Genomic DNA, 72,089 nt, shown 5'->3' with positions numbered 1-72,089 from the left:
CAGTGAACCACTGACAACTACTCTCTGAGTATGGTCTTTCAACTAGTTGTGCGCCCACCTTAGAGTAAATTCATCTAGACCACATTTTTCTAGTTTGGTTATGAGACTGTCACATAGGACTGTGTCAAAACCCTTACTAAAAATCAAGACATGTTGCATCTACTGCTTCCCCTGTCCACTAGGCCAGTAACCCTGTTAAGGAAGGAAATTATATTGATTTGGCATGATTTATTCTTGGCAAATCCAAGCTGATTATTCCTTATAACTCTATTATCCTCTAAGTGCTTACAAATTGATTGTTTAATAATTTGTTCCAGTATCTTTCCAGGCATCAAAATTCCCCTTTTAAAAACATTGGTACTACATATGCCCCTCTTCAGTCCTTTGGGACTTCACCCATCCTCCTGTCATACTCAAAGATAATTGTTAATGGTTCTGAGATTACTTCAGCAATTTCCTTAAGTGTACTAGGATGAATTCCAACAGGCTCTGCAGATTTGAATACATCGGACAATATTTTTAATCTATTTTTTCCCTATTTTGGCTTGTGTTTCTTCTTTGTTGTGAATATTAATTGTATTGGTCACCATTCACTCTTTTAGTGAAGACTGAAACCAAATAGGCATTAAACACCTCAGCCTTCTTGATTTTGTCCATTACTAGCTCTCTTGCCCTGCTAAACAGAGGGCCTACACTTTCCTTCATCTTTCTCTTGTTCCTAACATATTTTAAGAACCTCTTTTTTATTCCCTTTTATGTCCCTTGCTAGGTGTAACTCATTTTGTCCCTTAGGTTTTCTGGTTTTGTCCCTGTGGACTTGTGCTGTTCTTTTGTATGCCTCTACACACATGTTCACTTTTTGTAGGATTCCTTTCTGATTTTCAGGAAATTAAAGAGCTCGTGATAGGAAGAATAGTAAGAGGCCAATATGGCTCTATCTTCACTTCATATTGGGATAGTTTGCTGTTGTGCCTTTAATATTGTCTCCTTCAAAAACTGTTTTTTTCCCTTAGATTTTCTTCCCATGGGACCTTACCTATCTTCTGAGTTTGTTAAAATCTATTTTTTTTAAATTCCATTGTCCTTTTTCTGTAGCGCTCACTCCTTTCTTTTTATTTATCATTTCATGATCACTTTCACCCAAACTGCCTTCCTCCTGCAGATTCGCTACCAATTTCTCCCTGTTGGTCAGTATCAAGTGTAAAATGGCTGTCTCCCTGCTTTCTTCCTCCACTTTCTGAAACAAAAAGATGTCCCAAAACATTCCAAGAACTTATTTAAAATTTTGTGTTTTGAAGTGATTTTCAACATGTCCTATGGTCAATGCAGCTCTTACTGGTACCAGCTCTCCAATTTGTTTCCAGGTGCTCAATCTCATAAAAAGAACCCAAATTCTTTCCTAATATTACCTTTCCATGTAAGAGCACTTGCAGTAGTTATCAAGAGACAGAAGGGGACAGAATGGGACACGAGCTGTTCAATAGTGTCATGATGAGGACCATGAAACAGATTTTCTAATAAGCTGTAGTTCACAAAAAGTCTGAAAACTCTGTTTCACAGTACACTATAGTGGCATCAAGGCAGGGACTACTTGCTCAGCATATTTTACCTATTCAGTGCCAGGTACATCTGCTGCAGTTTGGGTTTGATACTTCAAATGTCTGAGCAGCTCACACGCTATTATAAATAATAATGTTTTCTGACTACCAAAGTAAGCTAAATATGAAATGAAGAACTAGAATCCCCAAAAGCTTTCCAAAAAGACAATATATTGTGAGTTGTGGTCTATTATTTGAGTTCCAATAGCACCTAAAAGCCCTGACCAGGATTGGGGCCAAGTTGCACCAAACACTTCTGCACACACACATAGCATGAGAGAAAGAAACAGCCATGGAAGGCAAGCAGTGGTAGAAAAGAAGTCTTTTATGCTCATTTTACAGATGGGAAATAGAGGCACAGAGGGACTAAGTGACTTCCCAAGGTCCCAAAAGAAGTCCGTGGCAGAGTCAGGAGTTTAACCCATATCTTTCAAGTCCCAGTCCATTACCTTAACCACAGATCCTCGTCCTCTCTTGTGATCTATTAATTCTATTTAAAAACAAAAACAAAACCATCCCCCAGGAGGCAACGGAATGAAAGTCTTAAAACCCGTGATATATAGAGTTCATCAGATAGTTGGGATGAGAAGAAATACAACGAATAACTTCTGCTACAATATGAATAAAACATGCATCACAGGATATGCTTAATCAAGCAAACACTACAGCTAATCAATATGAGTCTCTTGGTGGAGGCGGGGCAGCTTTTGTGACAGGAGATGAAAAATAAATAGAAGCTAAGGATATTTCTCTAGTGAAAAAAATTTGGTATGACCATCATAAAGCAAACTGTCATTAATCCAACCAGGAGCAGCTGCTGTCATAGGAAGAGTGACACTGACTGCCTGATCTCTATGCCAGAAAAATTGCCACTAAATTGACAGCACTAAGAAAAAAATATGGCAGCGTGGTTGATAAATAGCTTCTTTTGTGACAACAGATCCTACAACAGAGGGGGAAAACATATTGTAAGTGAGTCAACTTTACATTGTGTCAATCTCACTCTAATTATCATGTTAGTCCTCAGGCAAAATGAGCCCTCTTATACATCCCAGACTCCCAAACTTGTTCTAGTTTCCCACATTTTTTTTTACATTTTAACAAAGGAGATTGGCATCAGACAGAAGAATGAAACCCATCTATCAACTCACTATAGTCAAAAGTAGTTCAGACTGTCACAGCCCCACAGAAACCAACAGCCTGGAGGTGCAGACTGACTATAAATTCTCATTGGAGGCCATTTTTCATTTCCACTTTCCATGTTTGCTGGAGAATTACCATGGCACACAAGTATATTTCTAAAAATCACAAGACACCATTGGGAACCAGTGGTATAAAAGGAAAATTAAGTAGGATTAAAAATTATGATATATTAGGATGGGTATGCGTATGCAAGATGAATATTTTCATTTTAATGGCATTTGTTACTGCTGTAGATGAGCCAAAATGTGATGTATTTCTAATCCAAAATGGAAGTAGAAACAGACAAGAGAGAAAGATAATGGAAACAATCACTCTCGCAAACAGGGACATCCTTAATGGCTTGTTATATGCCAAAGACAGTGAGATATTGTTAACTCAGTACTTGCAATAAAATTATCCAGTTTTTAATGGCAACCTCTGAATTTTGTAAACAATGGGCCACGTTCTCAGCTAGTGTAAAGCAGTGCAACTCCATTATATCAGTGAAGCTATACCACTTCCTACCAGCGGAGAATCTGACCCAGCATATTCTGGATGCACCTGTGTGTAAAATTGGATATAAAATATTTGGACATGGCATACAGGTAATATAATAGGGAAAATAGCAGTTCCCATATTTTGTAACGGTACCAACTTTTCTATGTTTTCACAAAGCTATTGAACTTAATAGTCCATTTGTATTACGTACGTAGCCCCGTAAATGCTGCGCTACTTTCTGTTTGATAATCATGATTGGCCTCCAGCTTCCTGAGTGCATATATACATACATACACACTACAGATTTAGTTAGAATATCACAATCTCCATAGTTTAATATACCTCTCACACTATTTATATTTTTAATCACACACACATACTCACTGTCAGGGTGGCAGCAGTTGGACTCTGTTGCTCCTTGCTGTGATGGATCCATTGGTGATTAAGCCAGCTGCCATCCAACCAAAAGACTCCAGGTAGAATTATGATGATGTTTATTTGACTTCATAGTTCTCTATGAAGGTGCTAGTGGGGTCAACAGCCAGCTAACACTGCCAGGAATGGAGTGAAAGTAGGGCTTGGGAGAAGGAATTTCTGAACCATGAGGGTTGACTCTGCCCTGAGGGTTATGGATCTTAACAGAGGGACAGGATTTTCCTGTTGCCTCATTCTGTTAGCAGGCATTGGAACCCTACAGAGAGCTTCCAGTTAATTGCTACTGACTCACTGGGTCAAGTGTGGTTCATTAGATTCATTGGGAAGGTGGGAGTAGCACTGTGGCAGAGAACACTAGGGTTTGTGATAGACACTCTTAAGAAAAAAGAATGCTAGAAGTGCCCAAGCCTAGGAAGGTCACAGATTGAGGTAATGTTATTTTTGCATCACTCTTCTGTTAATAAAACTAAACCCTCGAGGGGATGGTTTTTTTTTTTTTTTTACTCTTTACAGCAAGTGTGTAATTTGCTTGCAGCTGGATTGGAACTCTGGCAGCCTACAGGATCCAAATTGGACCTTAAATTAAGAATATAGGTCTTGACATAGAAAGCCAAATTTTAACACCTTCCAAATTGAGGGGTGTTTGGATTTGGGATTAGAATTTGCATCTATCGCTAACACATATGAATGCAGGGCCTCATCCTGCACTTCCTGCTGAAGCAAGACTCCTGTTTGTTGGAGTTTTGTCTGAATAAGAATTGAAGGACTGGCCCTATTCCCTGCAAATCTTCACATGTGGGCAGAATAAAGCATGAAAGCATCTATGCAATCCAGCTGAAAAGATGCAGGTTCTTGTATTTAGGGAGGCAGCTATTAAGGTGGTACAGTGATGAAAAATTACCATTTTTGTATCTTCAGACCCAGAGGCCACTTTCATTTCAATCCTTATGGTGTTTATTTTCTTCTAATACACTACATTTATTTTCAGTAAAAACCCAAAGAGGATATTGCATAAAATGTCAGCAACATTAAACAGTCCTACCCAAAAGCTCAAGGATTCAGAATGTTACACAGCTCCTTGCTGGCCACTGGAAATTAAATCTGTTTCAGAGCTTTTGCTTCTTTTTGTTTTTTGTTTCCCCAGAAGAGGATAACAGTGCTTTGAACAATAAGCTGAATTAAGAGGTGTGATTTGCAATTACCAATTCTGACAGTTCACAATACTGACTTATGTCTGTATGTTATTTCTCTGAGTACATTATACTGCTTCACTGAAATTAAAATACAGAAATGCAATGAAAGATGGGCATTTTACTATCCAAAACTAGGCAAGTACAAACTGTAAAACTAAACCCAAAGCAAAACTTTTTTTTTTGAGAATTCGAATAACTTTTGCTAGCTGGTGTTTCCATTACGTTTTTTTTTTTAAATATACATGTCTCTGAATGCTTTTGTTGCAACTTTGACCGAAAACACAAATGCCAAAATACCATCTGTGGGATCCACAAAAGTACTTAGGCACATAAACCCTGGTGCAAGTGGTGCAGTTGCACCAAGGCCCACAAGATTATGGGGGCCCGATCAGATGAGAGGAACTTTGGCACGTCATCTGGCTCAGGAACCATAATGCCACTTACTCAAATTTGGCCCGGCAGCTGCTCCATCAGATGGAGGGGTTGCCTGGCCATATGTGGGTGGTGTTGCAAATGGGTATCGGGGGTTGCTCTGTCGCTCAGGTTTGGCCCAGGCCCCTGTCTTGGAGGCAATGAAAGGGGGGGCTGGGTCAAATTTGAGGAAGTGGGGTTGCAACTTGGTACTTGAGATCACAGCACCACTCAGGTTTGTCCCAGCTGCCTCTTTGTCATGACAGAGGGATGGTCAGGCCAAACCTGAGTGATACTGACCCTATGCATCAAGTTGCAACACCACTCATCACTCAAATTTGGTCTGTTCTGTATGAGTGCAGGGCAGGCAAAGGGAGTGAGCAGACCCACTGCATAACCAGGGTTGGAGGAGCTGCCCTAGCCTGGAACAGGAGTGGAGCTGTGAGCCAGGGGAGTGCTGGTGAGTGGTCAGGAAGGTCCCAGGGTGGTGGGTGAGGGACTGAGGCCGAGTTGTCGGTGAGCAGGAAATATTGGAGAGCTGGGAGTTGGAGGTGAGTGAGGGTTGTTGGGTTGTTTGGGGGGGGGGTAAGTGGAGTGAGTTGTTGGAGGAATGGGGTAAATTAGGAGCTGGGATGTTGGAGGTGAGAGGGGGGACTTGGGAGCTGTGGTCAGTAATCAGGAAGAGGGCCTCTAACCTATTCTTACACCAGAGCCTTCTGTGGCCTTATCATACCACTGCCAGACTTAAGTGCCCAAGTTCCAGTTTTGGCTTCACTGAGATCCACAAAACTCCCATCAGACATTAGATGCCTAAACATGTTCACAACCTAAATTTTTCAGAGTAAAAGTTCCCTTGGCTCCTACGTTTCTGCCTTTGGCCACATCTATTGCTGCCTCCCTCTAATTGCCCAGACTCCTGTCTCCCTGCCAAAGCCCCAAAGTAATTCACTAACTAGGAGAAGACAGGCATTTGTCAGCCTAACTGCATGTGGGGCCTGATCAGAGTGCACCTACTGGATCAGGCACCATTTAAAACTGAAGAGGCGTAGCTGGTGCCCCCCTTATAACTTTTGACCCAGAACACTCACCTGGGACGCCTCTGCTCTGCCACAGAGGGTGAAAAGATTTGAACAGTGGTCTCCCATCTCCGTGCACTAACCACTGAGCTATGGGATATTCTGATGTAGGGTTCCTTTAGTCTCTCCTGTTGAAGCTGTTGCACTGTGCATAAATAATAAAAGTAATTGGAGGGAGGGGGACTGGACCCAGGGTCTCCTCCCATTTCTTTTCAAGAGTACCATGGCAACAGTGGCAGATTATTGCATGGGCCCACAGGCCCTGGACGATTTGGAGCCCCCAGTAAAGGGGCCGTGGTGGGGGCACAGACCTTCCTCGGTCTCGGGGCTGTGTGGTTGGTAGGGGTGGGGGTGGGGAGGAGATGGGGCAGGGCCACAGGGGAAAGGGTGGAACAGCGGCGGGGCTGTGGGTGGAATGGGAGCAGGTGAAGGGTTGGAATGGGGTGGGGCCATGGGTGGGGCCACAGGCGGAAGGGACAGAATGGGGCGAGGCCAAAGGCGTAAGGGATGAGGGCAGGGCTACGGTTCTGACACCAGGGACCCCCTACTTGCTCCAGCCCAGGGCCCCAGGAGACCTACCTCACAGGGGAATTACTTAATCATTTTGCAAACCATTTGAGATTCTCTCATGAAAAGCACCCTGGAACTGGCAAACGTGATTATAAAATGTAATCTTGACCTGCAGTGAAAGCCAAATGATAGCATCCCATCTTTTGGTCTTAAGTTACTGGTTTATAATGTAGAGCTTTACAATGCTACTAAAGAACCAATAAGAGGAATGAGGAAATGATACATCTAGCAGGGAAACTATGTGCTGCTTTTTTTAAAGAAAGGTGTCATTGGTTGTAAGAACTAACTTACAAGAGCAAAGCTTGATGCAGCAGTTGTCACAGGATAAAATCTTGATGTTCAATTTTAATAATATTCAGAGTAGCCTAATTAAAGTCTGAGGTTTTTTTATATAAATTAGGAGTTCAGTACTAGCAATTAGAAAGGTGAATAATTGCATAATAAATATTAATGAGTCTCAATAATTAGACCCGATAGCATTTTGCTTTTAAATATGAACTTGGTTCTAAAAGGAAATACAAAGCAGGCTATACGTAACACATGCAAAGCAACAGGTCGCAAATATGGTAGTTCAAGATTTGTATGTGTGTACTTGATGCATCTCATGCAGAGAACTTACAATATACAGTTTAAACAAGTGAATTGATATTGTTTGTATTACTGTAGCACCTATAGTGCTTTCGTGCTAGGCACTGTACAGATATCCAGAACAGACAATCCCTGCCCCCAAGAGTTCACAAGCTAAGTAGACAAGACAGACAAAGGATGGGAGGAGAAGCAGAGGCACAGAAGCATGAAGGGACTTACCAATGGTCACAAAGTAAGTCAAGAATAGAACCTAGCTCCTCCACTATAATGCACTGTTCACCGAACCCCATTGTATCGCTGTAGTGGCTCAGTGTGGGAGCTCTCCCACTCCTGGTCCTCGGGAGGCCACCCCGCCTCACTACGTCACTGATATGTCGGCTGCCGTGGGGAACGAAGGCCCAGGCCTGTGCTCAGGTTGGGCGGGAAACAAACAGTCAATTAACCCAGGCCTTGGATCAAGGCGGGGCAACAGAGTCTGAGGCTCAGGCTTCTGGCCTGGGAAAGGGGACACTGCCACTCCCGGCCTGCTGTGACAGGGGGGAGGGGCAACTAGGCCCTGGTTCCACCCACCAGGGCTCAGTGCAGGGGTCCTCCCACTCCAGGTGCTCGGGAGGCCATCCTGCCTCACTACAATCACCTATGATGTAACATGGGGCAACTGTATCCTGATCATCCCCAATAAGCCAAGTTATAATCATTTGCCATATAGTACAAATATCAAGATTGCATTTTTACTACCCAGCTGAACTTTGTCCAGGTGACGAATTTGTCTCTTGGACCCCTTCTTTTAATGTGACTATAAGCTCCCAGCTTTGAAACTGGATTGCACCCTTATTTCCCTGGACATAAAGAATACCAGCTACCTCTGAGTTCTCTCTCTTTCCCATTCCAGGGTTAGAATTCTGAGACTGAGTCCAACAGGCATTTACATAAGTACATAATGATTACACTCCATTAGGATATTCAGAACATGTGTATGTAAAGGGATATACTTTGGCTATATTGAAGATCATTAGAAATAAACTTCCTTCAACTGGTTCTTCAGATAATAGTACCACAGCTGATTAAATGAGCCTCAGCAAATTACTGGCTGGAGGCTATGAAAATCTGTAAAAAAACAAGTTAAATTCTGCATGAAAGAGCTTGCATGCCACACAGAGGGTTCTATTTTTAATTTTTTTTAATGAAATGAATGACACTGAAAAGCAAAAAAATAAAATTTAATGAGGATTTTACTTTAGTGATATCAGATATGCATTTCAAAAGGAATATTTTGAAGATAGAAAAAAAATTAAACTCATCATAAGAAAAAGAAAATCCAAGCTGCTCTCTGATGTTCTGAATTGATTATAGAGTTTGCTCCATTTCCTAGCTTCCAAATTTGCAGGAACTTGCAACACCCATATTCTCAAAGTCATGATGTTCTCCCTCATTGATTTAAAGCTTAATGGCTGTTTTTCATGGACTAAACATAACAGAACTTGTTTTGCTTATTTTTTTAGCTAATATTTCTTCCTACAGGTTATTCTGAATATCTGTAAATAACTTATTCAACAAGATGTGCTGTTAGTCTGTTTGTCCAAACTGAAATCAGAATTTCCCCTATCACCTGCTGACAGATATTGGTCCAAGTAATACTTCAATATACTCAAATGCCTCCATAAAGTTCTGCTGTGATGTCTGCAAAACACCTGACAGCAGTTAAGCAGCTAGTGTGCTATCACCACTGCTTTTCATGCAGATCAGTGTAGTCTCTTTGTTTCCCTGTTCTGGGCAAGTCTGGTTTTTGTATCTAGTCTTCCAGCTGGACTTTAAGATCTTTGGAGCAGGGACTATGTAACACGGCCAGGGATGCTTCTGTGGTGCCCCTGTTTTCCCTTTCACCAGAGCTCCTTCAACAAACTCCACAGTCTCTCTCTCTAAATCACAACCCCTCTTAGGGTCTGTTTTTTTTTTTTTTTTTTTTTTAAATTAGATCAACAACATTCTCAGAACAAACGGAAAAGAACAACCTTCCACCCAGGCTTAAGCTAGGCACAGTCCCTCCTTCCTGAGGAATTGTCCCTCTTCCAGGACCACTACAGGAAACCTCTCACTGCAAGAGCCCCATCCCTGCAGCTTCCTGCTGCCTTTTACCCTGGAGCGCCTAATTCTACCCAGGTGTGGCTTATCTTGGCTCTCCACTCTATGGCCAAGCCACCATGTTACAGACTGTCTCTGTTATATGTTTCCACGGTGCTTTGCACAATGGGGTACTGGCCTCTAGGCACTACTGTAATATAACTAATAACAATATACACTCATGCAGCCCCAGTTAACTTTAGTGAGGGTGCAGAGGTTCAAAAGGGGAGAGTTTGAACCACACTCTGTGTGTAATGTAACAGATTCTCAGGTTTTAGAGCCAAAACTTTACTTCTGCTCTAATGAGAAGGTTTACAATCTAGGGAGTCAGAGTGAAGTGCTCAATGCACGCCAGCCTATGCCAAGAGAATGGTTTTGGAACACACTGGATTGGTTAATTTTGGATGTTTTGGGGCCTGGATCCCGGAACCCTTATTCAAGCAAAATCCCCTGGCTCTTCATTGCAAACTCTTTGGATAAAGGGATTGAAAATCTTTGTTTATAGTGACGTGTCAATTAGTTTATGCCAAAACTTAGCTTATAAAAATTATGATCTGTCCAAGAGAATGCCTAATTAGTTATTATTAACTGTACCATTTTCGTTGCTGAGAAATTATTTTGTAAAAAATGAAAACAATAGTCAATATTTATGTAGGACCTACACACACAAGAAAATCTTCTGCTCTGGTTCTTTCTTTGCTATCAAATATCAATATCCCCAGAACTGTTCTGATAATGCTGGTGAACTAACAATCATAATTTCATAGCTCCAGTGCCCCCCCAAAGAAAAAAAGTCTGTCATACACACTAGAGAAGTGGTAATAATTCTCATTGATAGATGTCACCACCTTTGTCCTTTGAGACTAGTATAGCAGCTGAGTAATGTTCCCATTTTGCATTTCACATCTCTGCTTTGATACTGTAATTGATTATTGTTAATAGTGATAGGAGAATAATGATTGGTTTGATTAAATGGAATTCGGTCAATCTGGGTGAGCTACAGCACCAAGTACATTTTAATTTTGGATATTCTCTCTTTTCTAAACTCTCACATTAGTTGGGAACCAGCATGGCTGACATTTCCTATTTTTACCATGTAAATCATGAAACCTGAATTGCATTTGTGATGGATAATCCAATCATAAGTTTATGTTAAGAACAGAAAATTAAATCCCAAGGATAGTCAAAATATTTATTAAAGCAATAGATCTATTTAAGCCAGAAACTTTCATTATAGGATAATTGGAATGCATTCATTTGCATTTCTCTCAGAATTTCTCCTCCGGTTTAATACTACAAATGAGTGCTTCTGCATGTTACATTTAAATCTAGAGAGTTTATCCTGTTCATTTAATTGCAATCCATTTAACATAGTATTCCTTACTGGCCTTTTGGCCAACGTCAATTAAGTGCCAAATTCCACCATTATCGAGGGACTGTATTCCACCCTTGCAAGCAGACGGACTGGATGATCCAGTAGGTCTTTTCCATTTCTAACTAGTATATTCCTATATTATTGGAAAATCCAATTATATTTTGTATGCAGATGCATCAACTTAGTCCTGTGTCCTCCTGCAGATATTACCATATAATTTGATACAACTAATTATCCTTAATTAGGACAGACCTTGTTGTATCAGGGGTGTTGCAGGGTAGGATTTAAAACCATTGTAATTGCATGGGACTACTCACATGATGCAGGATATTGTTGTTAATAGTGGAATCTGTATATAGTTTCAGAACAAACTAGCAGTAAAAATAAATGAAACCATGATTATCAAGTAGAGGTGGGTGAATAACTTATATTTTTTTGGTTCAGTGGCATTTCTGAAAAATTGTATAAGACATTCTGTTTGGGTCTAACTGAATTTAAAAATGTTTGGAATTTGTGGTGAATCGAAAAAGTGTGTTTCAGGTCTGTTCCACAGCAGGGATTCAAACCTGGGTCTCTCCTATGTCCCCAGTATGTGCTAGAAACAATGGGCAAAGATTAATGTGAGGTGCAGGAGGAAAGGCAATTGCAGCACCAGCACCGCTTCCTCCTCCTCTTTTGGAATGTTGTGAATGGCCAAAATTATTTGGGTCAAATTCACAAATAGTTTCACATTGACTGAAATTGTATTTTTTGGTGAATAAAATATTTGTCTGAAAAATTTTGCTCAGCTCTACTATTTTCTTTTCTTCTGTTGTATGCAGAGGTCAGAGCTAGATGTCCAGGTTCTGTAACCAGAGAATATCAAGGGAGGCTAAGCGCTGAAACTGCCGTCCAAATGACAGGTTGGGCAATCTTCTACCACATGAGTTACTGGCTCCAACGCTGCCACACAGTCACAGCGTGGGGAGGAAACAGGCGAAGCCAGTGCATTGTTATGGCAACTCTGGACAAACCAGAGAGTAAGCCTGTTTCAAGGATTTATGATCAAGTGGACAAGGAGGAAAGTGCATTGATGGACTGCTGAATTTATTTACTGTATTAGACTCCCTTTCCCACTGATTCTTCCATTCTTCAAGGATGTAGTTTTCAGCTCTCTAGAGGCGCTGGTCGTCTGTGCATAGTAAAGAGCCGATAGCGCTTTTGTCCATGGGAGAGTGAACTGCTCTAGCAAAGAGGTGTGCAGAGATCAGCGCCCCAGTCAGCCGGAGTGGGATTCCTCACCTGAATATGAGTAGACTTCTGAGTTGGCGCTGCCAAGACTTCACCAATGAAGACAGGGCTTTCAGTAGCTAGAAAGCTCTTACAATGTTAGGCTGGCAGATCTACTTTTTAGCTCTCCTCATTGTTTTCAAATGAAACATATAGCTGGCCTCCATTACCTAAGACATAGTAGTCACTTGGGCCTTGATCCAGAACCCACTGAAGTCAATAATAGCCCTTCCTTATGACCAAAGAGATAATTCCCGAAAGGGCAGTGTGTGGTCTTGATGATAAGACCTATTCATGCCTGAGTTTTCTGAATGTTGCTGCCACACAAGGGTGGGGTGAAGGATTCAGAAACCCAATCAGAAGTGAACATTCTATTATCATGTTGGTACTCTTTTGTCTTTCTGTCAGCATAATTTAATCTTCTGTCATGTAATTTAGCTTTAGTGTTTGTGTCCAGTGTTGATTCCCCTCCCCCTTTGTTCGCTCCTCACGTCCATTCTCTCATTCTTGTTTCATTCCTTTTATACCTACTGAGCTTCTTTTGTCCTCTATTATGTTTACATTAAATTGGTCAAAATCTAGCAGAAGAGTCCTTGAAAACCAGAGTTAATTTCACATGGAGATGTAAAAGGTCTTACGATGTCCATGAGTGTCCTTTGTTCAAACATCTTTACAAATAACTACAGATTTATTACTAATAGGTTTCTGTTTCATGGAAAATCAAGTATAGAATCTGTTAAAAGGCAACATATTTCCTAGAAAAAGCCTGTTCATCATCATCATTATAAAATAACCTTAATGAAAAGGCACACTGTTCATTTTCTTTCTAAAATAGTATAGCTACAGTTTTATTTAAGAGGATCAGCATAGCCATCATATCACCTATATTCAAGTGTGTGCTTCGTTCTCATTTGTATAAGTGTAGTAATTATCCTCTGGATGAGGGTCATAAATATAAACTCTGCAATTAACTTCTCTGTTTCTGAGACCTGAACAGTTTTACACTAGTTTGTCCATTGGAGATGTCTGGCTGCTGAAGGATGCACTGCTGATAGGGACTCCTGAGTTATATTGTGCAGGTGCCATGCAGAGTTATCACTGCAATCGGGATGAATAAGACAATCTGGATAAAATAAAAGAGTAGCCAACCCTTCATGTGAAAATCCAGACCAAACCCTAAGCCCTTTCTAGGTTCAAAAAGTTTAATGCTTGGGCATTTATCTGCACCTCTTAATTTCAGCTAAGACCAGAAGTGGAAAAACCAAAATATTGTAAATGCTATGCCATATTTACCCATATGATGGATATGCTAAGATCTGGGATAGCTGTGTCCCCTGGCTTACTGTCAGCAGTCAGAAGGGAGAAAAGGAACACCATTTTTTGGAGAAATTTTCATTTCATTATGTTTTCAATTGATGATGCTGTTCATTATGGCTTACTGGATCACTCATCATTTGCACTTTGTCTAGTGTAGTATGGTACATACTTGATATTTTGTATATTTGCCAAACATGGAGTTCATTCCCTAGACAACCAATAAGGGTTGGAACATTTACCTTCTACCCTAAAAAGGAGTGGACCAGGAAGTCCTGCCCAGCCATTAATGTGCACTTGGGTCATGTTTTCAAGCTTTTCTTCACACCCAAGAGGACTAGACACTTTTGTTTTTAATTAAGCTGAAATTTTCTCCTAATTATATGCCTGCAGGGACTGGGAGTTTAAGAAGAATATTAATTATTACAAGAGTTGTGATAAAATTGTGAGACTTGTCAGTGCTGTGAACAAATTTCCATTTGTTCATGGTGTAATCATACACAAAGCATAAACAAACCTGACTCACTCTTCGATTTCACCATTGATATTCACAGTTAGATTTTCAGAAAATGTCATCCATTTCGGAAGCTGCATTTTTGCCCTCACAAATAGTGGAGGCCTCATTAACGTGGGACTGAAAATGTGACCCTTATACTTAAGTGCAGTATTGCCAATTCAAAGCAATCAAAAACCACAAGGCATATCTGACAAAATCATGAGGTTTTATAAAAAATACATTTAGGGATCTTTTATCTTGCCTTCTGGGTTTTGAGCTAATAGGGTTCACACCTAGTGAGGTACATAAAAGGCAATAAGAAGTTCTTTAAATACATTAGGAGCAAGAGAAAGACAAAGGACAGTGTAAGTCATCTACTTAGCAGGGAAGGAGAGCTAATAACTGAGGACATCAAGGAGGTTGAAGTATTTAATGCCTATTTTGCTTCAGTCTTCACTAAAAGGGTTAATAGTGAGCAGATACTCAGCAGAATTAATATTAACAAGTGAAAAGGAAGGCAAGTCAAAATAGAGAAAGAACATAGATAAGTTAGATATAGTCACGTCATAAGGGCCTGATTAAATTCATATTAGGTTGCTAAAGGAACTAGCTGAAGCAATATTGGAACTGTTAGCAATTATGTTCAAGAACTCCTGGAGGATGAGTGAGGTCCCAGCAGACTAGAGAAGGGCAAACAAAGTACCTACCTTTAAAAAGGCAAACAGAAAGGACCTCAGGAATTATAGACCAGTCAGCCTACCATTGATACCTCGAAAGATACTGGAACAAATTATTAAATAATCAATTTGCAAATGCCTAGAGGATATAGGTTTATAAGGAATAGCCAGCATGGATTTGTCAAGAACAAATCATGCCAAAGCAACCTAGTTTTCTTTTTTGAAGGAAGCAGTAGACATTATATTTGTTGATTTTAGAAAGACTTTTGACATAGTCACATGTGATATTCTCATGAGCAAACTAGAGAAATGTGGTCTAGATGAATTTACTATAAGGTGGGTGCACAACTGGTTGAAAGACCATATTCAAAGAGTAGTCATCAATGATTCACTGTCAAACTGGAAAGCATATCTAGTGGGCTCCTACAGGGGTCAGTCCTAGTTCTGGGACTACACTATTCATTATTTTCATTAATGCTTTGGATAATGGAATGGAGAATATGCTTATAAAATCTTCAGGTGACACCAAGCTGGGAGGTGGGGTTTGCAAACAGTTTGAAGGACAGGATTAGAATTCAAAAGTACCTTGACAAATGGGAGAATTGGTCAGAATTCAACAAGATGAAATTCAATAAAGATAAGTGCAAAGTACTTCACTTAGGAAAGAAAAATCAAATGCATGGCTACAAAATGGGGAATAATTAGCTAGATGCTACTGCTGAAAAGGATCTAGGGGTTATTGTGGATCAAAAATTGAATATGAGTTTGCAGTGTGATGCAGGTGGTGGAGAAAAAAAATCTGTCATTCTGGGGTGTATTAACAAAAGTATGTAAGAAATGAGGAGTGATTGTCTGCTCTCCTTTGCTCTGGTGAGACCCCAGTGTTCAGATTACAGTGTCTGATTCTGGATGCCACACTTTAAGAAAGATGTGGACAACTCAGAGAGAGTCCAGAGGAAAGCAACTCAAATGATAAAAGATTTAGAAAATATGACTGATGAGGAAAGCTCAAAAAAATCTGGACATGTTTGGTCCTGAGAAAAGAAAACTTACGGGGGGACCTGATGATAGTCTTCAGTTATGTAAAGGGATGTTATAAAGAAGACAGTGATCAATTGTTTTCCATGTACACTGAAGATAGGACAAGAATTAATGGTCTTAATCTTCAACAAGTGAAATTTAGGTTAGATATGAGGAAAAACTTTCTAACTATAAGGATAGTTAAGATCTGGAATAATCTTCCAAGGGAGATTGTGGAATTCCCATGATTGAAGGTTTTAAAGAAGAAGGTTGGACAAACACCTATCAGAGATGATTTAGGTTTCCTTGGTCCTGCCTCAGTGCAGGGGGCTGGACTTGATGACTTCAAGATCCCTTCCAGACCTATACTTTTATGATTCTATGTTTTCAGTCCTTACTCTGTAACCTAACCTAGAAACGTCTTTCTTTTTTTTTAAGGTGAGATTCTCCCATAATTCCATGATTGGGACTTAACTCCCCCTCCCATCAAATATTGTGGACTCATAAAATCACAAGCATTTGTTTTGTTTGACCAAGGACTGCCAGATAAAATAAATTGCATTATTGTCTGCATTAATATTAGAAAGCACCTAATACTGACTCTTCACCCTTATTAGAATTTAGATCTACATTCTAGAATGCTCAATTAACCCAGCTGTGCCACCAATTTCCTTACCATGCCTGCTTTAAAAATTCATCATACATGTCATGAATGGACACAATAACTTATCTTTTTTTCCTTTCAGTGCATCTGAATGCTTTTCAACTTTCTACTTCTATTTGTGATTCTTCTTGATATAACCTGAGCTGATTTTTCAGGTTTGAGGTTAACTTTCTAATTGATCCTGACTGTCTCAAGATGTTAAGATGCTGCAAATTTGCATACTAAATGCTAATTTCTATTAATACACCATAATACTGAAAAATTATTTCAATTTGGGACTGTCACATATGGCATTAGGTGAAAACTGCTGTACAATAGCTTTTGAGGAACCGCACCATCAAAGACAGCAAGAAGCTTTCTACCTGTGGTTTAATTTTGTTACAGCTGAAGTGAAAAGCCTGTTATAGAAAAAGGATGCTTACTGGGTGTGACCATAATAGAAGACATATTGAGATTAAATAACACTTATTGAGGTCCTAGGAAAAAGGACATTGGGTAAAAGTATTCTCTGTGTAGCGGGCCAGCATCAGACATATGTACCACTTTAGGCTCTCTGGAACCCTCAAAATAAGATTTAAGTGGGATTTGAATACTACGTAGACCTTCTGCTATTCTTCTACAAAGGTATAAACATGATTAAAGTAAAAAACTGAACACAACTGCAGGAAAAGATCTGTGGTTATTTATAAAATATGTCAGAACTATAGATTACATCTAAATAACTATGGTTGTTGAATTCAATGGGTGTAGGTCAGTCCCTTAATTATCAAAAGCATACAAAAGATGTAATTTGGGTATTGTATAACTCAGTAAATTGTGCATTATATTCTGTTAAATAGACAGGATGGCAACATTTAGTAATTCCTACCAATCTTCTTGCTTCTGTCTCTTTTAAAGAGGGTCATTTATGTGGATTTTTTTTTAATTGAAACATCTGGTCACACTATCATGAACAATCAGCCTTCTGTTTCCTATAGCAATTCAACCGATATTCACAAATTCCAAATTAGCAAACTTGGTACACACACATAAATGGAACAGACATTGTGATTCGTTAATTTCTATTAATCTGAGATGGTGAAAATTCATTTGGATTAGCTGTAGGGTCCTGATTCAGCAAATCATGGAAGATTATAATGAAGGCTCATCAACTTCAATGGGATTAAGCAGGTACTGAAGTACTTTGCCAAACAGGCACCTAGATGTCATCATTTCACGTAAATACAAGATATTGGAGCATAAATGGCAACAAATAAAGTGACTTAACTACCACTGACACAGTGACCAAGAATTTAGCATGATTCAAAGTGGGACTGGAAGTTTATATGGGTCACAAAAATATCCAGAGTTAGAATAGATAATGCTAGAAGAGAGTATCGGAAAGGATATAAAACCTTATACTTCTGGTTTTAGGGTAATTTCTAATTCTTAAATATCTATGTATCTTGATGGGGCCAGATTAACTCACATCAGCCTACTGTGAGGTTTTGTTGCATTTTACTCTAAAGCATCTGTTTCGGACCACTGTCAGAGGCAGGATTCTAAACTAGATGGACCTCAGGTCTGATCTAGTTTGGCAATTCCTATATTCCTTTGTTCATACCAGGTGGGAAAAATTGGATCACTTCTCGGCTCTCTGCGAGCTGAGGGGTGAAAACATTATCTATATCTTGGGCCAGCACTGGTTCCAGTTAATTTTATATTTAATCTTGGATAGATTAGCAAAATAAAGGCAGTTGACAGAAGACAAATTCTGTCACTATTCTAATGCAATGATACTATTACAGACTTCTCTATTGCAATCACTTAGCAGTAATTCCTCTACAACTCAGTCACCGGTCACCTATTGATTTAGCAAGGAACTTCAGTTTATTTATGGAGGACCTGATTCTGAATTTACCTATACACCTCTACCCTGATATAACAGGAATTCGGATATAACGCGGTAAAGCAGTGCTCCGGGGGGGCGGGGCTGTGCACTCCATCGGATCAAAGCAAGTTCGATATAACGCAGTTTCACCTATAACGCGGTAAGATTTTTTGGCTCCCGAGGACAGTGTTATATCGGGGTAGAGGTGTACTAGTTTTATACGCATGTACATTTAATTGATTTCAGAGTTCTTCCTCCTCATTTACATTAGAGTAATAAGTTCCCAACTGGGTTCTAAAACTACATACGTTGGAGGCGATTAATATATTTTTCCAGTGTTCATGCTTGATAGTCTTTGTGGCACAAATCCATATTCCCCTATTTAATTGTATGTGAACTGTGCATAGAATGTATGTCCTGCCTAAAAGAAAATGAAAACTCAGTAAATTCTACCTTTAAATGACCACCCATGACATCAGTAATTATTTTTCTCAAGTAGCAAATGTGATCTTTAATGTTTGAACAGAAGTCCACTGGAAGCCTTGGAATCTTTACGATGGTTATTTAAGTTGTGAGTTGCCTACCGGAGGGAATTCTTGATGCGGATTTTGTTTTAAGTATTTGTATTAATGCAACCAAATAAAAAGAAAAGTTCTGTAGGTTTTTGGGGATACGGACTGTCTCTTTGTTATATGTCTGTACCCTACCTAGTACAATGGGACCCTGGCCTCTAGGTGCTACTGTAATATAAATAACAACAATTAATAACTTAAAGTATAATTTCAATATGGTCTAGTGGGTAGGCCACTGGACTAGCAATCAGGAGGCCTGACTTATGTTGTAGGCTCAGTCATTGACCTGTTCTGTGAATCTTGTGTAAATCACTTCACCTCTCTGTATAAATTATAATTTCTTTGGGGGTAAGGAGTGTCTCTTACTATGCATGTGAACAGTAGCTAACACAATGGGGCCCCTATCCCGACTAAGGCCTCCGAGTGTGAAATAAGTTAGAAATAATTCAAAAAGGCTTACTACAGCCAGCACACATCTAAAATCTCTGCCTCCTCTTTATTAATACTGACATAACTTTATTTGAAGCATCAAAAACCACAGTTTGTTGTCAAGACAAGGGGTTTGAATAAAACATGCAATCAGAAGTCAAAAGTAAATCTGCTTGCATGTCTAAAAGCATTAGAGTGTAAGATGTCTCTGTCTCCTGGATGAGCTATTGGAATGTAAAAGCTCTAGTGTCTATTTATCCCATCTGAGAGAGGAAGGGGAGAGCTGATTTATTTCTCTTTTTTTGTATTAAAAACAGACAGCTGCAGCGGCACAGGAGCCAGCAAACAGAGCTGTAAACAGGGGCGTTTCAGTGGGAGTTCTGTTGGAGGAGAAAGTTTTTGTATTTTGTGTATTGTATTTTGTAGTTATATCTGTGGAGGCTGGTAGGGGCAGTGTGCTGGGAGAGAAGCTGAGCTCTGATTAGGGGGCGGGGCTTCTCTGCTTAGAGGCCCTATAAAGGTAGCCAGCCAGTCAGGCAGCGGCATAGACAGTTGTAGCGGCACAGAAGCCAGCAAACAGACCTGTAAACAGGGGAGTTTCAGTGGGAGTTTGCAAGGGGAGTTTGCGGGGGAGACTAAGAGAGCGAGGCAGAGGAATAGACAGGCTAGTGAAGGGAGTGGGTGGTGGTCTGCCGGTGTTTTGGTGCCCGTTGGGGGTTTGTTTTGCTGTGGGTGGTGGTGGTTTGGTTCGTGTTTCCCGGACTAACAGGTTTTAGATGGGAAGGCTATGACCGATACAGAGGCAGCAGTGGAAGACACAATGAGGATGACTGGATGTGGAAGCTAAGGCATGTACATGATCCTGGAGGGGGTACCTGAAAAGAGTTTTGTTTGCATTAAGTGCCACCTGATGGAGCTGATGGAAGAAAAGATCAGAGGATTGGAGATGCAGGTGGAAACTCTGGTTGAGTTTAGAAGGGGGTTCGAGCTGATGATGGAGCAAAGACATGAGGAGGCTGAAGGAAAAAGCTCAGACTTGCAGATGGAAGCAGGACCAAAGAATTCTGAGAGGAGACTGCTGGGTGAGGAAAGTGGACAGTGGAAGCATGTGACTAAGAGAACCAGGCAGAGGAAAAGACGGGCTAGTGAAGGAGAAATAGAGCTCAGGAACAGGTTTGCGAAGTTGGAAAATGAAGAAGGGACACAGCAGGTGGTCGCTGAAGGTGAGAGGGCAAGGAAGAAGAGAAGAGCAGCTAGTCCTATAGGAAGAGGGGAAGAGTCAATGGAGATAACAACACCAAATATGAGCCCCAGGAGGATACGGGATGGGTTGCGGAGGATTGCAAGGGACAATAGAAATCAAGAGGACTTGCAGCCAGAGGGAGCAGGGGATAGACTGGAGAATTGCACCATCACCAGGAAAAGGCAGGTCTACGTGATTGGGGACTCCTTACTAAGAATAGACAAGTCTATAACTAGAGCTAACCCAGAGAACAGAAGGGTGTGCTGTCTGCCGGGTGCTAAGATACGGGATGTGGACCTGAGGCTGAAAAGGATCCTAACTGTAGTGGGAAAGAATCCGCTGATTGACCTTCATGTGGGAACAAATGATACAGCTAGATTCTCGCTGGAACGTATCAAGGGAGACTATGCCAGGCTGGGGAAGATGCTTAAGGAAATCGAGGCTCAGGTGATCTTCAGTGGGATTCTGACTGTTCTTGGAGAAGGGCAACAAAGATGTGACAAGATTATGGCGATCAACAGATGGCTCAGGCAGTGGTGCTATAAGGAGGGCTTTGGAATGTATAACCACTGGGAAGCATTCATGGACAGAGGACTGTTCTCTCGGGATGGACTTCACATGAGTAAGGAGGGAAATAGACTTCTAGGATGGAGGCTGGCAGAACTGAGTAAGAGAGCTTTAAACTAAGAATTTGGGGGAGATGGTTGGGAGATGTCCAGGTAATCTCCAAGTCGGAATTTAACATAGAGAAGGAAGAAAACGAAGTAAGAAAGGATACAGCCATGGGTATGAGAATAGACATAAGGAGGAAGGGTAGTGTAGATACCAGTCTAATAGGTGATACTGGTGGTAGTATGTCTGTGCCTAATCGGGTAAAGAATGTCAGTGAAGCCAAACGGCAAAACTTAAGATGTTTGTAAACTAATGTGAGACGCCTAGGTAACAAAATGGAGAAACTAGAGCTACTGGTGCAGAAGTGAAACCAGCTATTATAGGGATAACAGAAACATGGTGGAATAGTAGTCATGACTGGAGTACAGGTATTGAAGGCTATGTGCTGTTTAGGAAAGACCGAAATAAAGGCAAAGGTGGTGGAGTAGCATTGTATATCAATGATGAGGTAGACTGTAAAGAAATAAGAAGTGATGGAATGGATAAGACAGTCTGTCTGGGCAAAAATCACATTGGGAAAGAAAGCTACTAGAGCCTCCCCTGAGATAGTGCTTGCGGTGTGCTACAGACCACCGGGATCCAATTTGGATATGGATAGAGACCTCTTTAATGTTTTTAATGAAGTAAACACTAATGGGAATTGTGTGATCATGGGATACTTTAGCTTCCCAGATATAGACTGGAGGACAAGTGCTAGTAATAATAATAGGGCTCAGATTTTCCTGGATGCGATAGCTGATGGATTCCTTCACCAAGTAGTTGAAGAACCAACAAGAGGGGATGTCATTTTAGATTTGGTTTTGGTGAGTAGTGAGGGACAACCTTGGTTCGAGTGATCATGAGCTAATTCAGTTCAAACTAGATGGAAGGATAAACAAAAATAGATCTGGGACTAGGGTTTTTTATTTTAAAAGGGCTAACTTTAAAGAATTAAAGAAATTAGTTAGGGAAATGGATTGGACTGAAGAACTTGTGGATCTAAAGGTGGAGGATGCCTGGAATTACTTCATATCAAAGTTGCAGAAACTATCAGAAGCCTGCATCCCAAGAAAGGGGAAAAGATTCATAGACAGGAGTTGTAGACCAAGCTGGATGAGCAAGCATCTCTGAGAGGTGATTAAGAAAAAGCAAAAAGCCTACAAGGAGTGGAAGAAGGGAGGGATTAGCAAATAAAGCTACCTTATTGAGGTCAGAACATGTAGGGATAAAGTGAGAAAGGCCAAAAGCCATGTAGAGTTGGACCTTGCAAAGGGAATTAAAACCAATAGTAAAAGGTTCTATAGCCATATAAATAAGAAAAAAACAAAGAAAGAAGTGGGACTGCTAAACACTGAGGATGGAGTGGCGGTTAAGGATAATCTAGGCATGGCCCAATATCTAAACAAATACTTTGCCTCAGTCTTTAATGAGGCTAATGAGGAACTTAGGGATAATGGTAGAATGACAAATAGGAATGAGGATATGGAGGTAGATATTACCACATCCGAGGTAGAAGCCAAACTCGAACAGCTTAATGGGACTAAATCGGGGGGTCCAGATAATCTTCATCCAAGAATATTAAAAGAACTGGCACATGAAATTGCAAGCCCATTAGCAAAAATTTTTAAAGAATCAGTAAACTCAGGGGATGTACCGTACAATTGGAGAATTGCTATCATAGTTCCTATTTTTAAGAAAGGTAAAAAAAAGTGATCTGAGTAACTATAGGCCTGTTAGTTTGACATCTGTAGTATGCAAGATCTTGGAAAAAATTTTGAAGGAGAAAGTAGTTAAGGACATTGAGGTCAATGGTAATTGGGAAAATACAACATGGTTTTACAAAAGGTAGATCATGCCAAACCAACCTGATCTCCTTCTTTGAGAAGGTAACAGATTTTTTAGACAAAGGAAATGCAGTGGATCTAATTTATCTCAATTTCAGTAAGGCATTTGATACGGTTCCACATGGGGAACTATTAGCTAAATTGGAAAAGATGGGGATCAATATGAAAATTGAAAGGTGGATAAGGAACTGGTTAAAGGGGAGACTACAACGGGTCATACTGAAAGGTGAACTGTCAGGCTGGGCGGAGGTTACTAGTGGAGTTCCTCAGGGATTGGTTTTGGGACCAATTTTATTTAATCTTTTTATTACTGACCTTGGCACAAAAAGTGGGAATGTGCTAATAAAGTTTGCGGATGACACAAAGCTGGGAGGTATTGCTAATACAGAGAAAGGCCGGGATATCATACAGGAAGATCTAGATGACCTTGTAAACTGGAGTAATAGTAATAGGATGAAATTTAATAGTGAAAAGTGCAAGGTCATGCATTTAGGGATTAATAACAAGAATTTTGGTTATAAATTGGGGACACAACAGTTGGAAGTAACAGAGGAGGAGAAGGACCTCGGAGTATTGGTTGATCACAGGATGACTATGAGCCGCCAATGTGATATGGCTGTTAAAAATCTAATGCGGTCTTGGGATGCATCAGGCAAGGTATTTCCAGTAAAGATAAGGAGGTGTTAGTACCGTTATATAAGACACTGGCGAGACCTCATCTGGAATATTGTGTGCAGTTCTGGTCTCCCTTGTTTAAGAAGGATGAATTCAAACTGGAACAGGTACAGAGAAGGGCTACTAGGATGATCCGAGGAATGGAAAACCTGTCTTATGAAAGGAGACTCAAAGAGCTTGGCTTGTTTAGCCTAACCAAAAGAAGGCTGAGGGGAGATAAGATTGCTCTCTATAAATATATCAGAGGGATAAATATCAGGGAGGGAGAGGAATTATTTAAGCTTAGTACCAATGCGGACACAAGAACAAATGGATATAAACTGGACATTAGGAATTTTAGACTTGAAATTAGACGAAGGTTTCTAACCATTAGAGGAGTGAAGTTCTGGAACAGCCTTCCAAGGGGAGTAGTGGGGTCAAAAGACATATCTGGCTTCAAGACTAAGCTTGATAAGTTTATGGAGGGGATGGTATGATGGGATAGCCTAATTTTGGCAATTAATTGATCTTTGATTATTAGCAGGTAAATATGCCCAATGATCTGTGATGGGATGTTAGATGGGGTGGGATCTGAGTTACTACAGAGAATTCTTTCCTGGGTGCTGGCTGGTGAGTCTTGCCCACATGTTCAGGGTTTAACTGATCGCCATATTTGGGGTCGGGAAGGAATTTTCCTCCAGGACAGATTGGCAGAGGCCCTGGAGGTTTTTTGCCTTCCTCTGCAGCGTGGGGCACGGGTCACGTGCTGGAGGATTCTCTGCACCTTGAGGTCTTTAAACCACGATTTGAGGACTTCAATAACTCAGGCATAGGTTAGGGGTTTGTTACAGGAGTGGGTGGGTGAGATTCTGTGGCCTGCGTTGTGCAGGAGGTCAGACTAGATGATCATAATGGTCCCTTCTGACCTTAAAGTCTATGAGTCTATGAGCTGACCTGCTGTTGGACAGGATTCTTTCTCCCACGTCCCCATCCATACATCTTTTCTGGACAAATCAGTTAGCTGTTTTCACAAAATTCTCATTATCAAGTACTAATGAGAACTCCAATTAATACCTTTCATTTGTCCTAACTTTATTATATCGGTATTTTTTTCATCCATACTTAGTTTATGTTATTTATGTCCTGTCTGACTTGACTAAAATTATGAAGAGAGAGAAAAATACCTTGGCTTTTATTTTATTTCCCTCTGACTAGACTTAAGAATATAACCTATTTATGTTGACATGGCAACACAGAGGGGAAAGTTTTAAAAGTATCTTTATTTTGAATTATGAAAGTTTGCCTTCACACAGCTCCTTCCTGCACATTAATTCCAATCCAAACCCTCTATACTTCTTATCAGAGGTATTCAGGAAATCTGAGAACTTGCTGTTCACCTCTAGACCTTAGGTTGTGGTACAATAAAACAAATTCTGCTTGTCACAACTTTCAAGCTTGTAATCGATATTTTACCCAGTGTTTAATTGGAACACAGATTTCTAAATGAGCCCCATTTCTTCTTAGCCACGCGTATAGCATACTAATAGAGTTGGTCAGTATTTTTCACATAAAAAAATAATGTAATAAAAAGTTACCCTTTTCCCCAAAATATATTTTTGCGGGTCCAGATATCACGTCTCTGAATTTTTTTACAAAACTGAAAAAAAAAATCCAGATTTTTATTGTTTCTCATTTTCCTCCTTTCTTTCTAATTCATGGTCATTTTTGAAAATTGATTTTTTAAAAATACAGTACCAAGGAAAAGGGGAAAATGGTAAAGGAAAAATATTTTGAAAAATCTAATATAAAAGTGAAAAATAAACAAAAATTGAGTCCATTTCAAACCCTGTGAAATGAAAACAACTGTGAAATTTAAAATTTGTTTACAGAATTGGTTCTCTCTCTTTTCAGTAGCTCCACATATTAGTATCTCTGTCAACATGGAATCTCAGGGAGCCACTTTCCAGAGTGGAAGCCTCTTAATCACTGCCTGTTCTGGTGGCAGTTTTGTCACCTCCAATGACTACCTTATGGTCTGCTGAATTAGCATATAGCCACATGATAGAGGCAGGGCCGGCTCCACGGTTTTGGCCGCCCCAGGCAGCCAAAAAAAAAAAGCAAAAAAAAGCCGCGATCGCGATTTGCGGTGGCAATTCGGCAGAAGGTCCTTCGCTCCCAGCAGGAGTGAGGGACCGTCCACCGAATTGCCGCCAAATAGCTGGAGGTGCCGCCCCTCTCCCGAGCGGCCGCCCCAAACACCTGCTTGCCAAGCTGGTGCCTGGAGCCAGCCCTGGATAGAGGGCCACTTTTTGTATGCTAGAATACATTCTGGGATAAAGAGCAGCAATGGAGAGGTTTTGCCATAGCAAAGAGTATAACAAGGCATCTCTCTCTTGTCTGTGTGGTGACAGATGGAGCCTTTTTCAGTTGACAACTCAAACCCAGTTTTGTGCAATAAGATTAAATAGCATAGCTGAGAAGCAGTTTCAGTAAAGGAAATGGAGAAGGAGACAAGGCCGTAGCAGTGGCAGTATCTGGTGCAATGATTGATAAAGTGAATATTAATAAATGATGCAAGAGATGCCAATATGAGTGAAAATATTCTGCCCACATTGCTTGTCCCATGTTTTCAAAGTAGCTCAGCTGCCCCCTCAAGCTCTGAGACACAGAAAAACATGGGATAGCCTCATCAACTTCTCTTTGCCATCACTCAAGTTTTCTGGCCTGAGGCTCTGGGCAATTTTAATGCAAAAATCTGCTGATTCTGTAGCACTTATGGATGTCAATGTGAAATTGACGAGTGTGATGTGTGGACAAGCCTTTGACAATTATGTCAGTGATTATTCTGAAACATCTTACCTGGGGTAGTCAGCTGCTGTCTGTTATAACAGCAATGTAATGGAACCAGTACTAAGCACACAGCTATCAGATATAGAATGTTGTGCCCCTGGAATTACTGATATAAAAATAAACATTGCCCAGTGTTGCACAAGCAGATCCACCACACATGCAGCCATCCACAAAGTGCTTGCTCTGAAACAGTCTTAAGTGCTGCTGGAGTTATATGTAAAGAACAACAGTTCCAAAAACGGGTGCTAAAATTCATGTTTTGGCATCTAAGTAATTGGCTTGATTTTCAGAAGTCCTGAGGACCTAACAGCTCCACTGAAGTCACTGTAGGCACTTATTTTTGTTTGGTCTTATATTTGAAGATGTTGGCATTGTATATAAAATGTACATACACATTTCTAAAGTACCTTTACTTTCTACCAAGAAAGTATATGAGTTTAAGTATCATATAGATTACACTGCAGTTTCTGAGGTAAACGATTACATATGAAGTTACCATGCACCCTATTCAGCGGCAACTAGCACTTGCTTCATATAAAGGGGTTTGGTACCATTTTGAAAATGCATAAATCTCATCATGTAGACAAAGTTTGCTTGGTTCACTGAGCCAGACACTTAGTCGACCTGTAAAAGACACATCTGAATTGTTCTGCTAGATTAAAAAGGATGGATAACTGTAATTGGTTGCCTTTTCCAGTAGTAGCCATATGAAGTGCTAACAGTCATCTCAGAGCACATTTGAAATCTAGTGAGTATTACATTAACACTATCTTCCGGTCCCTTGGAATCATGCCATTAAAGTGCTACTTGGCTCCCTGCTCATTAAAAATGATTGGCTCTAAATCAAGGCTTTTCCTATCTTGTCTTTCACACACTGCCAGATGTCTAGGGACCAACTCTTTTCTGATTTTGAAACTGTTTTACACTGGTGTAACTCCATTAACATACTGAATTATTCCTGTAATAGCCTGGTATAATTCAGAGCAGATTCAGTTCCCTGTCATATTTTTCTTGTGGTATCTTATTTTTTTATTATTATTTTCAAGTCTCAACTCCTTTTGAAAATAAGTCTTTACTTAAGAAAAGTCTCAATTTTTTTTATCTTTAATTTTTGTTTTGAGAAAATAAAACGTTTGATTATCAAAATGAACCCATCAGATCTGAGATTACTGAAAGGATTAAAAAAAGGCTCCAACCCATTACTGAAGAAGAGGCAGGTGAGAATGGGAAATGTGACACCTTATTAACATACAACAAATGATAGGTGAAAGTGTGGATCCTGCAGTTCAGCTCTGAACTTTTTTTCTTTTAAAGGAACAGCAAGACAGGCACCTCAGCTCTCCAATCTCGACACCCAAAACAGTCCCCGACTCCCTAAACCTAGAACCAGACCTAGAGGCCCCATTCCAGATTGGTTTCTTCAGGTGCCCCGTTCTCCAAGTGGGTTCATATGGATGGCCATTAGGCCTGTTGTCCTCAATCAGTTTTCATGGAGATGTGGGGGAGGGGAAACATACACGGTGCCTAGCCACAATGTGCCTATGTGTACGCAATACTATAGCTTTATATCTTCCATGAGCACTAAAGTAACTTGGAAAATATAGTAAAAAGGAGATGAGGAAAGAATTTACCAGACATTGAATAATTTAGCCACCAAGAGAGGAAATTCCCTGTTTACAAAACCTAGAAAGCTAACGAGAATGGGATGGAGCAACAGTGGTGAGAGAAGTAAAAATTGACACTTTGGTGGGTGATACTGAGAGAATGTGACCCTTAACTAGCGTCAAGGTGAACATTTTGGGCCTGACTCTTATCTCGCATGAGGATAAATCAGTACTTGTCACCCACGCACCTCAATGGGTGGGAAACTTGATGGGGCCAGTGGCAATTGGGACAGCCCCAGTTGACCAGGGGAGAACACATGCTGAGGGGATGCAGGGGTGTCCCTTCCCTTCAGATTCTCTAGCCACTCATTGGCTAGCTTGGGGAAGAAGGGAGTTGATTGGTCCCTCACCCTCCCAACTAATTTAAACCCTAGCCCGGGCCATATGAAGCCTCTTCTTGCTCTGTTCCAGCAGCCCACCCCACCCTGTGCCAGTCGCCTTGAAGCTGTGTTTTGTGGATGCTGCGGGTCTGATCAATCATCAGTTTTGGGGGCAGGAAGAAATTTCTTCTTCCCAAAGGGGCCAAATTGGCAGAAGCCTGGGGAGTTTTTTGCCTTCCTCACAGCATCCTGGTCATGCAGTTAAGTTAAATAGGAATAGGATTTAACAATTAGTGATAGAACTTGGTAAGGAGGTTAACTCGTCACAATTTATGGCTGGTTTCCAGTGTAGTACAGAGGATAAAAGGAAAGATTCCCAGAAGTAAAAGACTTGGGATTTTACTAATGGGCTTTGTGCATGTGGGAGAGGGGAAGTCCCTGTGGCAGTGGTGGGCCAAGGTTCTCCCATAGAATATCAGGGTTGGAAGGGACCTCAGGAGGTCATCTAGTCCAACCCCCTGCTCAAAGCAAGACCAACCCAAACTAAATCATCCCAGCCAGGGCTCTGTCAAGCCGGGCCTTAAAAACCGCTATGGATGAAGATTCCACCAACCTTTTAGTATCCTCTGTTCCCTTTGCAGTGAAGGAGGGGATGGGAGGATGCTGAGTCCTAGGCATAGGCTGAAGAGAGTCTACCCTGAGTTATGGGTTATATGGTAGGATCTCTATTACCCCTGAACTGGAACAAGTTAAAAGGTCTGGTAGGTGAGAGTATGGATGATAGGTTGGGTAGTGCCCACCCCCTGTGATAAGTTTAATAAAGTTGTGACCTGCCACTTAAAATCTATCCCTTTGTCCTCATTTGCTGCCATGTCTACATCAATGTATTAAAGTCAATGGAGAAGGTGGGGCAAGTGTCAAAAGAGTTTTGTTAGTGTAAAACAGAATAGGCCCTATTTCTTTTCTGCATTAAAAAGACTCTACTTGTAAATATTTTTAATCATCAGGTTTAACTCTTTGGCTTGTGTTATGCAAAAGGTCAGACTAGATGATCATATGCTTTAATCTATAAAACTATATTTTGGGGGAAGGAGGGGAATGGTGATAGTAACACAAACCTTCTCAAACATGTGTCTGGGGATTGTTACTTTTAGCAATTTCTTCCTCTGGTAGGTCTTCTCCCAACACTGCTGTAGCTAGGCGCTGCCTTAATCCACCATGATAAGGATGCCTCCCTTCTTGATCTAAATAAGTACCTAGTTCTTATTTAGTACTTCTTGGCAGTAGATCTTAAAGCACTTTACAAAGGAAGTTAGTATCATTATCCCCATTTTACAGATGGGAAACTAAGGTAAAGTGAGTTGCCCAAGATCAGCTAGCAGGCCAGCGGCAGGAATAAAACCCAGATCTCCCAATCCCATGCTCTATCCACTAGACCATATCATCTTGCAATAAGACATGTTCATGTGGTATTGTGAAATTCAAGGTCAATGGGAGACAAAAGGAGACTCCTACTCTACAATGGTTTCTGCCACTGTACCTTAATCACAATTGTATGTGTAATAAAGTCTCATGTCAAAGGAAATATGGAGGGATCAGTACTTCAAGGAAGCTCAAACATCCTCAGCTAACCTCATTGACAATGGGCTGGGACTATACTACAGCATCAACTGCAGGTACAGACATAGGAATGACTTTTCCGTGGACAGCCAGCACCGTAAGGTCCCAACTCTTGGATTGCAGGTGTAGGTGGATTTCTGGACTTGTGGGCAGCCCGTTTGATTTCAGAGGGGCTCCACGTGGACTCAGTGGTCTGCTTGTGCGGAGCCAGTTGGAAGACTGAGGCCTAACAGTTTAACAATATTCCCTGGCCTGCTTAGAAACACTGAAGAGATGACACACTCATTTCACAAGCTGGAGGGATTCCCTTCTGCACTGCAATGTTCACTTTAATGTATTTGCCTCACTACACTCAGACTCTAAGGAAAGGAGCACTTCTGGGCTCTAGAGGAAGCCATGTTTAGCTCATCATATCTGGAAGGCAGAGGAGTAAAAGGAGAAAACTCAAATCTAGGAAACCCTTTTGGGGAGAGAGAGGGTAAGGTGCAACTGTAGGTTAGAAAGTACCACATAACGCAAAATGTCACAATTTAGAAATGTATCTTCACATTTCTGATAAACCCATCCCTAAAATGCATGGTTAAAATAGACAAAAGACATGAATTCTAATAAATATAATTTTCTTGTCTCCCAGTTTTTACTCCTCCTCATCTTGCATTACTCTGATTCCTACTGATCATTAGTCTCATTTATAATACCTTTTGTTTGTATCTTTAGACTGTCTCGTATTTCTCAGCTGTGTCTCATTTGGTTTTATATTGTGTCTGGTGGGTCTCATTCTCTTCTCCATTGTGTCTCATCTGTTTTATGACAAGCTACTAAAATAACTTTTTTAAATAATGTGAATTAATATAGATTTTCTGAAAAAGTAGTAATTACATTAGCTTATACTGAACACACCGGTAATCATGGACACGCAGCTCTGCCAGTATATTTGATGCAGCCAAATAAGCCAAAGCAACCCATTATTCCAATCCTGGATTTTTGATAACTTTCAAGAAAAAAAACAAACAAACTTTCCTTGGATTTCACAAATATATATATATATATATATATTATATATATATATATATATATATAAATAAAAGGTACATAGTTTGTCACATAATGAAACTCGAAAATGATAAAGAAGAGTGCTCTTGATTCTCATCTCCCACCTTGTAAATAACAAATTAACTCTGGTTAACTTCTTCGCTCATACTAGTGTGGGGTACAAAGGGATGATTTAACTTGTTGAGTATCAAGTAATTTTTATCTCCAAAATACTAAAAGAAACCTATAGTCTAGAGAAACAAGAAATGGTAGGCTAAATCTTAATTGTCTCTCAATGCCAATTCAGGGGTGGGATTCCCACTATTTTGGTCTCATGGGGTTCTTGTCATGCCTCAGGGACACTGATTAAAGACAAACAAAATAATCATAGTTATTAACTGACTATTTTATTCAAAAAGGAAAAGAAAGGGAAAAACAAAACAAGAAGCAGAACACAAGCTGGAAACAATGGTTATGTCAGTTACAATCTTGTCGTATGTCTCTCAGTGGAGAGCTTTCAACTAAGGTTACACATTAAGATCGGGTCCTCCTTTGGTGGGGACGCTTTGTTCTAGGTAAGACAAGTCCGGTTTCCAGCCAATGGGAGCTGCAGAGCCAGCGCTCAGGCTGGGGGCAGTGCATGGAGCCCCTGTGGCCACCCCTAAACCTCGGAGCTGGAGGGACATGCCGGCAGCTTCCCGGGAGTCATGTGGAGCCAGGCATGGAGCTTGCTTGCGCCGCTAACTGGACTTTGAACGGCCCCTTTTTGACCGGGTATTCCAGTTGAAAACCGGACACTTGGTAACCCTACCAGACAAAGGTATAACAATTAGAGCTGAATGAAGAATTTATTTTTTTGATTCAGTGGCCGAACCAAAAAGTTCAAAAACATTTCTTTCCTGAAATTGAAACTTTTTTGGGAGGGATGTTTCAGCACAACAAAAACTCAAAACTTTAATTTTTGGGTCAAACAAAATGTTTTATTTCACCTGAAATTATATTTTTATTTGGTTTAGCTTCATTTTTGGATTTGTTTTACCCTTTTATATGTTGTGTGTGTAACTTTAGCGCCCTCGTGGCCAAGATGGAGTCTGCTCTGCAGGCAGCTCTGGCCAAGAGAAGGCATGTGCAGGAATGCAGCAGGAGAAATCCCTTCCATCCCAGGGGCACCTGTTCCAAACCCCCCACAGTGAACACACACACCCACAGGAAAAGTACAGTGGATATAACAAGGGAAATATTTATTTACAGAGGGATGAGAGGAAAAACACAACAAGGGGAAATATAGGGGGAGCAGTAAGACAGGGCTGCATCCAAGCCAAGGCCCCACAGGCCCAGTGGTAGCACAGTCTGGAAGGGCAGACACTGAGCAATGTGTCTGCACACAGTGTTCAGGAGTCCTGAGCAAAGTTCCAGTCCAGTGGTGAGTCTTGGGTGCGCCTGGTTGTCTTCGGCGCCAGTGAACTCTCCCCCAACAAACCCCTCCGGTGCCCTCTTCTGCCGCTCTCTGCAAAGCCACACAGAGCGACCACCTCCCCACTTAACTAGCCTCAGCCTCCCTCCTTGATCCCAATGCAGAGTCCCAAGCCTCAGTACTCACAGCCCCATGCAGCTCTGGGCAGCAGTGATACGGGTCCAGCTCCGGCCTGTCCGTCTCGGGTGATTCCTCCCTGGCACAGTGCTCCTCCTGGCTCCTGTCCTGGGGTGTCCGCAATCGGCCCTGTCCTTCTCAGGCTTCAGGCAGGTTCTCTGCTGCTTCACTTTTCCAGGGCCTGCAGGCTGCCTCTCCCTGGAGGTCCAGCACTGCCCCCTGGAGTTTCCCTCCTTTTTTCTTACTCTCCCCCTTAGGAAAAAGATTTAAAGGGCCATGCTCTCTAAACCCCAAAGGGGTTACATATGTTTTTATTCTTTAAAATAAATTTAGCTAAATTTCAAAACTAAGCATTTTTAAAACATTTTGAAAATGTTGAAACAAACCATTTTGACTTTTTCAAAAGTTTCTTTTTTTAGCCAAAGCTATTCACCCAAATTCTCAAATAGTTTTGGTCAACCCAAAACTTATTTTTCAATGAATAAACTATTAGTCTCCCAGCCCCCCAAATCACCCAACTCCAATAACAGATCTAATGGCTAGAAGCTGAAGCTAGAAAAATTTAGTCTAAAAACAAGGTGCATATTTTTAGCAGTGAGTAATTAACCAACCATTGGAACACCTTACTAACAGCTGTGGTGGATACTCAATTGGTCATTTTTTTTTAAATCAAGACTACATGACAACTACAACTCCCTGGACTACTTCCCCATGGCCTCCTCCACACCTTCCTTATTCTCACCACAGAACCTTCCTCCTGGTGTCTGATAACGCTTGTACTCCTCAGTCCTCCACCAGCACACCCTCTCAGCTCCTTGCGCCTCTTGCTCCCAGCTCCTCACACACTCACACCACAAACTGAAGTGAGCTCCTTTTAAAACCCAGGTGCCCTGATTAGCCTGCCTTAATTGATTCTAGCAGCTTCTTCTTAATTGGCTCCAGGTGTTCTAATTAGCCTGCCTGCCTTAACTGGTTCTAGCAGGTTCCTGATTACTCTAGTGCAGCCCCTGCTCTGGTCACTCAGGGAACAGAAAACTACTTATCCAGTGACCAGTATATTTGCCCTCTACCAGACTCCTGTACCCTACTGGTCTGGGTCTGTCACAGTATACATAATCTAGTATAGCTCCCCCTATTGGGAAACGATGTATTGTAACAGAAAGCATTCTGAGTCACCCAAAGTCAGTTGCCAATTTTGAAAAGAAGTGCTGAGCATCTTGCAAACTTGCACGTGCATTTAGCTGACTAACTTTAGACAACCAAGCCTGAAAATTTTGGCTTTGGGCCTTACTGCCAGCTGAGGAAAACAATGAAATCTGTCAAGTATAATCAGCAGTACAATATAACACTATTGCAAGAGAATGTTCTCTCTAGCTCCTAATCTCCCTTGACTTTAGTACACAATAAAGTCTCAAGTCTGCTTCCCTTCATAAATTACCTGAAACTTACTATCAGGAGAAGCCTGTCACATTTAATTAAATAGAAATGCAAATCTGTTTCAAGAATAATTACTTTGAAAACATACTTAATGAGCTTGCATTATGCCTCAGATTTCACAAATTGAGTGCAGGAAGAGTACTTGGACCTACTTTCAGATATATAGCATAAAAAAATCTTATGACTGTAGTTGCCATGAAGGTACGGCTGACACTTTAAAAAAAACAAACAAATATATACCAGCTATTGTTGTAGCTGTTTTTTTAAAAAAAAGACCATATAAAAGAAGCATATGGGTAGCTAACTTTTATTTTTAACAGAATGTAGTACTTGAGTACAAAACTACCAGAAAATATCCATTGTCTATACTAGTATAGCATAATGATCTGTTTTTTCTAAAATTGGTACATAACATTCCCTTTTGAATGAAGATAACATAATTAATCATAGATGTGGAATAGTTGTGCCAATGTTTAGTTATGTTTTTGAAAGATTCTACTGAATCGAAAGAGTCCCCTAAACTTAAAATGGGGGACACGGTTGGAATTTGTAATCTCTCTCAAAATGGAAGAAATTTTAATTTGATCTCTGCAGTGTTGAACAGTAAAATATCCTGCTACACAGTCAAAATGTTCAAATATTCTAGTTAAAGACCAATGTCTATCCCCTTTAATAAAATAGGAACAAAGTTGGTCAGATCAAACAGTGATTTCACAGATGTCCTAAATGAAGTCTTCCTATTATTCACTCAGTTTTAACTATGCATACAACCATGGATATTCACCTCTTGGTCACCAGTTCGACTAAAACCAAAAAGTGACCTGCATGGCTGTTCATTGGCCTATGTGAACCCAGTTGCTAGTTTCACTCCCTAGTGGATTAGTGTCCTGTTCACTGCACAATTGACAGATAAGCCAAGGGCTGAATAGGCACAAACACTGACCTATCCTGTAGCATTAGTGGCCCTTTCAGGTGAGGGCTGAGGCTCCCTGGGAATTAGCAGAGCAGGGACCTGTTTCTCATATTGTAATGTCATTTCAGTCTCTGGTGCTGATAGCCCAGCACCTTTCGCAAGCATAATACAGTTTAAGAAAAAAAATCACAATACCTCCTCTTAAGACTTATAGTCTTTTAGATCTATATCAGTGAAGACACTGTGGGCCAGTGCTTTGTCAGTATAGGCACAATGGTCCTGTGGTTAGGGGAGGGCTGGATTTCAGTTAGGCACAGTAGGCATGTGCCTAGGGGCACCCGTATTATAGGGGCGCTTAAAAGTGGGTTAAAAGTTTCATTTTTATGGAAAATATGAAGGTCAGTGGTAGGCAAAGGGGGCACTGAAGATGCTGTGCCTAGAGGTGCATAAGGTGTAAATCCGGCCCTAGGTTAGGGCACTAGCCTGGGAATTGGGAGATGTAGGTTCAGTTCCCTGTTGCACTGCAGGTTCTCTGTGTGACCGTTGGCAGGTCACCTGATCTGTCTGTGCTTTAGTTCCCCTTCTGTAAATGGGGATAATACCACTATACTATATGATACTATACTAATGGGGGCCATAAATATTTAGAGATGTAGCTTTATGAGCCTAGATTAGTGCATTTTTTGGCTTGAGGCCAAATACTGCTTGCCTTAGTATTCTGAGTAATCCTCTACTGAATTTCTTTGGATTACACAGGTGAGTAAGAGAAGCTGGATTTGGCCCTGCGTAATTGATTTCTCACCCAAGAGTCTATATCAATACAAATAAATACTCGACAAAATGTGTACCAAGTTGCAAACATCAGGCCAAATAAGTGGCAAGATAAAAAGTTTACATCAAATCTTGATTTGATTTTAGACTATCAGAAAAACTTCCAGCAGCGAAACCTCGCAGACCACAGAATTAGTTCTCAAAGGAAATGTCTCATCATCTAAGAAATTGAAAACCAGACTGGACACACCACTACACTGTGGGGAATGATAATCTTGCCCTTGCAGGGCAGTGGATAAATAATGACCCCAAAGGTCTTTTTCATTTCTATCTTCCATAATTTGATGTTTGTGGTTTGTGTACCCCATAGCGTGTTCTTGTGTGCATCCGTTTGTGTGTTATTCAGAGCATAGAAGCAGATGTAGTATAAGCTTTGGCTGTTAAAGAATCATATTTCATCTCGACGTTGCTATGGCTCACTTGCTGGCTTCACCTCAGCTTGTCTTTAGAAGCCCAAAGGGTAAGACTCCCCATTAGTTAAAAGGAAATTGCAGGTATATAATTAGTATGCATTGTGTTGGCTTGGTAACCACTGAACTACTAAATTAAGTATCAGCAGAAAATGTAATTACTCAGATGTATAATGGTTACAAAGATCACTTTTCTCACCTATCAATTACAATCTGTTTCTCTGGCAAAACAAAAGGAATTTGCTGGCAGAAGAATACGATAATACTTACTGCCCACTCTTACAATATGATGTTGCCAGAACTCATTTGAAATGGACATAAAAGGGGGGGAAGTGCCGTCTTTGCTTGTATTTACTTTGATTGTACTTTTCTTTACTTCACTCCAATCTATTTGGAACCAGAATGTGCTAATTCCAGTCCTGAACAAAATATTTATTTTGTGTTGTGTAACTAATTGCCTACTGCTGCACATTCCCATTGTTCACAAAATAGTACATTTGGCAAACGTGGATGAAAAGTGTTAAGTGTGCCAGGTCAATTTCAGTTAACATTGGGCTATGTTACACTGAATTATCTGATGTATGCCAGTGCAAGAGTTGTTAAACATTTTCATACTCAGGACCACATATTAGAGAGAAGCAGAGGAATTCTGCCCCCTGCTCTGGTCTCTACACATTGCTTCAGTGGCACATAGGGGGCCTAGCCAGGCCACAGGCTACATGGGGCCAAGGGAGCATTCCCCCCTGTGCAAGCATTGTGTTGAGCTACTACAGGGTGACTTATGCTGTCTCCTCTGCCCCTGCAAGTCATTTTTACTTTTAATCATTTTAATGTATTACTTTGATACTCTGCCAAATAGAGGCATATGACTATAGGAACATTAAACTGTCTACATAGTGTATTACAATTAATAGCCAGGAAACAAAACTCTGATGCCGGGCTATTCATTGTGCGAATGCAGGCATGACTACAAATGATTTTCAGAAACAAGCCAAATGACAAATTTTCAAAGTGAACTAATGCTTGTGAAAGATCCCAGAATACCAGCCTTAGTGACAGATATCCTATCTCTCTGCTGTCCTAAATGTTGAAAATCCCACTATTTTGATGCATTACAATACTCCCATTCTTGGAATTTAGAATAGTGTTTAAAATGTTTCATTTTTAAGAAAATGGTAACTGTTTATAAATTTCCTGGGAATTTTGTTTCCATGTTTTTTGGCTGACAAGTTTAGGAAGGATGATCATTCCGTGTATTTTCTCTTTTCTTGGCTTCTTGGACATCATCATTTTGAGATGAGATGTCTTTTCCTTCACTATTGATGGAGTATTCCCATTGCCTGTTACTGCCACACTAATAATCTATCTATATTGGTCTAGCTTTGAAGATAGGCATGTTTGCATCTTCACTTGTGATTCAGCATAGGCTGGTGCGACTGTCCATTTGCCTGCAGTTATGTTGTTATAGACAATTATCTCAAAATTTATATATGGATAAGATTTATGAAATGAGTGCTTTTTGATTTTTTTTAAATTAGGGAATGCAATACCCCAGAGAAGTGTGGAGCTTTGTGTAAAGGCTTTATTATATTTCAGAAACTACTGGATGTTTCACCAAATGTTTTAGATGCACATAGGAAAAGGAAAGGGTTCTTGAGAGAAATTTTAAAAAATGCAATAAAACTATGATTTTCAAATTTGCTGACAAAGTCAACAGAGTAAATTTAGTTACTGAACCATTTATGATGGGGTGTGAATCCCACACGTGATTTATAGAATAAAAAGGGATAAAGCTTAAACCATTAGAGACTCTAGAAAATCAGGCTATCCCTACTGTAGGCAATAGCATGGTACTTTGCTAAGGAAAATGAATCTGAGTTCAAGTAGGGCTTATTGTTCCATTAAGAAGAGCTTCTGATAGGCATTCTCTCTGTTTGGAAAGTTCCTGGGATCAGTAGACATAGATATTGCATAGATACGTTTGTCTGTCACTTGGACCAATCCTATTAACCCCAACTTTGGGGTAATTTCTCCCATAGTTGTCCTTGTCTTACCTGATCTCATCACAGTGTTGTCTTAGGGTTTCTCACAAAAATGGAATCAATCAAAAGATGAAATAGTCATTTTCTCTTATAAACATTAACAGAGGGTCCTGTGGCACCTTTAAGACTACCCCTCTGATTCTTATAAACATTATCACCCTAACCATGCTTTAGGCCTCTCTGCTGCACAGATGCTGTCACTAGTTTGGTCCTGGGTTTTCTGAATGAATGTGTCTGAGCATGAAGACTTGACAATGGCAAAATAGGAATAATGTTAATGCTACACTCTCCCTCATAGAATCATAGAATATCAGGGTTGGAAGGGACCTCAGGAGGTCATCTAGTCCAACCCCCTGCTCAAAGCAGGACCAATTCCCAACTAAATCATCCCAGCCAGGGCTTTGTCAAGCCTGACCTTAAAAACCTCTAAGGAAGGAGATTCCACCACCTCCCCAGGTAACCCATTCCAGTGCTTCACAAATTATTGTACAGCTCTCACTGCTTTGACAAAGTAAAACAAATTTTATATAGTAAGCATAATAAAATGCAGACATAAAAAGCAGAATCTAATATAAAAATGACTGCAAGGGATTATAAGTATTGGATCAACACTGGTCATTCTAAAAAAAGCTTTGGAGAAGGAAAAAGTTAATGTAAGAGGACAGAAGGCTTGCAAACTGGTAAGTCTTCTTCGTCAATAGGGCTAACAGTATTCTGGTAGTATGTCCAGGGTGGATAAACCCCCACCTTTTTGGTTTATTGGTATTTGATTGTCTGGATCTTTCAGGCATAAATCTTGGAACCCAAATTGGTTTGTCTCAACTGCAGAGACTCTAGAGCTAATGCATTCATATAGTGTACTATGGCTTTGGAGGTACCTTTTCTAGGTAATTAGGGATGCATTAACTTGATAAAGGCTCAGTCACTGGATAAATTTACATAAAATTGAGAACTAAGCCTTAAAAGCTAGCATGCAACTAATTACTGTGCACCCTCTGATAAAATATTGTTCTGTCTTTACATAGGATAACAAAAATGTGTACAACACTGATAATGACTTCAGCATTTCCAAAGTATTTTTTTTCACATCCGGGGTGGGGAGACTATAGGTAATTTGTTGTCTTATTATAAATAACCTGAGCACTTGAATAAGTGAGCAGAACATTAAAAAAAAACAGGTTGTCATTTCAACAGGACTTTCTACCAATATGTTTTCTTGTACAACAAATAATGTTAAAAAGAGTATCTTAAGCACAACAGCCAATAAAACTTCCAACAAAGGGCAGCACAAATTTGAAGCCAGAACAACTGTTACATTACACTGCCAATGGGCACTGATCAAGCTTCAGAGTTGGCCGTAATTGTTTTGGCATCCAAGTTTCTCCCTCCACCCTGCAAGCTCTCCCATCACTGAAGTGTGCTTAGTAGTTTGTGCAAATTGCAAACAGGTCCAGGGCCAGCTCCAGGGTTTTTGCCATCCCAAGCGGCAGGGGAAAAAAAAAAAAAAGCCGCGATCGCAATCCGCGGCAGCTCCAACGCGCCGCTTTCTTCTTCGGCAGCAATTTGGTGGCAGGTCCTTCCCTCCGCCAAATTGCCGCCAAAGAGCCCGACATGCCGTCCCTTCCCCTTGGCCGCCCCAAGCACCTGCGTGCTCAGCTGGTGCCTGGAGCCGGCCCTGAGCAGGTCATGACAAAAACAAAAGTCTTCAGCAGAGCAAAATGTCCCTTTTTAAAGACTGTTCTCCATAAGGTACCATAGGGCCATTGCACATATGAAAGTGCGTCCCTGATAACTAGTGTAAGCGGGGGAATGGTCCCGCTATTGTGGGGAACTTTTCTGGCTTATACACTACCCCGGTGAAGTGGGCTAGTGAAAGGATCTGAGTCCCTGCTCCTACTTCCTTTATCCAGAGGCCTGCCTGACCTCAAGGGCTCCCCTTCCACTCTCCTGTGTGGCAGAATCCACGTAACCCAAACAAGGCTGGGCCCAGGATTCCTGGGGGGGCTTCACCCCCAACCTTGTAGAGGTCACTTAGGGCAGGGGCTAGGGTGTCCCCACTCTGGGGTGCTCTCTCTGCACTGGATGCTTCCCTGACCCACTGATCATTACATACAGTTCAAAGCAAATACAATTTATTAAACTGCAATCAATAAAAAAACAAGGAAAAAATGGGAAAGGTAAAGGAAAACACATAACCCTACTCTATGGCACAGGGACATCACAAACAGTGTCTCTGGAATGTAAGGGAAGTTCACTCTGTTCCTCACAAGTCCCAGGCCACTTCTCAGGCCCTGGGTTGTGTTGCAGGGAGGCTGTGGGCTGGACGCTTGCTCTAGCAGTGGCCACACACTCTCAGGCTCTAGGTGGCAGGACCCTTCTTCCCAATGTCGCCCTCGCCCTGTCGGGGTTACGATCCCCCTCCAAGTCTGGCCTGCAGGGCCTCTTCGCTGGGAGCATCTGTCCAGGGTCCCCGTCACTCTCCACAGCTGCTCACCGCACCTGGCTCCCGACTGCTCCAGTCCCAGCTCCATCACTCTGCCTCAGCACGGCTGCTGCTGCTCTGTCTCCAGCTCCCTGGGCTGCTTCTCTGGCCTCTCTGGCTCTGTGGCTGCTCCCAGCACAGGATCTGCTCTCCCTGGGCCGTGTCTCTGGCTTTGGGCTGCATCCCTTCTCCCAGCACAGAATCTGCTCCCTGAGCTGCTTTTCTGGCCCCTCTGGATCTGGCACGGCTCTGCTCCCCAGCTCAGCTTGGGCCCCTGCTTTCTCCTTAGCTCGGCCACTCTCTGTCTGCCCCAGGCAATTCCAGCTCACCCACCCGGCGGAACCCACCCTGGCCTCCTGACTCCTTGATTAGCCTGCCTGCCCTGTCAATCAGGCTGACCTGGAGCATTGGTCTCTCCCCGTTGTTCCTGGGGACTGTCAGTCTCAGGGTCCTGATTTCCCATCGACCCTTCCCCTTTCTTTTAGTACTGGGAAAACCAACCCCCCCCCACTGAGTTTTAGTAAGGGGACAACAGTCCCCTTACACTAGGTTGGCTTTAGAGTTGCAAGAGAAACTATGCACTGTAAAAACACACAGTTCTCATACGTTTGGGGCTGAGTTTAAACTCTACTCTCCATTCAAGAGCTACTTGTTTTTATCAGGGGCAGGAGTGTAGCAGCAGGGGCATATGAATGGAATGTGGGTTTGCATGTGGTAGAACGAGTGGCGGGAAAACCTCAGATGGTTCAAGGGCTCAGTTTGATCAGAGATGGATCCACACCACAACATTTAGATACTGCTCTCAAGTTCCCATGTTTCAAAGGGGTGGGACTGGTGTTCTGCTTCAGTCTGATCTCTTTAGAAGAACTTGAAATGAGGATCCATAGTCACATCTGAACCCTTAGGTGAGTCTGGGTTCTGGTTTGGGCCCATTTCCGATTCTGATAAGTTTTCTAAAGCTGGAAGCTTATTTGAACCCTAGAAATGAGGCTACAAATCTCATGAGAACAGACTTTTTTTGTAATTTCTAAGTGAGGAGGAGTTTGCAGGATGGGGGCCTTAGTGTGGTGTTATAATATATATATTTAAATAGTTTTGTAATATAATCTCTCTAATTCCCTTTCTCAAAACACTAAAAGCCATTTCTCTTCATTGAGGCCAACACAACAAAGTTGGAGTTCATAGGCCAGGTCACATAGAGATATGATGAGCACTGAAACATTAGGAACATTTTCAAAGAGTGTAAGAGTCAAAGAGTCTAAACATTAAGAACATTTTTAAAGAGACAGGAAGATTTTGAAACATATAACTTTAAAAATTCCTTTTATATTTTCCCCCACACTTCCCAGAAAAATCCTGCCCTTGGATAATGTTGCATCTAACATTGCAGAGGGACTCTTTCGATATTATCAGCATCAAGAAATCAAAAATCATGAATCAAATCCCCCAAATCATGAGATTGTTAACAATCTCATGATTTTTTGGGGGCCAAAGATTACATTACGTTTTTTGGTCTGTGTTTTGAAGTTTGAACTCCTCCTGCCCGTCTGCAGTGTGTGTGTGTGTGTAGGACAATTAGTGTTGCCCACTCACTGCAATTTATTAGGTACGGTGATTTTGGCCCCCCACTGCATAAGCTCTCACCTCCACATTTGCCCTGCTCCTGACCAGCAATTAATTCTCCCTGCCAACCTCCCGCTCAATCTTGTTCCTCAGCCTCCCCATCATTTCCACCCCACGTCTCACTTCTGCTCCTCTTGGGGATCTTCACCCTCCTCTCCCATGCCTGTGGGGGAGGGTTGCAGTGGGAGTCTCCTCTCCCCTTTCAGTGCTGGGGAGGGGCAGCTGCAGGGCTCTTGACTCCCCTCTGCCCCTTCCCAAGCCAGGTGTTCTGAGGAAGCAGGGGAGAGGGAGTGGAGTTGCCCTGAGCTGCTGGGCTCTTCCAGCCCCCCCTTACCTAGGGTGACCAGACAGCAAATGTGAAAAATTGGGACGGGGTGAGGCCTATATAAGCAGGGCCGGCTCTGGCTTTTGGTCGCCCCAAGCAAAAAAAACCAAAAAAAAATGGGGCATCCAGAACGGCAAAGCAAAAAACAAACAAAAAAAACCCTGCGGCGCGGCTGGAGCGTGGGTGCAGGGGGACCGACTGGGGGCGGGCAGGAGGGGGAGGGAGCAGGCGGGAGAGAGAGAGAAGGGGGCGGCCAGGGCTACAGCAGGGGCGCTGCCACGCGGCCCCTTCCGCTGCGCCGCCTCCTGCCGCCTGCCGCGAGGGCTCTGCTCCAGTCAGCGGGGAGGGAAGGAAGAGGACTGCCCTTCAGGGCGCTCTGGTTCTCCGCGACGCCGCCCCCTACAGAGCAGCTGGAGCGGAACAAGAACAAAAAAAAAATAAAAAAAGCGGCCATGCCACCCTAGGATTGGGCAGAATGCCGCCTCCAACAATCTGTCGCCCCAAGCACCAGCTTGCTCAGCTGGTGCCTGGAGCCGGCCCTGTATATAAGAAAAAGATGCAAAAATTAGGACTGTCCCTATAAAATCGGGACATCTGGTCATCCTACCCTTACCCCAATGAAAATTTCTTTGGATAGCTGAGGGGACGGGAAACAGGAGAAAGAAAGCTCTTCCCATAGAAGCTCTGATTGGTTGCTCACCCTCTGGAGGCAGGCAGATGGGGCAGGCAGACAATCAGAGGGAGTTGCCCCCTCTAGTCAGGGTTCAAATTTGCTAGAGGGCTGGAACTTGTTGCATCATCATGAAACTGGCTTCAGCTCAGCCAGAATCCCATTACTAGGGGGAAATATCATGAGAGTTGACAATACTGCTGGTTTTTTAAACATCAGACTTCTAACAGAAAGCCAACTTAACTATGGAGCAGCTACTGCCAATCCATAATAAGCATCAGTGTTTAAATCACTATTATCACTTTCTCTGTCTACTTTGGAAATGTCTGATTAGATCTCAGAGTTTAGTTGTGTGTTTCACTGCAGGACCGAAAAAGGAATTTGGCCATGGGATTGCAAAACTCTATTTTCTTTCCAAAGCATCATGACATTGGGATGAAGACCAGATTTCATTTTAAGAAACTTAAGAAAACAGTCCTTTTAAATTATACATTGAGTTAGCTTCTGATTAGCCTTTGACCTATAAAGCATAAAGGAAATCTCCAGCTGCTGTTGAGATATGACAGTTTCCAATTAAAACATGGAAGAAAGTGGCTTGGAAAATGTCAGTTTTGTGGACTACTTTTTTCATTTTAGTTTCTATATTAAGCCAAAACCTAAAAGTATAAACCATTACAAAAAAAAAAGAGTATTCTATTCGAAATTGGACTTTAGATTGTTTCCCCATGCACTCACATTCAAAGAGAACAAATACTTTACTGTAAGTTATTGATTTGTATTATGAAACCACCTGCATCCCTAGCTGCAGGACCCCATTGTGCTAGGTGATTTACAAACCCATAGTAAGAGACAGTGTCTGCCCTGAACAGCTTACAATGAAAATGGAGGGAATGGGAAATAAAGGCACAGAGAGGCAAAATGAGAAGCACAAGGTCACCCAGCATATCAGTGGAAGAGCTGGGAAAATGTCAAAGTCCTGAGCATCACCATGGGACCACACAGACTCACAAATGAGGTGTTCAACCTGATTTGAAATGTCCTCAACAAAACAAGCCATAAATATCCATGAAACAACACGCGTCAGGTACTGGCAATAAAAATGTTGGGTCAGATCCTACCATCAGTTATAGCCACGAAACCTCATTGACTTCAGGGAGAGGCTGCCAGGGTGCAGCAGAATGCAGACTTGGACATACGCACAGAAATGGCAGTTCAAGTTCTCTCTGCATTATATCTACTACTCTCTTTAATTTGTTGACACTTTGAGATACCAAGATCAGAATATGCTTTTACTCTCACCCCAGACAGGAATTAGATAATAAAACAGAGATGGTTCCCACCTAGCTGCCTCCAGATATTTTCTCTTTTATGGCTTAAGACCCCTCAGTTATATGGGTCAACTCTTTTTATTGTAACCAGGTCAGATGACCCAATCTGACATCTTATAAAACCTGATCCCATTAATTTCAAACAATAGTATAGACACTCCCATTGACCTCGACATGCTTTGGCGCAGGCCCATAGTAAATTGAAGGTCTATTTAAAACATGTTTCCTCTGCCCAGACATCATAGAAAGAATACAGAAAAAAACCCTTATACAGCCAGATTTTAAATTAAGTCAGTTTTTCCACTTGGGGGGCAGGCTTTGCTCCACCTCATGGAATAGCTAGGGGGGTAAGTTTTCCATAGTGTCAGAGTGGGGGCAATGTAGTGCACACTCTGGGTCTGCTCCTGGCCTGCCCAGTCTCTACCCCTCCTCCTAGCATTCACACTGGATTCACAAAGTAATCCCCATGGTATCTGGGGAAGGTTGCGGGATACTGATGCCTTGCCTTTTGCACAGTAGAAAGGAAACTCACATGTGAAAGGAGCCCTCTGTCTGTGGATTTGGGGGCAGGGATGATTCTGGTCTTGGAAAGGGTTTTCTTCCCCTAAGCTTTTCCCTTAAGCAAAGAGAACAAAATTTCTCCAGCTTTGTTCTTACAAACCACAAATGAGCTTTTTCTTTCAGCTGTTAATTTCCTGTGGCCCTAAACAGAGTGTGGCTTCTAAGGTGAAGACTCCCTAATAAAGTCTGCAGGGGGCATTAAGTAACTCAGTAAATCCAGCCACACTCCCTTTTTGGGAGGATTCCCTGCACCGAGGGCTCGTAATACTGTAATTATCTCTTCTAGGATTGCACAAGAATACAGTGTTAATTCTTTCACTGACAGCCAGTGGTTGTGTTTATCTACAGAACTATTAGAAAAAATGCATGCCTTATTATACTTATAGAAAAGAGAAAAGTCAAAGTCAGACAAGACAGTGCTTTCTACCAGGCAAAGACTTGGCCAAAAAAAAAATAAACCTTGCACCATGCTCCAAGATCTAACAAACCTGGGTTCCAATGGACAGCAGAGAGAACAAGATTCATAGTCAAGGACCTTCCACTGAGAATGTCCTGCCTCCATGCAAAATGCACTTCTAGGGATAGATTTTAGGTTTTAAAGGCCATTAGATCAGAGGTTCCCAAACTTTTGTTATTGCGTACCCCCTTCTAGATCTACCAGCTGCCTGCATACCCCTACCCTTCTCATCGCTATTCTTCTCAATGCTACCTGACTAGCCATCAGTCCATATTTCACTGTTACATACAGATATAGTTACAGTACGACATATACAACCGAAAAAACCCCTGACCAAGTTCTGAGCTCAGTTAGACTGGACAGTTGCTGGGCAACTGAACCCGCACTGTCATTGGAGGTACAGGCTCCGTACGTCAGCATTTCTGTGAATCTGTGTTCTCACTGGTACATCTTGAAGTAAATTAAACTACCGTATTTTATGTAACAAATTCCCACACAGTTTTAAAGCTTTGTCTCAGTAGCCTATTATGAAATTGAAGTAAATAAAATAATTAATAAATAAAATCCACCATTACGCAATTTCTCCCTCATACACCCCAGAGATGTCCCCAAAGAGAACTCATACCACAGTTTAGGAACCCCTACATTAGATCATCTGTGCTAAACTCCTGCATAACATAGACTTTCATCCAGTTACTCTTGTATTTAGTCCAATACTTGTTTTGACTAAAGCAGAAGTACCTTACCTTTCATGATGGCACATGATAGAGGCAGGCAGTTTGAAAGATAGCCTGGTCCTTACCCCTATAATTTTACAGATTCAACTTAAAACCTTGAATTACAGCCAGAAGTAAAGAAAAACCAGCACTGTCCCAGGAGAAAAGATATGACTGGATTACCTCAATAGTCTGAACTCATGAACTGGGCTCCTGCATTCCCCAGTAATTGAAGCTACTTAGTAGAACTGAATTGCCTTTTTTTTTTAATTTTACACTCTCTCTCTCTCTCTCAATTTCTTAGTTTGAATCAGGCCTGGTTTTGGCGGTAATTTTTGTTTGTTTCTTTGGGTTGAGTTTGGGGTTTTTTATTTTTTTTTTTTGTTTGAAAACATTAAAATAGGTTTAAAAAGACGTGGAACACTGACCTGACCTGTATCAGTGCATTGGCTGAGAGAGCAAATGTGACCTTTAGGCGTATAAACAGAGGAATATTGAGTACAAGTAGGGAGGTGATATTGCTGCTCTATATGGCATTAGGGAGATAATTACTGAAATACTGTGTCCAGTTTTAGTGTCTCCACCTAAAAAAGTGGTTTGCAAATTTGAAATTCACAAAATTGAAATTCACAAAAGAGCTACAAGAAAGATCAGGTAAACCTGCCTTACTAAAGAAACTCAGTGTATTTAATTTATTAAAGAGAAGATGAAGAGCTGACTTGATTATGGTCTATAAGTACTTACATTGGACAAAGATTTCTGGTAGCAGAAAGCTCTTTAATTTAGCAGACAAAGGCATAACAAGATTTAAAGCCTGGAAGCTGAAGCTAGACAAATTCAGACTAGAAAAAAGGCCCACATTTATAACTGTGAGGGTAATTACCATTAGAACAACTGACTAAGGGATGTGGTGGATTCTCCATCACTTGAAGTCTTTACATCAAGAATGGATTTCTTTCTTATGCTCTAGCTCAAGTAGAAGTTAACTTTAAGGGTTTGATGGGACTGGGAGGCGTGGTAGATACGCTGGAGGGTAGGGACAGGATACAGAGGGACCTAGACAAATTAGAGGATTGGGCCAAAAGAAACCTGATGAGGTTCAACAAGGACAAGTGTAGAGTCCTGCACTTAGGACGGAAGAATCCCATGCCCTGTTACAGACTAGGGACCGAATGGCTAGGAAGCAGTTCTGCTGAAAAGGACCTAGGGGTTACAGTGGACGAGAAGCTGGATATGAGTCAACAGTGTGCCCTTGTTGCAAAGAAGGCTAACTGCATTCTGGGCTGTATAAGTAGGGGCATTGCCAGCAGATCAAGGGACGTGATCGTTCCCCTCTATTCGACATTGGTGAGGCCTCATCTTGAGTACTGTGTCCAGTTTTGGGCCCCACACTACAAGAAGGATGTTGAAAAATTGGAAAGAGTCCAGCGGAGGGCAACAAAAATGATTAGGGGGCTGAAGCACATGACTTATGAGGAGAGGCTGAGGGAACTGGGATTGTTTAGTCTGCAGAAGAGAAGAATGAGGGGGGATTTGATAGCTGCTTTCAACTACCTGAAAGGGGGTTCCAAAGAGGTTGGATCTAGACTGTTCTCAGTGGTACCTGATGACAGAAAAAGGAGTAATGGTCTCAAGTTGCAGTTGGGGAGGTTTAGGTTGGATATTAGGAAAAACTTTTTCACTAGGATGGGTTACCTAGGGAGGTGGTGGAATCTCCTTCCTTAGAGGTTTTTAAGGTCAGGCTTGACAAAGCCCTGGCTGGGATGATTTAGTTGGGAATTGGTCCTGCTTTGAGCAGGGGGTTGGACTAGATGACCTCCTGAGGTCCCTTCCAACCCTGATATTCTATGATTCTATGTAGGAATTGCTTTGTGACATTCCATGGCCTTTATTATGCAGGCCTTAAAAATCTCTGTATGAAAAGGACTCCCAGATTGCAAAGTGCTCTGGCAAATAGTGGACACGTTCTATCAACAGCATAGCCACAGCTCCTATCAAGTTATTTTCCCCAATATATTCGCAACCAACTTATATTAATATGGCCTTAGGCACCGCATTCTTAAATCTCATCCAGGCACTGGAAAAGCAAGAAAGGTGTACTGCCTCGATCAGATGAGAAAGTTATGTAGATCCTACTGTTGTCAGCTGGTGATATTGATGTGTCACTAATGAAACTACAGAAGAACCTTAGAGTTATGAACACCAGAGTATGAACTGACCACTGAGCAGTCAATCACACATCTCATTTGGAGCTGGAGGTATGTAATCAGGCAGCAGCAGAGACATCTGCCCTCTCAGACATAGCTCATTAGAGAAGGAGGAAATCGTCTTCCTACAATTTACCCCAGCTGTGATGTTACTGACATCTTCCATAACTTTTATCACAGCATAATTCCTAACCTCTCACTGCAGTCAGTAAGTGGATACAGGCACAGAGAACCTAAACCTGATATAAGAGAAAACTATTCAAAGTGTTTTGTTTTTGTTTTAAGAAACAACCTCCAGTTATAAGCTTGCTATTAATTTGGGGATAAGAGCTGCCGTTTGCTGCAGGCCAAACTAAACAACTATTGGGCAAAATTGCCAAAGATGGAAAATTGAAGGTTGTTATGCAGGGAACTGATACGTAACAATATATACTAATTATAGATATTCTTTTGTCCTTTACCTCTATGCAGTGTCTCTGTCTGAGTCAAAGGCCCTTTTCAAAAAATTATCTGGAAAAGGAGGTAAACAGGGAGGTGGCAAAACTTGCAGATGATACAAAATTACTCAAGAGAGTTAAGTCCAAAGGTGACTGTGAAGAGTTACAAAGGAATCTCACTAAACTAGGTGACTGGATAAGAAAATGGCAGATGACATTCAATGTTGAGAAGTGCAAAGTAATGCACACTGGAAAAATAATCCCAACTATACATATAAAATGATGGGGTCTAAATTAGCTATTACCACTCAAGAAAGAGATCTTGTAGTCATTGTGGATAGTTCTCTGAAAACATCTCCTCAATCTGCAGTGGCAGTCAATAAAGCTAATAATGTTAGAAACCACTAGGAAAGGGAAAGTGATAATAAAAGAAAAAATATCACAATGCCACTATATAAACTCCATAGCATCCACAACTTGAATACTGCATGCAGTTCTGGTCATTCCATCTCAAACAAGATATGTTAGAATTGGAAAAAGTACAGAGAAGGGCAACAAAAATAATTAAGGTATGGAACAGCTTCCATATGAAGAGGGATTAAACTGGGACTGTTCAGTTTAGAAAAGAGAGGACAAAGGAGGGATATGAAGGAGGTCTATAAGCAGGGCCGGCTCTAACTTTTTTGATGCCCCAAGCAGCAAAAAAAAGCGCCGCCCTGCCGTAACATCCCCCCTCCCAGCGCCACTCCGTTCCGCCGAAACACCCCCCCCACCGAGTGCTGCACCGCCGAAACCCCCCCTGCCGAGCGCCGCGCCACCGAACAGCCCCCGCCCCCCGCTGAGCACAGTGCTGCTGAACGTCCCCGCGTGGAGCGCTGCTGAACACCCCCCGTGGAGTGCTGCGCCGCTGAACACCCCCGCCCCCCGCGAGTGCCGCGCTGCCGAAACCCCCGCTGAGCACCGTTCCGCCGAACATCCCAGAGCGCCGCGCTGCCGAACCCCCCCCCCGCGCGGAGCGCTGCCGAACCCCTCCCCGCCGAGCACCGCGCTGCCAAACCCCTCCCTGCCGAGCGCTGCACCACCAGAACCCCCCCCGCTGAGCGCCGGTGGATCATTTCTTAATTTGCCCTGTTCTGTTCATTCCCTCTTAAGTATCTGACATTGGCCACTGTCAGGATACTGGGCTAGATGGACCATTGGTCTGACCCAGGGCTGGCACAACCCATTAGGCGACCTAGGCGGTCTCCTAGGGCGCTACAATTTGGGGGGCGGCGACCACAGCGGTATTTCGGCGGCGGGACCTTCCACCGCCTAGGGCAGCAGAAAAGCTGGCAGCGCTCCTGGTCTGCCCAAGTATGGCTGTTCTTATGTTCTTAATTCTGCTTGCAAGATGTGCTATTTTAGGCCCTGGTACTGTGAGGGGCTGGGAAATAAGAGTGCTCAAACCTCACAAACTTGGTCCCTTAATCAGTGGTTCCTCAGTGGCCCTGGTCACCCCTTTTTACAGAAAGGTAAACTAAGACTGGCAGAGGCTGAGCATCTTCCATAAAACAATGAGTAAGTAGCAGAGCCAGGGGTAGAACCCAGCCACGCTGACTCCCAGCATCCTGCTCTAGAGCCTGTGGAAAGGTTTCCCCGGATTTCTGTGGTTTCTAATTGCCTGCCCTCCCTACCTCCCCCCATCCAGCTTAAGGTTTTTAGAAAGCTAACACCATTGTGGTTTCCAGACCTTGAGAGAACACAACCTGTATGGGGGCTGTGAACACATAATTTCTATCCTTTCTTCACCCTGTTTGATACTATGTCTGTGCTTTGTTCCAGCATAGCCCATGGCAATGGGCTGGGCAGATAAGACTTCACTGAATTCAAGAACACACACTCGGGCACAAAGAAAACAGTCAAAATGCTCATGCAGCAAAAGGATTTTGTTCACTGTTTAAATGAAAGTGTTTGGAATTCTCTGTAGCCCCCTGTATCTATTTTTATATACATGATGACTGGCTTTTTAAAATCTGAGAATCTGAATGAAAAGGCACTTTAATCCAGCCAGCTCATCACTCGTTTTTCAGTAATTTTAGGATGTAATTCAGTAAGGATTTCTTACTGCATCTTGATAGATTATTACAACTGTCTGTTCCTGTCTTTGCTCCTAAGCATCAAGGGAAAACCTATGTACTTGGAAAATCCATTGACTACAGGAAAGGGGTGAAAAAAATCCTTCCTGTGAAAAGACAACTGAAATGGAACAGCAAAGCATTACAAATCATTTTGTGTTTAACATATGTAAGGTTTCTCCTTATCACACCAGCTGGCATTTGATCGGAGAGGTGGCATTGAATGTGTGACATCTGAATGTCAGCATCCCAGGCTAGGAAAGAAGCGCATGACTTTTGACATCGTCTTGTATATTTGCAGGTGTCTGCGTTTCTTAAAGAAAGGGAAAAGGAACTTTGAGTTCAGTGTCTCATTGGGGCTCAGGTAAATAAAAAAAGATTAGCAGCTTTTAGCTGACCTGAATTATGAGAGCCTTGATCAGAGCTGTACTCTACTGCCCAAGTGTCAGTAGGGAAGTATGAAATGCGAGATCAGTTAATATGGATTTTAATGTACATTTTCCTCTATCTACATGATTAATACAGTGGAGTTCTCAATTATTCATCATTCATTTTGAGCTCTCTATCCAATCCAGACTCAAAGCAGAGAATTACTCAAGTGGGGTGTGTGCATAGACTTGATAGAATTTGATTTTTATTTTCTTTACTGTAGAATGTTGTGAATTTGTAATTTGGATAATATCAATGTAAGTTTAAGCATTTTATTTATTTTTATCAATTTACATTGTCACATTGTGGGAAGCTATGAGTGTGTGTGTGTCAGACAATAATGATTTAATCACAGTAGATGTTGAGATTCAAAAAGTGAAATCTTTAACCATTAAAACACCAATTGTCAACATCACATATCAAAATATACAAAATAAGGATCCTTAAATCAAACTCTAGTAAGTTTTCAAGCAGCATTTTTTCTTACTTTGCCTATCTATACATTTTGATTATTACTGATAGAAATATTTTTAACCATGTAACAATGTAAAAGAAGCAGTTAGGGACCTAATTCCTACTAAGTCAATGGAACCTTGCTCATTGACTTTAGTGGAAGAAGGATCAGGCTCTCAAGTTGCTTTTGAAAATTATAGCTGAGATTTTGTTCGACTCAATTTTGAGTGCCTGAATGGAAATGCATTAAAGGAGCTTGTTTTTTTAAAGAGTGGAGGCATTGGGCCCTTTAAGGTGTCTCAAGTTGGGCACCTCAAATCACTTGTCACTTATGCAAGTCTTAGCCTACAGCTTTCTCTGTTTGCAATTCACATAGGGACAAATCCTGAAGTAGTTATTTTTTCACTCAGGCAAAACTTCAATTAGTGTTTTGTGCAAGTACAGACTTCAGGGAAGTGATGCACTTAAGAAAGTGTGCAAATTTCTCATAATTTTGCTCACATTTCACTTGTTCCTGTAAGGGTTGTAACATATATTTGATATGGATTTGATTTTTAATTTGGGGAGTTAGTATCCTAACCTACAAATATTTTTTCTGACTAGTAATCAGTGGAAAAAGTGTCTTGAGATCCAGAATATTGCATGTGTGCAGGCAGTAATAAACAATGTTTTCATATAAAAAACAAAACTGTGGGACATTTAGCTGAACAAAATAGAGAGAAGGTTTTTTTCAAGTGATGGTCTATTGCACAGGCAGGAAAGATAGCTTTATACCATTTTACTCTGTGGTTTGGTTTAGCAGCAAGTCTAAACTTAAATGCTTCTTAAATGCCGCATGCAAACTACTGTCATAGGAGGAAAGTAACTGGTGATGGAAATGTTTCTTGAGGAGTTCAGTCTGGCATGTGTATGTGTGTACTCATATGCAAACATGCACAACTCTTTGCTAAAGTTATTAAAAGGTTAGTCTACAATGATGAGTATGAATATAGCCATATTTTCAAAGCAGCTTCAATCTGGCATCCATGTATGCCTACAAATCCCATATATATAATGCAAATTAATATGCACAGAAAATTGTGCAAATATAAAGATTTCAAAAAAAACCCATTGCCCCTCTATATCTGATATTTTGATTTAAGATCAAGCCACATAATTAAAAAAAAAGAACAGAAGTACTTGTGGCACCTTAGAGACTAACAAATTTATTAGAGCATAAGCTTTCGTGGACTACAGCCCACTTCTTCGGATGCACGAAAGCTTATGCTCTAATAAATTTGTTAGTCTCTAAGGTGCCACAAGTACTCCTGTTCTTCTTTTTGCGGATACAGACTAACACGGCTGCTACTCTGAAACCACATAATTCAGATCAGTGTTTGGACCTAAGTTTTTGGTTCAGTCTATTTACAGATTTGGGACCATCTACAAAATTCACATCTGGATTATGAACACTGCAAAGTTTAGGAGTGTGCGATAAAAGGATTTGTTTGAGCCAGGGCCGGCTCTACCTTTTTTGCTGCCCCAAGCAGCAAAAAAAAGCGCCGCCCCCCGAGCCCTCCCGCCGCCCTGCCCCCCCCAGCCGAGAGCCGCGCCGCCCCCCGCCGAGTGCCGCCGGAACCCCCCCCCGCGCCGCCCCCCGCTGCGCGCCAGAGCCCACCCCCCCTGCTCTGAGTGCCGCCGGACCCCCCCCCCCGAGCGCCGAGCCCTGCGCCGCCGGAGCCTGCCCCCTAACGAGCGCCGTCGGAACCCCCCTCCAGCGCCGCCCCCCCGCCGAGCGCCGCGCGCCGGAGCCCACCCCCCCCGTGCCGAGCGCCGCTGAACCCCCCCCCCGAGCGCCGAGCCCCGAGCCCTGCGCTGCCCCTCCCCGCCGAGTGCCGCGCCGCCGGAGCCCGCCCCCGCCGAGCGCCGCCGGAGCCCTCCCAGAGCTCCCCCCCCTTGCCAAGCGCTGTGCCTCCGGAGCGCCCCCCGCCTGCAGAAATATATTTAGAAATATATCACCTCCTTCTAAAGAATGGATTAAGTTAAATTATCTCAGACAAAAAAACCCAACCTTGCTTGTTTCCAATAGGCCCTAATTATAAATGGGGTTTTCTCTGTGACTTGATTTGATAAGATTTATGCTAAGCAGGTTTAGCAAAATCAAGGGTCTAATCAGTGAATTGGAAGCTGTCAGGGTCTGTAACTTGCAGCTCAACCAAATGAATCTTAAAATCTACAAAAAGGAAAAAGAATGAAATTGAGGCTCCGCTTAGTGGAATATATTTACATTCTAAAAACACAGTGAAATATATTCAGACCGACCATTTGGAAATGCCTATTTTCATCAGACACTTACATTATTTTGTTTGTATTACTTATCCGTATTAGTTTTTCTCTCAGTGAAACCGCCAGTAGTAAGGCCCTCAGCTGTGCCTGATCAATACTTCTGATGCCCTAATGAGCCAGCTAGGCTACCTGATGGACTGTCCTAGCTGATTGGCTAAAGAAGCCAGCAGGCCAGTTTTTAAACCTAGCAGCAGCAGCAGCTAGCTGGCTGATAAATGCATATGCCCATGTACTCTATCTCCCTGTGCTCCTCTCCAAGCCCTCCTTCTGCTTTGCTCCTCCACTGCTTCAGCCTAGATCCTGCCCTGCACCCAGTCTTGTTCCCATCTTGTTCCTGACTCAGAACCAGCCCTTCTCCTTTCTTTCCTGACTCTGGTTCTGATCCTCAGCTCTGACCTAGGGTCTGCCTCAACCCTTGGCTCTCTGGCATTCAGACTTTGACTCTAGTTCTGACCCTCAGCTCTGAGTCCTGACCCTGACTCCTGCTCTGACCACTAGGCTGACTGCCTACAACTGATCTGCTGACAGAAACCACCTATCTAACCAGATCCATGCATACAGGAGGTAGAATGAGAATAACCTGTCAGAAATACTTTAAAATGTTAAGCTCCAACACTGATTCAGGTCCACTGAGAGACCCAAGCTAGATTACCTGTGTCAAATTTACAAGTCAAATTTCTTATGCATTTGCACAGATTTAAATATATTTTCTGGCCTTCCTTAAATGTTAGAATCACAGCATCAAGTGTTTTTAAAGAATGCAGTGAATGCCACTGCATGTACAGAATACTTCTGGATGCTCGAAACAAAATCTCTACTGTTAAACATCTAGGCAGGATTAAATGACTTTATTAACGGAATTCATCTATATTAGTGTTTAATATTTGTATCTAATGGCATGTTATGTCTTACTCCCTGAAAGATGTGTCATAGGAGGACTTTCCATCATGAGAGTTGTGGCATAGTGCCATCTTGTGGACATGGCAAGTATCTAACAGGAAGTACAGAGGCAGGAGGAAGAAGGCTAGAGAGATAACATAGGGTGAAATCCTGGTCTCCTGGAAATGAATGGCAAAACTCCCTTTAATTTCAGTAGAGTTACACAGCAAGTAAAGTAAAAACACTGAATCCAGTGATGTTGCTTTAAGAATCATCATCTGTTTCTTCCAGGTTATTTCTCTTTCTTTGAAGGTGATGAGGAAAGCTTATATGCAATTCATTCAGCCACCACTATGTTCCTTTCTTGCTCCCTCCTTCATGGTTTAATGAAAACTCTCCCAACAATGGGATTACATCTTCTGTGCTGTGCCTCACTGGTATTTTAGGTGTGTGACATCTGATCTCTTACCAGCCAAAATGCTGGAGGGGGCAAATGTTCAATTTATACAATATTGCCATTCTGTAAGTACCACCTGACACACCTACAAAATTGATTCTTGAGAAATCACTTACTACCCTCCATAACACTTGGTAGTACACCTAGGGTGACCAGATGTCCCGATTTTATAGGGACAGTCCCGATTTTTGGGTCTTTTTCTTATATAGGCTCCTATTACCCCCCACCCCCGTCCCGATTTTTCACACTTGCTGTCTGGTCACCCTAAGTACACCTCTACCCCGATATAACGTGACCCAATATAACACGAATTCGGATATAATGCGGTAAAGCAGTGCTCCGAGGGGCGGGGCTGCGCATTCCAGCGGATCAAAGCAAGTTCGATATAAGCGGTTTCACCTATAATGCGGTATGATTTTTTGGCTCCCAAGGACAGCGTTCTATCGGAGTAGAGGTGTATTTCAGGTCTGAGTTATGCAAGTAGATTGAGGAAAGCCAAAGCAATAAGGTGTCTTAATTTCAAGATTGCTCTGGGTTTTCACTTCCATATTCTATAGGTACTTGTGCAGCCTCAATCTTCCTTCACCTTCGTCCCAGGAGAAAAAAAGAAATGTACTAATTGCATTCTCAACCAGGAGTCTTGTGGCACCTTAAAGACTAACAAATTTATTAGAGCGTAAGCTTTCGGGGGCTACGACTCACTTTTTGTAGTGCAAGAAGTAATCTCCCATCAACTGTTGAGTATGGGCCATCCACCCTGATGGAATTGGCATTGTTAGCACTACAAAAAGTAATGTTTACTCTGTTGACATTCACACCTTCTTGTCAACTTGTTATTGACCCCCCACTTGGTAAGGCAACTCCTATCTTTTCTTGTGCTGTATATTTATGCCTGCCTACTGTAATTTTCATTCCAAACATCTGAAGAAGTGGGTCATAGCCCACGAAAGCTTATGCTCTAATAAATTTGTTAGTCTTTAAGGTGCCACAAGACTCCTTGGTGTTTTTGCTGAAACAGACTAACATGGCTACCCCTCTGAAACTAATTGCATTCTGTAAGTGTAAAGTTGAATGCTGCCTACTCATAATCTTTTGTTTGAAAAGATATTGTCTTCTACCAAAAAAAAAAAAAATCAAGTTATAATATATTCTGCATAGTATTGCAGATTTGCTAGTGTAACCAAGTGGTGAATGTGTGTAACCGGTCTCCCTCTGTGCCAATGCACAAAGGATATGAACAGATAGAGCCCCTGGCAAAAGAGCTGTAGTAGCTTGTGCTTTTAGCTCTGGAGATCCCTGATTCAGTCCCTAGTGTCTCTGTCAAGAGGGCAGGTGTCACACTAGCAAGTGCCAATACTTTCAGATTTTCTGCAGTGTTATCAGTGCTGTGTGTTGTGCCATAGTTGTATGAATGATGTGCAGTATAATTGTTTTGCATCACAAACATTTACTTGGAAAACATAGAACTGTTACATTTTCTTTTCAAATCGAAAAATGGGGGGAGTGTGGATTCCATCAGCTGCTTTTACAGATGAATGATTATAATCAATGATGGAAAAATATCCTAGCATCTCCTACAGGGAGATGAACATACGATTCTACTGTGATCATAAAAACAAAACAAAAGATTTTTGAGATTAGGGATCTAATAATTGGGAAATTAGATCAGGTTCCCTAGGAAATACCACATAGCACATTTTCATGTATATCATTCCTTGGATGGGCTCATACTTTTACAAATTCTGTCCTGAAACAGTGCTATAATATACTATATTCCATATACTATAATAGCCCTCAAAGTGCATTTTCTTGTCATGCCTTGTAATGAAACAATTAAAATATATTTTTTCCAAAACAGTATTAAGAAGATTTACTGCACAGGAAATATAATTCAGGAGCTCATCATTAACCCAATATTTATTTTGCCAACTGAGGGGGAAGATACAATTTTACATGAATTGGTCAAAACAGCAGAGTAATTTTGGTGATATGGAAAATAGATTTCATTTTCTTAGCACTCCGCAATTTCAAAGTGTTTTCCGCACATTGAGTGATCTTCCCGTGGGTCAATAAATAAGTAGTGATCCCACATTTTACAGGTAGTAAACACTTGCACAGAGAAGTTATGTGACTCATCCACGGCTGCTCAACAAGGACATGATCCATAGCCCATTGAAGTACCACCTCCTATTGACTTCAGGGGACTTTGGATAAGACCTTAATTTGATTTCAGAGCTAAGATTAGAAGTTAGGAGTAGAGCTGGGTGAAATTTTTCAGCCAAAACATTTTCCTCCAAAATAAAGTAGATTCTGGTCAACTGAAACATTCCACAAACTCACCTTGAATTTGCCCAGTTGATTCAGAACTAAACACAATACTTCAGCTGAGGCCTCACAGGGCTGAGTAGAACAGGACCATTACCTCCTATATCTTAGATACAACATTCCTGCTAATTCACCTCAGGATATTTGCCACAACACTTAGGAAGAAAGAAAATCAAATGCACAACTACAAAACGGGGAATAACTGGCTAGGGAATAATACTGCCTATAAGGATCTGGGGTTTATAGTGGATCACAAACTGAATATGATTTTCTTTCTTCCTAAGTGTTGTAGTTTGCACTTGTCTTTATTGAATTTCCTCTTGTTAATTTCAAACCAATTCTCCAATTTGTCAAGGTCATTTTGAATTTCTAATCCTGTCTTCTGCAGTGCTAGAAACCCCTCCCAGCTTGGTGTCAGTCACAGATTTTATAAGCATACTCTCCACTCCATTATCCAAGCCATTAATTAAAATATTGAGTAGTATGGGATCCAGGATAGATTCATGAGGGGAGCCTCACTAGATATGTCCCCCTAATTTGACAGTGAACCATTTTTGCACCCACCTTATAGTGTTTTCATCTTTAGACCACATTTCCCTTGTTTGCTTATGAGAATGTCATGTGGGACTGTGTCAAAAGCCTTACTAAAATCAAGATATATCACATCTACTGCTTCTCCCTATTCACTAGGCCAGTGACCATGTCAAAGAAGGAAATTAGGCTGGTTTGACATGATTTGTTCTTGACAAATCCATGCTGGCTATTACTTATAGCCCTATTATCCTTTAGGTGCTTACAAATTAATTCTTTAATTATGTGTTCCAGTAGCCTATCCAGGTATCAATGTTAGGCTGACTGGTCTATAATTCCTGGGGTCCTCTTTGTTCCCCTTTAATAGACAGAAACTATGTTTGTCCTTCTCCAATCTTCTGGGACCTCACCCATCCTCCATTAGTTCTCAAATATAACTAGCTGAAGTGAACTTGGAAAAGTTCCTTAAGTACCCAGGATGAATTTAATTAGGTCCTGCTGACTTGAATACTTCTAACCTATCTAAATATTCTTTAACCTGTTCTTTCCCTATTCTGGCTTGCATCCTCCTTCCTTGTTGTTAATACGGTGTTAAGTATCTAGTCACAATTTATTTTTTTAGTAAAAAAGGTAGGAAGTAGGAAGAATGAAGGAAAATAAACATTAAAGAACACAGCCTCCTTGATGTTGTGCATCATTAGCTCTCCTTCCCCGCTAAGTAGAGGACCTACACGTTGCTTTGTCTTTCTCTTGGTACTAATGTATTTACAGAATCTGGTCTTATTCACTTTTTTTTCCCTGGCTAGGTCTAACTCATTTGTGTCCGAGCCTTTCTGATTTCGTTCCCACCTGCTTGTACTCATCCTTAGAAAATGTGTCCATCTTTCCACATGAAGGTATCTGAATATTTTCTACAATAAAAAGACCATGCAAATAGATATTTATCTCATCTATTTATCACTCATGAACTGCATTTAATTTTTTTTCCTTTTAAAAGGGAAAAATAAATGGTCCAAGTAGGCAGACCCTTATAACCATGCAAAGTTCTGCTGAACTCAGTGAGGTTTTGTTTGGGTGCAGGAGCCCATGCTAGTGGATCCCATTGCAGAATCAGGGCCATAAAGCCCGCACAAGGATTAAAACTCTTAGGCTACATCTACACTACAGGGGGGAGTCGATTTAAGATACGCAAATTCAGCTACGTGAATAGCGTAGCTGAATTCGACGTATCGCAGCCGACTTACCCCGCTGTGAGGACGGCGGCAAAATCGACCTTTGCGGCTTCCTGTCGATGGCGCTTACTCCCACCTCCGCTGGTGGAATAAGAGCGTCGATTCGGGGATCGATTGTCGCATCCCGACGGGACGCGATAAATCGATCCCCGAGAGGTCGATTTCTACCCGCCGATTCAGGCGGGTAGTGTAGACCTAGACCTAGCTTAAAGTGAAGAGCTCTACAAAGCTCCATTCACAAAATAGTTCCAGCCACTTAAGAGGCCAATCACAGTAGACTGTGCAGATCCTCTCAACAAGATCAGGAGTGCTATGCTGGGTTTCTCAAGGCTTAGCTCCCCCTTTGGGGCTTGCATACTCCTTGGCCTCATTAGGCTTGGCTTCACAATGGAAAGAGGGAAATAGCGGGGTCTCCCAAGGATCTGTGCTGGGACCTGTGCTGTTCAATATATTTATAAATGATCTGGAAAAGAGGGTAAACTGTGAGGTGGGAAAGTTTGTAGATGATAGTTAAGTCCAAAGCTGACTGCAAAGAGTTACAAAGGGATCTCACAAAACTTGATGACAAAATGGTAGATGAAATTCAATGTTGAGAAGTGCAAAGTAATGCTCACTGGAAAAATAATCCCAACTATACATACAAAATGATGGGGTCTAAATTAGCTATTACCACTCAAGAAAGAGATCTTGTAGTCATTGTGGATAGTTCTCTGAAAACATCTGCTCAGCATGCAGTGGCAGTCAAAAAAGCTAACAGCATGTTAGAAACCATTAGGAAAGGGATTGATAAGACAAAATATCACAATGCCACTATATAAATCCATGGTATGCTCACACTTTGAATACTGTGTGCAGTTCTGGTCATCCCATCTCAAACAAGATATTAGAATTGGAAAAAGTACAGAGAAGGGCAACACAAATGATTAGGGGTATGGAGTGGCTTCCATATGAAGAGAGAATAAAAAGACTGGGACTGTTCAGTTTAGAGAAGAGACAACTAAGGGGAGATATGATAGAGGTCTATAAAATCATGAATGGTGTGAAGAAAGTGAATAAGGAAGTGTTATTTACCCCTTCACATAACACATGAACTGGGGTCACCCAATGAAATTAATAGGCATCAAGTTTAAAGCAAAGGAAGTACTTCTTCACACAATGCACAGTGAACCTGCAGAACTCATTGCCATGGGATGTTGTGAAGACCAAAAATATAACTAGATTTAAAAAAGAATAAGATCAGTTCAGGGAGGACAGTTCCATCAATAGCTATTAGCCAAGATGATCAGGGATGCAACCCCATGTTCTGGGTGTTCCTAAGCCTCTGAGAGCCAGAAGCTGGGAATGGATGACTGGGGATGGATCACTTCTTAATTTGCCCTGTTCTGTTCATTCTCTCTGAAGCCACTGTCAGAAGATAGGATACTGGACTAGATGGACCATTGATCTGACCAAGTATGGCCATTGTTATGTTCCCCTTGATGAGGTTCAGATGCCTTGTTAGGCTCTGCTAGGTTCTTAGGGCATGGTCCCTTCTGGACTGGAGAAAAGTATAATTGGTGGTACATCTCCCAAGTGTTGCCCACTCATGGTACTGAATTAAGTTTTCATTTTCAGTAGATAGTGCAGATCTACTCTCTCTTCTGTGAAATAGTTAACAATGCTGACCTTTAGAGTATCATTACTAGATAACTGAATTAAAACTCCATCAAAATGAGTGGGGAAGGTCACACAAAAAATAAAGATAAACACAAACCAACCTTTATCATAGACAAATCTCTGGTTTCAAATGGAGCAAGAACACAAAGCACCAGAAGCACAGCATAATATTTCTAATTCATTTTGCGTTCAACAGCAGCAGAGATCTCACCAGAGGGACTCATCTTATGCTACTTTTCCAAGCAAATTCTACAGCGGGGAGGTATGATTCATAATTTTTGGCTATATCCTCATCAAAATAGAACCTCATCCTTCACTTACATTTCCTGTAGTAATTTAGCAGAACTACAGGAGACCTGGGAGGTGGGGCTGATCCATAGTGCCCCCAAGTGTGCTGCAGGCACTCCCTGCATTAATCCACAAGTTGTGGCCGCTTGCTTGAAGCAGAGCGGCCTGTGCCATAACTTTGTCATCAGTCTCTAAACAGTTAACTAAGGGTAACAAAACTCAGGATGTGGCTGCCTATGCCTTTAAACAAACAAAACTCAAAGGCAAGCACTTAGCTGCAGTGTTTCAAGGCAAGGCAAGGCAAAGCCCAGACCTGGTTCTGAGAAGAAGCAGGCAAGCCTTCTTAACCACTCCAATGCTAGTTCAGCTTTTGACCTAAAAGTGTATGGAATTGGGCACGCCTTCTTACAGCTTTACTAGCCTTGGGGTTCTGGGCTAGCACTAGAAGCTCCTCCTCTGTCCCAGTCTCACCTAGCTCTACCCCTGAGAAGAAGCCAGCAAGTCTTAAGTGGCCTGCTGGCTCCTGATTGGTCAGTGTCTCCTCCTGGGCCTGCTTAAACCTCTGGAGGTTTAAGTCTTGTTGGTAGACCAGTCCGAGTAGGTTTTCCTTGAGTAGTGGGGAATCAGGGCACTAATGCCTCCAGACAGGGGCAGAGAAGACCTGACAGTTCCTGTTACACCTGGATTATAAAACCTGAAACCAGATGAAAGCTGCCTGATTTCATGTTTAATTTCATGTTTAATTTCAAGCCTGACCTCAGCAAACCTTTCAGGAAAACCTGGGCCATCTTTTATAGTTTAGTTTAATTATAACAAAAACAAACAAACAAGGAGCATTCATGTTTTTCTTAAGTTTTGGCTATTTTGTGGCTATATGAACCCAGAACTCAGAGATGAAAAACAAAAACAAAAAAATTAGCATGAACCTTTGTGTGCTGGAGCCAGATATTTCACACACACGACTTAATTAGTAGTCTCTTGAGATTCTGGAACAGCATATTTCTGCCGCCTTGTAATTAATGAATGTTTATTAAGTTACCGCCATATTTCTCCATGCACTTATAACCTTTTTTCAGTTCAGATAAAAGAAAAATGTCACTGAGAGTCCTTGAATATTTTCATTGTTTCTCTTTCCTCTAACGCACTAGCTGTAAAATGTTGAATTTGATTTGAAAAAGAAATAACCTCCCTATTTGATTTTCAATGTTATCACTGACGTTTTTTCTATGCTTAAAGCGGTTATCCCTCTAATGTGGAGAAATTAGTATTATCAGTGTTAAGCTCAGTGCAATCGCTCTGCACTGTTTCCTCTGACACGTTAATTAAACTTGATAAACGGTCTTGTCTAAAGATAACTTTTCCAACAATGGTATCCAGCAGCCCATGCATTATTAACAAATACAGTAAGTTAAACTGCAGTTAGAGTCAAACCTTCACTGTGTTTCCCATAGTAGCTTTGGGCCACAATGCACTTTGACATCTACAGATGTGCAGCAAATAAACTTCAAATTGGGAATCAAAGATACTGTCTCTCCTCTTTCTATAATATGCAGCCACCTGTCCCCCAAGGGCATTCTTTAATATCTTTTTACAGCAATTTTTGTTTTTTTTTACCATTAACCTGATGCTAGTTTGACACTGAAATGTTTCCTGTTGTGGCAGATGCAGGAATGTTGCAAAGTTTCACAAAATACAATGATGATAATTTATAAATCATAAAAAGCAATGCAGCTATGGAACGTCTATGGGACAGGGGTGAAGTGAAGAATTTAATCTAGCATTCTGCATTTGGAACAGATTTGGATGATGCTTCTTGAGGGGGTCATTTGGTGCATGATTTGAGATACAAATCCATTCGGAAACACTAACAGAGGTTGAGCTTACTTCCCCCCCACAAGCTGTGGATATTGTTGCATATGGCACAGATGCAGCAAATTACATAGAAGATGTATATCAAATGAATGCCATGTTAGCCAGCTGTCAGATTGTGCACATTCTATATACATTCACTCTTCCCTGTATCTGTGCAGACCATATCCGGTATCTGACATCTGTTTTTTAAAAGCAGAGTAACATCAGAAGTGCCATACAGAGCATTTGAAAAGGGAAATGCAGCTGTGACAAATTCACATGAAATAATAGTTCCGGCATGTATGAGATCTACCAGCAACAGTGACTGTACAACAGAACTAGCATGACTATATACATGGTAAACAAATCGCAGGAAAGCTCATTTGTTACCATTTACGTAGACCTGCAAGTGGGGCTTCCGCATACATCAGTTATGGCTAACTATCGTGTATGTGGGTGGGTGTCCATTTCTGGGGAGGGAGTGGATCCATTATACTAAGCAAAATTGGCATGACATTAAAGCAGTGTCACAACACGTAGTTATCAGACATGGAAGGGACAAATTTCTGGAAGAGTATACCACAGCTTTCAGTGGTGGTGTGGATAAATGAAACGTGACCCAGTCTCTTTGCATGATATATGAATGGTGCAAGAAGGCCTGACCAATTCCATGCACTTTTAGGCCAAAAGTTTAACTAGAATTTGAGTGGCTAAAATAGGAAGTAATTTTGTATAGAATAAATCACAGTGAGTGGGCAGCACCATTTGTAACTACTGTCAAGAATAATGGGGATGTAAGGATTTTTGGGAGTGTCAAATTAACAGCTATTCCTGTAGAAAAATACCCCTTACCAAGTAAAGAATACACATATATTTCACGTTGACAGATGGGCTGAAATTGATAGAGAGCACATAACTGATACTTATTTTCAGATGGAGATGATCCCAAAGTCTCATGCATTGATCACAGTACACTCCCATTTGGTACTATTTCAATGTAATGGACTGTCCCTTGAAGATGCATCATCTCCTGAGATCTGGCAGACAAACCGTGCAAGGAATTCTTGGGACCTGATGACATCACAAGATTGCTACAAAACAGTTAGCCTTAGCTATCTTACTGTAAAAACATAATGGAGATGAGGCATTTTACTTCAAGGTAAACTAGGTGAGGAAGGAGTATACTGCTAACCTCACCTTGCAGTAAAGGCAATGAATGCCTTGTCTCCACCTAGGATTTTACAGTGAGACAACAGTATTTGTCTTACTGTTCTTTTTTAAAAAACAAAACAAAATAACATCTTTGTGTCCGTGAAGACAAAGCCTGTGATACGGAGAACATGGGCTGACAGCAAACAAGGCTGAGTGTGAACTCTCAAGAAAATGTGATGGATACATAGGTCCTGTTTAAACTGGAAGAGAGAATAATTGATGTCGGATGTCGAATCCCAGGGGAGAGAGGCCAAAGCTGGTGCTCTATTGATCTCTGGAGCAGCTGGGGCCAGTTTGACCCCTGAACAAATTTAACTTATCAGCCTGCAATGGCCTCTCTAGTGGCCAGTGCAGCAACTGGGAAGCACAGTGTGCTCCAGATGCAGGCTAACACCCCCACCCCAGTACACATCCTATACTAGGGTGGGGAGGGGAATTAAAAAAAAATTGTTTCCATTTTGATGACTTGGCATTTTCTGACACAAAAATTTTGATCAAAAAATTCCCGACCAACTCTAGCTTTAGAGGCAATATCTTTGTAAAATAGCTACAATTTCTGGATAACTCTCTTAGCTTGACTCATGCTGTGAGTGCACACAATGGTCTTTCCTTAAGACTCAAAATTGATAGTAATTTTTTGTTAACTGCCACACTATTAACACCAGGAAACTGCTCCATTCTCTCAGTATGAAATTCCCCATCCTTGCAGGATTCAAAGGGTCCTTGTAAACACAGCCATTCTATCTAAGTCCACAAAGATCGCTGATTAAAATAAAATAAAATTACCCCTTTGGCCTTCATGTAATCTGTGTTAACATGTAATCACTATCTAGGAACCTCTCCTCATCACCAATTTGTGATATCTTTAAGACTTTCTTTGGAAACAACTACAGCGTGAGGCATGTGTGTGCAAGCGCACACACACACACACATACACACACAGTCTTGATCTAGACTTTGAACAGCCAAGAAGCAGCACAGTAGAAAAGAACATCCTGAAACTCTTGTTATATATCTAGATATAAAAATATAATTTACCATTATAGGAGCTCTATTACTCATTCCAATACATTACAAAATCAGAAGCTGTAAGGGGATGGAGAAGGGTAGATCAAAATTTAGACATATTAACCTGGGCAGTCTTCCATTAGCTCTTGGTGTTTGAAGAACAATAATACTAAGCCCTGATGTTCTTTAATGAGGCATAGGACCTAAATTTACTCTTTCTCCCAGACCAACAAAGTAGGCCTTTGCTGTTTTCTAGCCCTCCCCCCATAAGTACCAATACATTATTTCCCTATGCCCAAGTGGTCAGATAGCTTCATGCTCTCTTACTACTTCAAAGTCCCCCTCCACACACCAAAAAAGAAAAAAAAATCAAAGGTTGGCTCTTAATGCATTCTCCTGTTCTAACTTACAGACCTGTGCTCCCTCCCAATGTGTGTGAGCAGTAACACACAATGGATTGTGCACTCACTGACCAATATGCACATATTTTTAATGTCCTTGATCACAAAGATAATTACATGTGTTGAAAGCCTCAGCTAAAGGGATTGCATTTTACAGCTGTATGACTAATGTTTCCAGTCTGCTACACATTATGGCCCCAGTTCAGGAAAACTCTTAAGGATGTTTTTCAAAAAAGCACTTAAGCACATGATCAACTTTAAACTGATCACATGCTTAAGTGCTTTCTTGAATCGAGATGTTCTTTTGACTCAGGGCCTGTCTCTGCACTGTGTGTGTTTTTTATTTTGAACACAGTGTATCCCATTCTGCTGTTTTCACATTCTGTTTGGGGAACGTCGGGGTGGGGGTGGGATTCATTGTACAACATCTATTTCATGCCAGTGCTCTAGTAATGTGTGACTCAAGAATCTTTTGATGCCAACTGGCAGAAGGCCGAGGGGTACATAAGAATTACAAGGATCTCCCGGGTCTGCTACATACTAGTCCATCAAAAATGTCACGTAAGGTCTCTAATGAAAGCCTGTGTCACTTTGGTCATCATCTGGAAGGCAGTGCTTATGTTGCCTGAGGTTGGTGGAGTCAGGCAGCTGATTCACAGTAGGCACAGACAAGAGTCCCTAATACTAAGGGCAACCTCACAACCCTGGGTACCCCTGGGAAGCATCACCTAGGGAGGTGGTGGAATCTCCTTCCTTAGAGGTTTTTAAGGTCAGGCTTGATAAAGCCCTGGCTGGCTTGATTTAGTTGGGATTAGGTCCTGCTTTGAGCAGGGGGTTGGACTAGATGACCTCCTGAGGTCCCTTCCAACCCTGATATTCTATGATTCTATGATTACAATACGTTATTGAAGAATTATTTATAACCTGGCATATTCTCTAATTCCATGTCTTTCAGATTCTCAAGGGGTCTGAAAATGGTTATATCAGCAAGCTATTGCTATTCATCAGTAGCTTCTTTCTACCGGGAATCTCATCTCAAACTAGACCGTATCTTATGTTTGCGATGATGAGACAGAGCCATGATTTTCAAGCCAAAATAGCTTACATCTCTATTTGAACAAGGGAATTACATTGAGATGTCCAACTACTTTTAAGTGTTAGAGTTGTCCACATGGTCTCATTGTATTTCTTTACAACCAATGCTTGTTAGTGAAAAAGCACAAAGAATTATTTTCACAAAAGGAAATTTTCCCTCAAGGTTGAAGGTAATACATCCAATATTGAAAATGAATTACCTTAAGGCTATTGATCCTTTTGCCTTTATTTCCACAGGGCCAACTAAATTACTCTAAGAGGGGCACGGCTCTGTGAAGTAGCCAGGCTGCTGTGTGTTAAAGTTTGGTCCTGTTGGAGAAATCTATAGCTCATTAGCTTTATAGGCATGTAGGGGCTGTTCCTTAGCTGGTGTAAATTGGTGTCACTCCCTGGAAGTCAACAATGCTATACAGATTTTCACCAGCTGAAAATCTGGCCTTCAGTGGTATAATGATCAGGGCCCCAGATCATTCCCACCAACACCAAAAGGGAAGAGTTAATTAGGAAACTCCACAAAGATTATACTCAGGAGTTCCCAACGTGAGCTTTTCCTGCAGTGCAGGGTTTAGGGGTCATGGCTTTCCCATTTCAAAGATCTCAGGATCTTCATAGATCTTGAGGCAACAACTCTGCATTACACTTGCAGTGGGAGGAAAGGGACTTCACAGTATGGCCTCTCAGAAGACATACTGCCATTGGTTTCCTGGGCTCATCTCTACCTTACTACATGATTATTATTAAGTTTCTATGGGGCAAAGTTTCACTAAGTGTTCAACGTGCCTAGATGTAACCCCTTAAGAGAAAACTTAATGTTGGGTGCTATGGACATAGACAACTAGCTATGTGACTGGCAATTCTGGTGTTTGGTTTTAAGTAACTCCTTAAACATCTGGCTTATCTCAGCACAGATGATCCTGTTTCTCCTGGCTGGAAATCTTGTAAGGACAGTCTTTCTGATGAGACTTCTAGGTTTTGATTGGGTTTGGAATATCACAGAATCTTATAATATGTGCAGAGTGAAGTTCGAGACCTTGATCTTGTCTGGTTTGGGACTGCCTTTATAAACATAGAACAATAGTACTTTTCACTTAACTCTCATTAAGAGTGAAGTCTTGTAATATCCCTGTTAGGTAGGCAGGTATTATTCCCATTTTACAGATGGGGAAACTGGGGTTAAGTTAAAGCTGTAGAATTGTTCCCAACTTTGCCCATAATCTCCAAAAAACCAACCAAACAAAAAAACCAAACCCAACAGCCCTCAATTTAGACTAAAGCAGTGGTTCCCAAACTGGGGTTCATGAACCCCTGGGGGTTCGCAAAATGTTACAGGGGGTTCTCGGAAAAAAAATCCCTAATGGCGGACAGAGCTGTCCCTAGGGACCCCGGGCAGCAAGGGGCCAGCAGCCCGGAGCCCCTGGACTTCCAAGAGCTAAGAGGATCAAAGCAAGCATACCTATCACACTGAGGAGATTTAAACTTCAAGACTCCTTATAAGAAATGGAAAGGGAGGTGAATATTTTTTGCTGTTTTTAAAATTAAATAGGCAGCTAGTATTGTTTTTAAAATTATTATGACAAACAAGTTTAAGCTTTATTGTAACATGCATTGTTTGCCTGAACTGCTCAAGACCTGAATGCTTGTGTAGGAGGAACTCTTTGAGTTGGCTTCTTAAATACCTTCATGCTGTTTCACATCTGATACTCCTTGATGAAACATAGGAGCCTTGTCTTATAATAGGCTTATTCAAAGCGATACAAGCTACGACAGTGAGATCTTGGAAGAGTGTTGCCATTTTCATAATGTAATAAAAATACTATAATGATAAATAAGAACATAAGAATGGCCCTACTGGGTCAGACCAAGGGTCCATCTAGCCCATTGTCTTCCGACAGTGGCCAGTGCCAGGTGCCCCAGAGGGAATGAACAGAACAGGTAATCATCAAGTGATCCATCCCCTTTCACTCATTCCCAGCTTCTGGCAAACAGAGGCCAGGGACACATGTCATAAAAAACAAATTTTATATTTCCAAGATCACTGCTTTTATAATTTATACTCAGGTAAACGAGAAAATCCCTGGAAATATTCATTTTTAAGAGGGGGTTTGCGAGACTTGACATTTTAATGAAAGGGGTTCACAGGTTGTTAAAGTTTGGGAACCACTTGGACTAAAGAAATGTCTCTCCATTCGCTATTGGCTTTTCAGACCAACCACTAGGTGGCATGATAATTACATCCAGTAGAGGGCAGTACACATACACATCTGTACTGTTGTACATCAGATACTCCAGTTTGTTAAGATAAGGCTTGTCCCTTAGCATGTAGAATATACAGGAATTCAAACACCACCACTGCCCCTGACCCCAGTGTGAGGAGTCTGTTCTCATCCCCTCCAACTGTCCCTGTTTTGAAAGTTGTAAGTAGCTATTTTTCAGGTCAGGTGCTGGGTATGTTACTAAATGCACCGGGTTTCCTGCCATCACTGTGGTATCTATTGTAATAAGAGTATGACACCTGGGAGGGGTAGTTCAAAAGTGAACTTTATAAGTTGTCCCCAGTCATATGATCTGGGTCAGTGGGACAAAAGTCAATATTCCTCTCACAGGACAGGTGTCCATGTCCACTGACTCCTGTTACCTCTAAATTTAAGAATCTACTATTTAAACTGTAAGAAATTACATTTTAATTAATTGACCATTTTCAAGTGAGGGAGGGAGTCTCATTTCACAATATTCTAATGCAATTATTTCATCAAAATCTTTTAAAAACCTAACCCATTCTCCTCTGCTTTATTCTGCCTTATTTTTCTCCCTTTCTCTGTGTGTTTTCTAAAATGCTTTACAATAGTTAAAATACGCTGTTCATTAACTGTGACCTCATCTCTTGTGAATCTCTGATATTTCCCCCTTTAAGCCTCATACTTTTTTCTCCTTCCCTGCCACTGTATATTTTCGTTGGTTTTTCAATGTGTGCTCCCTCGCTTCCTTCATTGTCTTTCCCACAGCATGCCAGCACTTTTACTTTGCCATTTGCTTCCCCTTGCTTTAGTAATCCCCTCTCACTGTGTTCTTGCTCTTGCAAGCAAAACAGGAAAATATGTTAACAGCACCCCCCTCAATCTAATTCCGCCCAGCCTTTTTCTCTTGGCCCTTCCCCTGCCCAATCTCCTACTCTTCCTTTTCTGCCAGTATACTCTCTTCCTTCTTTTGCTCTTCTCTGTTTATCCTTCTTCTCCCTACCTTTCAGGCCTAAGATTTTCCCCCTTTCTTGTTCCTCTCCTAGTTTCCAGAATTTCTTCTCTTTCTCCTTGCATGGCATTTCTCTTCCCAGTAGTAGGACTGAGGCAGTCTAAAATTTGGTGTCTGATTCTGCACTGTGTGCTCAGTTGGAATGGAAAGTAGGAACTGCAAGGAGCCAGGTGTAGCTCCCCGATTCAGAGCTGCTTGGCCCGAGAACAAGTCGGAGCTGCATAGGGCCATAAAGTACCTTAGAGCAGCAGAGAATCAGACATAACGGAGTTCTGCTCTTCTATGGCTTGTTACCCTCTCTGTTCCTCCAGTGCCCCATTCTGAACACACCCTTTCCTTCCCCTTATCCTGGGGGAGGAAGGAGTGGCCAGCATAGGAAGCATCATAGCTGCCTTAGCCAGATTTCTGCTAGCTGAGAGTTCCCTTGAGTGAATTCAACACTGGCCAACCTGTAGTTGCTTTAAGGCCTCTTTTCATCACAAAAGGTGGCCTTAGTGGACTGGAGAATACAACCCAAATTATCCATTCCCTCTCACAGGAGGCTTAAATCAGAGTGTTTACGCCCAGTGATGACTAATAGCACATGGGACCCTGGATCAGAGTCTTTGCAACTAGGTAGAAGTGTTTTTCCTCCTCTCCTCTCAGTTCTGTGTCACGTCTGTGTATAGTTATGGTGACCCCCAAAGTGTCACTGGGAGAATTCTGGGTAGAAAAGTTATGCAAATGAAGTTCTCTTAGTAGCCATATTTCCCCCTGTTCACCAACAGATAGAAGCAGAGAGCTCCTTATCCTTTAGAACATCAGGCCACAGGCTTACACTCCTTTTGCTGAGGAAAATGAGGACTTGTTTCACATGATAGCTTACATTATAAATAAGCAATAAAAGACACTAGTGCCACAGAATCAATGGAACTGCTTACAACAGTAAGCATTATACTCGGTAGTGACTGCCAGATTAAGTCCTTCTTACTCTGCAGATCAATCACCTCAAACAGGTTGTAATGGCCATTTGGATACTGCATATGCTCAGCATGTCTGCGCAGAAAGACATTATGAAATTTCAATTACATAATAATTCCTCAGGCATATGCCAGTTTCTTGTTTAATAATTTAGTTTTCTGAAGAGTTGAAATTACCTTTTTCCTATTGGAGACTAATTAATTGTCACATTTCATAATTTGGAGGGTTAGGGAAAGGTATGTACTGAAGATCCAACCTATTTTGGAGGTCTGACAGTACTTCTGACCTGACATTTTCTGCTTCTAAATGGGAATGATAAACCAGCCTGGATCACTCCATGATATCGCGAGTAAGACACAAA

Source organism: Chrysemys picta, chromosome 1, assembly GCF_011386835.1.
Source record: "Chrysemys picta bellii isolate R12L10 chromosome 1, ASM1138683v2, whole genome shotgun sequence".
In the NCBI taxonomy this organism is placed as follows: domain Eukaryota; kingdom Metazoa; phylum Chordata; order Testudines; family Emydidae; genus Chrysemys; species Chrysemys picta.
The sequence above is the reverse complement of the archived record's forward strand: the minus strand, read 5'-3'. Positions refer to the sequence as shown.